This window comes from Oncorhynchus nerka, linkage group LG14, assembly GCF_034236695.1.
Source record: "Oncorhynchus nerka isolate Pitt River linkage group LG14, Oner_Uvic_2.0, whole genome shotgun sequence".
NCBI lineage: Eukaryota > Metazoa > Chordata > Actinopteri > Salmoniformes > Salmonidae > Oncorhynchus > Oncorhynchus nerka.
Genome location: NC_088409.1, coordinates 26,735,076 through 26,796,023, shown reverse-complemented (window position 1 = coordinate 26,796,023; position 60,948 = coordinate 26,735,076). Strand labels below are relative to the sequence as shown.

The following is a 60,948-nucleotide window of genomic DNA, read 5'->3' as shown; positions in this document are numbered from 1 at the left end:
CTCTAACCACTAGGCTACCCTGCTGTAATGAGAACATAACGTCCCTAAGCAACAGGTCGGTACAGAGCCAATAAAATCAGCAGAACTCAGCAGAAAAAGTCAAAACATTAAGCGGACACATTGTCCTCTCGATGCAGGGTAACAAACATTTTCTCAAATGTAAAAACAGTGCACACACAGCCGTCTACCCGCGTCACTATCAGTGCAGCAGAGGGTTTGGTATGAATTGATAGAGAGCAAGGGTGTCCTAGAGGTCATCTGGCAATGGAACACGTCACTGATAGCATAGTGGAGGACACGTCACATGGAGGAAGAGAAAGATACTGTATTTGATGTGAGAGAATGAGGACAATACTGAACAGTAACTTCCAGGAATAAAGACACTAAATTATTGCAAATGCCAAACAGGCACAATAAAACCACACAGCATTTAGGCAATTAGCAGTTTTATTTTGAGTACAGTAAAATTAAAGAAAAAGAATGTACTGGTAATTAATGTTGGCATGTTTGGAACCATAAACATACACACAAATATAAGAGGAATTTATCAAAACTATATGAAAAGAACAAGGCAATCATCATTAAATAAATGAGCAACGTGGTGTTTTTGAAGGCATCAACACACCAATGGTCTGACAGAAGACAAAGGCATGGTCACAAGGGTGGAATCATGTGTGCAAATAAAAAAACAAACAACTGAGAATACTAAAGATGATACCGACGACCCAGATAACATGCATATGGAGTCTGTTTGGCCATATGGTTTAGGATGTTAGTTTGGTCATTAGGGTTGTGTTGCTATGCCAGGCTGAGGATTGTAATAAGGATGGGTGTTCGGTGCCAAACCAGTCTGAACAGGAGAGATAGGAATACTAGGGTGGAAATGGCAACTCACAAAGTTTCACAGAAAAATCACTGAAAATAAGTACTTATCAATGAAATACAGTATGGTAAGATTACAAGCAGAGTAAATATAACTGATATCGAGACATAAAAGAACACTAAGCTGAATAATGGAAACAGTGGTAGTCATTGGAGTATTATGAGAAAGGAAGAGGAACAATATACTGTGTAAAGCACACAAAACATGATTAAAACTTTAAGTGAATTCCACAAAAACAAAGGCAGTGAATTTAAAGTGTGATGCGTTTGAGTGACGTGTTACCATCACCTTGAACTGTATTGGTTTGATCTACATGCTACTGCTACAGTCAATGACCTACTACACTCTACTGGAAAACAGACTGGCCATTTGATCTGTTGCATGTTTATAATACTTAAAACCCTGATTCAGAGCCAGTTCTATTATGTTATTCAGAGAGCTGCAAATGCCCAAAATACTAAGCATTTGTAAATGCAGGTGTATAGTGCAAAAATCCATGAGTTTACCTTTAGGTGAATTTAATTAATAAGAGGTAATATCTCTATGTTACTCATTAGATATCTTAACACGCCTGCACACTACATAAAAAGGCGTTCAAGAGCGCTTCACTGAGGATGATAGGATTATACTGTACTGTAGGTCCTGGAAGTTGCCCCTAACTACTGATGCAGGATCCGATGTTTCCCCTCCATCCCCTTTAAATTAAGATTAGGGATGAGGTAGGGTTATCTGATCCTAGCGGTTAAGAGCAACTTCTGCCTGTAGCGTAGGTTCTGTTCTAAGCCATGTGGTCCTCTTTAAACTACAGCACTCTATTTAACATGAGAAGATCATAGGAATGGAATCTGTGCTGGGCTAACTTTTGACCTTGGTTCTAGGTAGTGTCTCTAATCATGATCTTAAATCTTCTATTCTTTTGACAAAGAAATAAATGGTCATTTTGATCGTATTGTACCCTCAATCTGTGTTTGATAAAATGGTGAGAGTAACTGACAGTGATCTGTAGCTATGCATGCCTATAAAGCAACAAACGCACACAACAAAAACAAACAAGAGCGACATTCACATATTTTTGTTCGTTTTTTTGCACTGTTTTTAGCCCAAGAGGAACTACATTTCCCACAGCACACTGCTCTGCTACATCATGTCTGATGGGATATGTAGTTCTGTAGAAAGCACTCTCTAAAGGCAGTTAAGCAACTTGTATGTTTGCAGGCACTACAACTTCCAAAGTGCTTCCGGTGCCACCAGCCCACCAGAGCTCAGCCCTATGGGAGGTGCAGGGGAACATGAATTAGTCCACCTTAAACTTTTGTTCAACTCCTCGTGCACTGGGGGTTACACTAAACTACTGTTACTATGTCTCAAATACTCTGAAATACTTCCACTCTTTTCCTTCTGTACCACTGAAAAGTGAAAGACAAATCAAAGTTTTAAGGCTGAAACCTTCTCAACATGTTTTCCTATCAGTGGAGAGAGAAGAGGAGAGGAAGCCATCTTTGACTGTTGGGACACAGCCCATGACTAAGCTATACTTGTGCAAGACATGCTGGGAATTTTAGCGTAAACAAAAAATGGCCTTGATAAGACTGGCATTAACACAAAGGGAGAAGGCGGGGAGAGGAGGAGGAAGTCTATCTCAGTGCAGTACATTACCTCTGGACTGAGAGAGGGAATAAGCAGAAAGAGGAGAGAGACATAACGACAACTGCATGCAAACATACTCCCTTTCACTCATGAACTCTCTCACACACACACACACACACACACACACACACACACACACACACAGAGCGCACAAGTAAAGCCCTGTTGCAAAGACAGAACGGTGGAAGCCGAATGGATCCTGTGCCTCGGATTTGGTTCAAAGTTCGACTTGAATAACAGATGTGTCCTCCAATCACTGCATAGCCTTGGCCCGCTGGGTGTGGCACTTCATGCACAGGATCCTGCCGTCCAATGGGTAGCAGCCGTCTGCGTCCGCCTCTATGGAGAGGGGGCGGGAACAATCCTGCAACCAGGAAGAGAGACTTCAGGATGTGCAGAAGGTCACTGGAAAACATTTACATCCAAAACACTCGGGGGGGACACCATTCAAACTGTTTCGACATTTAACCAGCTCTTTATAATACATCTTCAGGAGTTTATCTTTACATCTGGCACAAGATGTAGCAGGTCTGTTGTCTTTACCTCCCAGCGGTAGTACTTTAGATGTAGCAGGTCTGATGTCCTTACCTCACAGCGGTAGTACTTTAGATGTAGCAGGTCTGATGTCCTTACCTCACAGCGGTACTACTTTAGATGTAGCAGGTCTGTTGTCCTTACCTCACAGCAGTACTACTTTAGATGTAGCAGGTCTGTTGTCCTTACCTCACAGCGGTAGCACTTTAGATGTAGCAGGTCTGTTGTCCTTACCTCACAGCGGTAGTACTTTAGATGTAGCAGGTCTGATGTCCTTACCTCACAGCGGTAGTACTTTAGATGTAGCAGGTCTGTTGTCCTTACCTCACAGCGGTAGTACTTTAGATGTAGCAGGTCTGTTGTCCTTACCTCACAGCGGTAGTACTTTAGATGTAGCAGGTCTGATGTCCTTACCTCACAGCGGTAGTACTTTAGATGTAGCAGGTCTGATGTCCTTACCTCACAGCAGTACTACTTTAGATGTAGCAGGTCTGTTGTCCTTACCTCACAGCGGTACTACTTTAGATGTAGCAGGTCTGTTGTCCTTACCTCACAGCGGTAGTACTTTAGATGTAGCAGGTCTGTTGTCCTTACCTCACAGCGGTACTACTTTAGATGTAGCAGGTCTGTTGTCCTTACCTCACAGCGGTAGCACTTTAGATGTAGCAGGTCTGTTGTCCTTACCTCACAGCGGTAGCACTTTAGATGTAGCAGGTCTGTTGTCCTTACCTCACAGCGGTAGCACTTTAGATGTAGCAGGTCTGTTGTCCTTACCTCACAGCGGTACTACTTTAGATGTAGCAGGTCTGTTGTCCTTACCTCACAGCGGTAGTACTTTAGATGTAGCAGGTCTGTTGTCCTTACCTCACAGCGGTACTACTTTAGATGTAGCAGGTCTGTTGTCCTTACCTCACAGCGGTAGCACTTTAGATGTAGCAGGTCTGTTGTCCTTACCTCACAGCGGTAGCACTTGAGGTGGAAGTTCTTGTCGAGGGCCACGACTCTGACGGTCTCTTGACTGCCGGCGTCAGGAACTATGGGCTCATTACAGCTCACACACAGGGGAGAGAAACGCCTACAAGCAGGGGGACAGAGAGGACATTAGACTGTACCACACACACACAGGGGAGAGAAACGCCTACAGGCAGGGGGACAGAGAGGACATTAGACTGTACCACACACACACAGGGGAGAGAAACGCCTACAGGCAGGGGGACAGAGAGGACATTAGACTGTACCACACACACACACAGGGGAGAGAAACACCTACAGGCAGGGGGACAGAGAGGACATTAGACTGTACCACACACACACAGGGGAGAGAAACGCCTACAGGCAGGGGGACAGAGAGGACATTAGACTGTACCACACACACACAGGGGAGAGAAACGCCTACAGGCAGGGGGACAGAGAGGACATTAGACTGTACCACAAACACAGAGGACAATACCTGAGAGAGAGAGAGAAAGACAAGGAGATGAGAGGCCGTACCTGTGGTAGTCTGGGACACAGTATGGGTTGTTGTTGTCGTCGGTGATGAAGGGCGCCCCCTCCAGGCTGCAGGCGCAGGTGCAGCAGCGGAAACAATGGGCATGGAAACACTGGCCCACCGCCTTCAACACACGGTCTGTAATACGCTCCCCACACCGAGAACACACCGCCAGAGAACTCTGTAGAGACACACATACAGGAGGGTGGGAGAGAGAGCAAACACGTTACATGTCTTTGTGTGTGAGAGAGTGAATGAATTACTGTAAGCTGTTTGTGCATGTAATTGCTGTGCGTGTGTGTGTACATGTGTGTACTCACAGTGTAGCAGTCATCACACTGTGGCGTCCCGTCCTTGTCGTAGAACTGCATGCCCTGCAGGGGGCGATGGCAGCTCATACAGCAGAAGCAGTCAGAGTGGAAGAGTTTGTTCATGGCTCTCACTGCAGGCTGGGAACGAGACAGAGCCTCACCACACTTACCACATACCTCTGAAAGAGAGAGATGAGGAGAGAGATGGGGAGAGAGAGGGAGAGAGCGATGGAGAGAGAGAGATGGGGAGAGAGAGAGAGAGATGGGGAGAGAGAGAGAGAGATGGGGAGAGAGAGAGAGCGATGGAGAGAGAGAGAGAGAGAGCGATGGAGAGAGAGAGAGAGAGAGAGCGATGGAGAGAGAGAGAGAGAGAGCGATGGAGAGAGAGAGAGAGAGAGAGCGATGGAGAGAGAGAGAGAGAGAGAGCGATGGAGAGAGAGAGAGCGATGGAGAGAGAGAGAGAGAGAGAGAGCGATGGAGAGAGAGAGAGCGAGCGCGATGGAGAGAGAGAGAGCGAGCGATGGAGAGAGAGAGAGAGCGAGCGATGGAGAGAGCGATGGAGAGAGAGAGCGAGAGAGAGAGAGAGCGAGAGAGAGCGAGAGAGCGATGGAGAGAGAGAGCGATGGAGAGAGAGAGCGATGGGGAGAGAGAGAGATGGGGAGAGAGAGAGATGGGGAGAGAGAGAGATGGGGAGAGAGAGAGATGGGGAGAGAGAGAGATGGGGAGAGAGAGCGATGGGGAGAGAGAGCGATGGGGAGAGAGAGCGATGGGGAGAGAGAGCGATGGGGAGAGAGAGCGATGGGGAGAGAGAGCGATGGGGAGAGAGAGCGATGGGGAGAGAGAGCGATGGGGAGAGAGAGCGATGGGGAGAGAGAGCGATGGGGAGAGAGAGCGATGGGGAGAGAGAGGCGAGAGAGAGCGATGGGGGAGAGAGAGCGATGGAGGAGAGAGAGCGATGGGGAGAGAGAGCGATGGGGGAGAGAGAGCGATGGAGAGAGAGAGAGCGATGGAGAGAGAGAGATGGAGAGAGAGAGAGAGCGATGGAGAGAGAGAGAGCGATGGAGAGAGAGAGAGCGATGGAGAGAGAGAGCGATGGAGAGAGAGAGAGCGATGGAGAGAGAGAGAGCGATGGAGAGAGAGAGAGCGATGGAGAGAGAGAGAGCGATGGAGAGAGAGAGAGAGCGATGGAGAGAGAGAGAGCGATGGAGAGAGAGAGAGCGATGGAGAGAGAGAGAGCGATGGAGAGAGAGAGCGATGGAGAGAGAGAGAGCGATGGAGAGAGAGAGAGAGAGCGATGGAGAGAGAGAGAGCGATGGAGAGAGAGAGAGCGATGGAGAGAGAGAGAGCGATGGAGAGAGAGAGAGCGCGATGGAGAGAGAGAGAGCGCGATGGAGAGAGAGAGAGCGCGATGGAGAGAGAGAGAGAGCGATGGAGAGAGAGAGAGCGATGGAGAGAGAGAGAGAGAGCGATGGAGAGAGAGAGAGAGCGATGGAGAGAGAGAGAGAGCGATGGAGAGAGAGAGAGAGGGATGGAGAGAGAGAGAGAGCGATGGAGAGAGAGAGAGAGCGCGATGGAGAGAGAGAGAGAGCGATGGAGAGAGAGAGAGAGAGCGATGGAGAGAGAGAGAGAGATGGAGAGAGAGAGAGAGAGAGCGATGGAGAGAGAGAGCGAGCGAGCGAGAGAGAGCGATGGAGAGAGAGAGAGGAGAGAGAGAGAGAGAGAGCGATGGAGAGAGAGAGCGAGGAGAGAGAGAGCGATGGAGAGAGAGAGCGATGGAGCGAGGAGAGAGAGGAGAGCGAGAGAGCGATGGAGAGCGAGAGAGCGATGGAGAGCGAGAGAGCGATGGAGAGCGAGAGAGCGATGGAGAGAGAGAGAGCGATGGAGAGAGAGAGAGCGATGGAGAGAGAGAGAGCGAGAGAGAGAGAGAGCGATGGAGAGAGAGAGAGCGAGGAGAGAGAGAGAGCGAGGAGAGAGAGAGCGATGGAGAGAGAGAGAGCGATGGAGAGAGAGCGATGGAGAGAGAGAGAGCGATGGAGAGAGAGAGAGATGGAGAGAGAGAGCGATGGAGAGAGAGAGAGCGATGGAGAGAGAGAGAGCGATGGAGAGAGAGAGAGAGCGATGGAGAGAGAGAGAGAGCGATGGAGAGAGAGAGAGAGCGATGGAGAGAGAGAGAGAGCGATGGAGAGAGAGAGAGCGATGGAGAGAGAGAGAGCGATGGAGAGAGAGAGAGAGCGATGGAGAGAGAGAGAGAGAGAGCGATGGAGAGAGAGAGAGAGAGAGCGATGGAGAGAGAGAGAGAGAGAGCGATGGAGAGAGAGAGAGAGAGAGCGATGGAGAGAGAGAGAGAGCGATGGAGAGAGAGAAGGGAGGTAGAAAGGGAGAGGACGAAGAGAGAGGGGATAAGAGTTGGTTGATGCTGACAGAGGCAGAGCCCAGCCAGTCCTATTCCACACAGTAATTAAGTCATTACCACAGACACACTGGTCTAGCACCAATGAGAGAGAGTAGGGAGGAGGCTCCTTACTACCTAATTACACTGATCAATCATTTTGATGAAAGGTCAATCAGCACCCCAGCCATAAGCCCCCCAGCCCATCAGCACCCCAGCCCAGCCCATAAGCACCCCAGCCCATCAGCACCCTAGCCCATCAGCACAGCAGCCCAGCCCATCAGCACAGCAGCCCAGCCCATCAGCACAGCACCCCAGCCCATCAGCACAGCACCCCAGCCCATCAGCACAGCACCCCAGCCCATCAGCACAGCAGCCCAGCCCATCAGCACAGCAGCCCAGCCCATCAGCACCCCAGCCCAGCCTATTAGAACTACAGCCCAGACCATCAGGGTGTGTGTGTACCTGTAGGTGCTGAACGGAGGGTGTGTGTGTGTGTACCTGTAGGTGCTGAGGTGATGAGCGGAGGGTGTGTGTGTACCTGTAGGTGCTGAACGGAGGGTGTGTGTGTACCTGTAGGTGCTGAGGTGATGAACGGAGGGTGTGTGTGTACCTGTAGGTGCTGAGGTGATGAACGGAGGGTGTGTGTGTACCTGTAGGTGCTGAGGTGATGAACGGAGGGTGTGTGTGTACCTGTAGGTGCTGAGGTGATGAACGGAGGGTGTGTGTGTGTACCTGTAGGTGCTGAGGTGATGAGCGGAGGGTGTGTGTGTACCTGTAGGTGCTGAACGGAGGGTGTGTGTGTACCTGTAGGTGCTGAGGTGATGAACGGAGGGTGTGTGTGTGTACCTGTAGGTGCTGAGGTGATGAGCGGAGGGTGTGTGTGTACCTGTAGGTGCTGAACGGAGGGTGTGTGTGTACCTGTAGGTGCTGAGGTGATGAACGGAGGGTGTGTGTGTACCTGTAGGTGCTGAGGTGATGAACGGAGGGTGTGTGTGTACCTGTAGGTGCTGAACGGAGGGTGTGTGTGTGTACCTGTAGGTGCTGAACGGAGGGTGTGTGTGTACCTGTAGGTGCTGAGGTGATGAACGGAGGGTGTGTGTGTGTACCTGTAGGTGCTGAGGTGATGAGCGGAGGGTGTGTGTGTGTGTACCTGTAGGTGCTGAGGTGCTCAACGGAGGGTGTGTGTGTGTACCTGTAGGTGCTGAGGTGCTGAACGGAGGGTGTGTGTGTGTACCTGTAGGTGCTGAGGTGATGAACGGAGGGTGTGTGTGTGTACCTGTAGGTGCTGAACGGAGGGTGTGTGTGTGTACCTGTAGGTGCTGAGGTGATGAACGGAGGGTGTGTGTGTGTACCTGTAGGTGCTGAGGTGATGAGCGGAGGGTGTGTGTGTACCTGTAGGTGCTGAGGTGATGAGCGGAGGGTGTGTGTGTACCTGTAGGTGCTGAACGGAGGGTGTGTGTGTGTACCTGTAGGTGCTGAACGGAGGGTGTGTGTGTACCTGTAGGTGCTGAACGGAGGGTGTGTGTGTACCTGTAGGTGCTGAACGGAGGGTGTGTGTGTACCTGTAGGTGCTGAGGTGATGAACGGAGGGTGTGTGTGTACCTGTAGGTGCTGAACGGAGGGTGTGTGTGTGTACCTGTAGGTGCTGAGGTGATGAACGGAGGGTGTGTGTGTACCTGTAGGTGCTGGGGTGATGAGCGGAGGGTGTGTGTGTACCTGTAGGTGATGAACAGAGGGTGTGTGTGTACCTGTAGGTGCTGAACGGAGGGTGTGTGTGTACCTGTAGGTGCTGAACGGAGGGTGTGTGTGTGTACCTGTAGGTGCTGAGGTGATGAGCGGAGGGTGTGTGTGTACCTGTAGGTGCTGAGGTGATGACGGGAGCGTGTGTGTCCATGTCTTTGATGAATGCATTGGTCATTCTCTCCAGCTCCTCCACCTCCCTCATGGAGAGAGGAACACCTCCACCTGGGACAGAGACAGGCCCAGGAGGCGAGGGCTGGGGGACAGAAAACACACATCTAACAGGGGGAGTACTAAACACACACACACACACTCACCCCAAAGGGTCTCCTAACATACCTTTGATGAAGGGGGAGATTTCATTGGCTGGCTGTAAGAAGAGGGTGGTGATGTCATCGCTTTGGGCTGAGGAGGGGGCACGGGGGCAGGAGGGAGCGGGCTCACAGTCATCTGAGAGTCAATGGAAGAGGGCTTTGAGTGATTGAAGGCTGGGGGAGCCACTTTGTTGGCTGGTGGGGGAGCCACTTTGTTAGCTGGTGGGGCGGGAGGAGCGGCAGGAGGAGCGGCAGGAGGAGGAGGGAAGGAGCTGGCTACAGGGGAAGGATTAGGAGCAACACCAAATGGAGCCGGGGCGTGGTTCTGGTTCTTCAGCCCCACAGGAGGCACGGACGTCCCCGTTTTCATGCCCCCAAAAGCCTTAGAAGCCCCGACTGGTGCCTTAGCAAATGGCTGTGGGGCAGGAGCTGGGGCAGATGTAGTGTTATTGGCTTGTCGGTGTGTCGTCCGGAGTTTGAGCTCCTCGGCCCAGGGAGCGGGAGGGGGCTTGTCTCCCATCTCTGGAGGGGGGAGGAAGGAGAGGTTGGGCTTGGGAGCAGTGGGGGGGGGACCTGCAGGCTTGGGGGCAGGAGGAGGAGGAGCTGAGTACTGACTGGGCAACTGGGGAGACAAGATCAGACAAGAAAACATTACAGGCTATATGTACTGAAGAGTTGAAGACAACTATGAGACAACACACAACAACAAGCTGTTGTATGGAACTCCAATCTACTTTTAGACTAAAAGCATTAGGAACTGAGTGCCCCTTCAGCTATTTTGGAAGTTTCCAGGTGAAAATACAATGTTCTATACAGTACTATTTGAAACATTCTAAACAATCCACCCTCCTTAACAAGCCGGCTGTGAAAACGGCTATTAGTATTATTCAAGTACAGAATTAAAAAACACAAAAAGTTTGCAGTTAGCGATTTTCAATCGTATCAAATGTTCAACTTCCACAAAGCACAGGCTCTGAGTCATACAGGGGAACTTGAGCTCATCAAGTGTCTCTGACATTTTTATCAAGAACTTGTGCCAACATTTCCCTGTTCTGATCCAGTTCCTCCCAGGAGGATAAAAACACTCTCCATTTATGGCTGTTTCCCCAGACCGCTGGCTTGGCCCCACACACACAGGCCTGATCACAATGGAGTATGCATTGTGTACCACTCTCCCTCTCTCTCTCTCGGTCTTGCTTGGTCCCTCTTTCTATTTGCATTTACATTTATTCCCTTCCCCACTCCTACATTTACTTCCCTCCCCACTCCTACATTTACTTCCCTCCCCACTCCTACATTTACTTCCCTCCCCACTCCTACATTTACTTCCCTCCCCACTCCTACATTTACTTCCCATCTTATCTTTATTTCCCTCCATCTTCTCAGTCCCAAGTATTTCCTACTCTCTCTGTGTAATGCTGTGTCTACTGCAGTCTTCTGTTACATTCCGTTTTCCCTGTTGGTTTACTGACGTTGTGTGCTTCTACGACGCTCTACAGTCTACGACGCTCTACAGTCTACGACGCTCTACAGTCTACGACGCTCTACAGTCTACGACGCTCTACAGTCTACGACGCTCTACAGTCTACGACGCTCTACAGTATACGACGCTCTACAGTCTACGACGCTCTACAGTATACGACGCTCTACAGTCTACGACGCTCTACAGTATACGACGCTCTACAGTATACTTGTCCCTCTCTGTACCTTGGGGTTGAAGGGTCCTCTGGTCTCCATCTCAGACAGCAGGTCAGTCAGAGAGCCCAGCTGTTTGTCAAAACTAGTCTGCTTTTCCAGACGCTGTGGGAGTGAGAAAGAAGGGGGGGAGGGAGAGAGGGGAGGGGAAATGGACAGACACACAGAGTGAGGGATTGTGAAAGAGTGAGAAATAATGGGAGAGAGAGAGAGAAGATGATTGTTTATCAACAGGCTGAATCTTGACTTGAAATATGTAGCAAACTCCAACTGCCACCTAAATCATACACTTGTGTCAATGGGGAATGTGCACAGAAGTGTACTGATAGAACAGAATGTAACTGATTTGCATGGATCAGAACTTAAGCACTCACATCACGTTAGGCAATAGACTTCCACATCTGTTTACTGGGGACATCCACCATGGTAGTAGATGTGTGGATGAGAGTTCTGGCTGTCATCCAACACAACTACACCAATACAATGACAAGTGCTTTGGGACTTTATAGAAAGTTCTATATTTAAGCAATAAGGCACGAGGGGGTGTGGTATATGGCCAATATACCACGGTCAAGGGATGTTCTTGGTCGCGACACAACGCGGAGTGCCCGGACACAGCCCTTAGTCGTGGTATATTGGCCATATATCACAAACCCCCGAGGTGCCTTATTGCTATTATAAACTGGTTACCAATGTAATTAGAGCAGTAAAAATAAATGTTCTGTCATACCCGTGGTATATGGTCTGATATAACACAGCTGTCAGACAATCAGCATTCAGGGCTCAAACCACCCAGTTTATAATACAAAATGTATTCCATTCTTATGATTAGTGACCCAGACTCACCTGAGAGTTCTCCCCAGCACTGGGGACACTGCTGGGACCAGAGACTGGGAGAGGGGAGGGGGTGGTGGAGGAGGGGGAGACGGGGAACGGGGAGACAGGCATTCTCCTCAGGCGGGGCGGGGGGAGGGGCAGGTCATCCACTGCGGGAGGGGGAGGGAAGGCAGGGGAGGGGCATCAGAGGCTGGAGGTGTGGTTGCACAATTGGGGGGAGGGGCTGGCAGCTCATCATCCATTGGAGGAGGAGGGGGCGGGAAGTCTAATAGAAATGGGGAGGGGTGATTGATTAAAACAAAGGTATGGCAATCAAATGGTTTCTAAACATTCTATAATTCATTCAAAACCTGTCATCTATTCACTGCACCCACCCAGACATTCATTCAAGGGAACTCCATGACAATACAGTTTCTACACACAGAGACAGTGAAATGTTACGGTCAAGAAAATAGGTGGTTAAGTAGAAAACAATGGCTTAATTGCCAGAATCTCGCAGTATCCCTTTAAATGCAGTGATTAGAGTTTGTGAGAAACAGGAAGGGTGAGTTTCATTGATGGGATAAGGGCCATGTTGCAGTCTACCAATCTGTTGGGTTGCCAACACCAGGCTCAAGCTCTGTTTCTGATAAAACAAGGATGTTGGATCCCAAAGATAAATACTTGTAACTAAATAATAACATGCTTAATAACATGCTTGATGCGTCTGTTGTGAGATAAGTCTGGTCCTAAAACAACCCCTAGTCACTTCCCCTAACCTCTAATACTATATTTTTCGTACACCTATCCAGTTACTTCACATCTGCACTGTGAAGGGAAAGAGTTCAAGTGAAGGAGTTAGGGGTCACATTGAACCAGACAATGCATGGGATAAATGTTTACAAAATGACAAACAAAAACTGCCAATCACCTTCGCATAGCGATGGTGGGGGTGGAGGCATCACTCCAACTCGACCAATGACAGCTGTGCCGACACCGCGTGTTGAGGAGACCAGACTGGGGGGAGGAGAGGGACCTGCGGGAGGAGTTGAGCCCGGGGGAGGCGACGGGTCGGACTGGCTTTTGGGGCGTGGCGGGTTGACCGAGGCAAACTTCTTTGGCTGGTTGTAGAAGGAGGGGGTGGTGACTTTGAGGTTGATGGAGGAAGTCACCATGAAGGGTTTACTGCCACTGGAGTCAGCCATGTTGTCTTCTTACTGTCTGAGGAGAGAAGAAGAGGACAAACACAATCCATCCAAATCAACACAAACTCAAATGAGCGGTAGGGAGGCTGCCAACTGTTAAAGAGATGGCTGTGTTACAGAGGAGGTCTAGCAAACCTGGAGGCCAGCTGTAGAAACGATAACAGAGAAGATAAAATAAACCTTTGATATAGAAATGAACCATAGAGCATTAGCTTATCTGAGGTGAACACACAGAGCTTTTGAAACAGTAGGGGAATATCTCTCTTTGGTGAATTAGTGGGGACACATCAACAAAGGATCTAACAACCCTGTAGCCTAACTACAGGAGAGAACCTCCAAAGCATGCATACACACACACACACACACACACACACACACACACACACACACGCACGCACCTCTGAAAGATCTTGACTGCTTTACACAGTACCTCACCCCAGATTGTAAATACACACTAGCCACTCCTTAGGCTCAGTAAGGAGAGGCATACCGTAACCATAGCAGCACTTACAGCTGCTTCAAGGTCCACTCTCAGTATGAAACCGTTCATTCTAATAAAACAGTTGAGAACTACAGCATGGTTTACTATAGGGCTGACCGGGTCGGACCCGAGACGGGTAAAACCACCATAACATGTTCATGTGAGCTACGTCAAGGAGAGGGTCATTCAACGTTAGCTCAAATATTTACCTCACGTGTTTGTGGTTAAAAATGTTGATGTTACCACAGCGGCTCTATCTCAGATTCCCCAAACGCCTGTGGCCCTGTAGGTGACCCCTGGTTAAAGAGACCAAAAGTGGCCCTCTCTCTCTCAGTACCTCTTGGTTTCTTTTTCTCTCTCAGTACCTCTTGGTTTCTTCCTCTTTCTCAGTACCTCTTGGTTTCTTCCTCTTTCTCAGTACCTGTCTAACTATCAGCTAGACGCTAGGCTGTTATATATATCTATAGTGCCCTACAGAGTATACAGTGCTTTAGGACTCATTCCCCTTTTACACATTTTGTTATGTTACAATACCCCATAATTACAAAGGAAAACAGTTTATTTTTTACATTTTTGCAAATGTTTAAAACAAACAAACAAAAACAAACATACCTTCTGTAAATAAGTATTCAGACCCTTTGCTATGAGACTCCAAATTGAGCTCAGGTGCATCCTGTTTCCATTGATCATCCTTAAGATGTTTCTACAACTTTACCGGCGTCCACCTGTGGTAAATTCAAATCGATTGGACATGATTTGGAAAGGTACACACCTGTCTATATAAGGTCCCACAGTTGTCCCACGTGCTTCTACACCTGCATTGCTTGCTGTTTGGGGTTTTAGGCTGGGTTTCTGTACAGCACTTTGAGATATCAGCTGATGTACGAAGGGCTATATAAATACATTTGATTTGATTTGACAGTGCATGTCAGAGCAAAAACCAAGCCATGAGGTCGAAGGAATTGTCCAAAGAGCTCCGAGACAGGATTGTGTCGAGGTACAGATCAGGGGAACAGTACCAAAACATTCCTGCAGCATTGAAGGTCTCCAAGAACACAGTGGCATCCATCATTCTTAAAATGGAAGAAGTTTGGAACAACCAAGACTCTTCCTAGAGCTGGCCGCCCGGCCAAACTGAGCAATCAGGGGAGAAGGGCCTTGGTCAGGGAGGTGACCAAGAACCCGATGGTCACTCTGACAGAGCTCCAGAGTTCCTCTGGGGAGACGGGAGAACCATCAGAAGGACAACTTTACGGTAGAGAGGCCAGACGGAAGCCACTCTTCAGTAAAAGGAACGTGACAGCCCGTTTGGAGTTTGCCAAAAAGCACCTAAAGGACTCTCAGACCATGAGAAACAAGATTCTCTCGTCTGATAAAACCAAGATTGAAATCTTTGGCATGAATGCCAAGTGTCACATCTGGAGGAAACCTGGCACCATCCCTTTGGTTAAGCATGGTGGTGGCAGCATCCTGCTGTGAAGATGTATTTCAGTGGCAGAGACTGGGAGACTAGTCAGGATTGAGGGAAAGATGAACGAAGTACTGAGAGATCCTTGATGAAAACCTGCTCAAGAGCGCTCAGGACCTCAGACTGGGGCGAAGGGTCAACTTCCAACAGGACAACGACCCTAAGCACCCAGCCAAGACACTTTTCTAAATGTCTTTGAGTGGCCCAGCCAGAGTCCGGACTTGAACCCAATCGAACAACTCTGGAGAGACCTTAAAATAGCTGTGCAGCAACGCTCCCCATCCAACCTGACAGAGCTTGAGAGGATCTGCAGAGAAGAATGGGGGAAACTCCCCAAATACAGGTGTGCCAAGCTTGTTGCATCACCCAAGAAGTTTCAAGGCTGTCATCGCTGCCAAAGGTGTTTCAACAAAGTGCTGAGTAAAGGGTCTGATTACTTATGTTTTTTATGATTTTTATTTTGAATAAATTAGCAAACATTTCTAAAAACCTCCTTTACCTTTGTCATTGTGGGTTATTGTGTGTAGATTGATGGGTAAAACATTATTTAATACATTTTAGAATAAGGCTGTAACATAACAAAATGTGGAAAAATCATGGTGTCTGAATACTTTCCGAATGCACTGTACTCGGGCTCGCGAGTGGCGCAGCGGTCTAAGGCACTGCATCTCAGTGCTAGATGCGTCACTACAGACACCCTGGTTCAAATCCAGGCTGATTGGGAGTCCCATAGGGCGGCACACAACTGGCCCAGCGTTGTCCAGGTTTGGCCTGTGTAGGCCGTCATGGTAAATAAGAATTTGTTCTTAAAAGACATGCCTAGTTAAATAAAAGGTTCAATAAAATAAAAATATAGAATGGCAATGATGGGTCGTAGTCAGTGCCTCACCGCTGGATCATAAATAAGGGGTTGTCTAGAAACATGCTTTTGTCCATAATGTGAAATGCTTTTAGACCACAGAGCAACAACATATTTAGGAACCATTACCATGGTGATAATACACATGGGTTTCTTCACACCTTGTTTGTTTTGGAAGGAAAAGCAATGCCCAAGAACTAGCCTAGTAAATGCGATGTGGGTTTGTGATGCGGGTGACTGATTTCTTTCCTCCATGATCAGAATCAGCCTTTAGACGGGGAATGATTTACCACCCAGGCTTGACTATAATGTTACGCCATGTCAGTTTCATGAGAAACTTAACGTAACTTCCTTCCCAGTGTTACCAGATTTCTACGAAATATTACCTATAATTAATTATAATATGAGTGAAATAGTTATTTCATTTGTATTAAGCAGGTTAAAAAGCAGCTTTTCTGTGTTGGAATGGTGTGGGTGTACCCCAACGACAGAATGGTGTGGGTGTACCCCAACCACAGAATGGTGTGGGTGTACCCCAACGACAGAATGGTGTGGGTGTACCCCAACCACAGAATGGTGTGGGTGTACCCCAACCACAGAATGGTGTGGGTGTACCCCAACCACAGAATGGTGTGGGTGTACCCCAACGACAGAATGGTGTGGGTGTACCCCAACCACAGAATGGTGTGGGTGTACCCCAACGACAGAATGGTGTGGGTGTACCCCAACCACAGAATGGTGTGGGTGTACCCCAACCACAGAATGGTGTGGGTGTACCCCAACCACAGAATGGTCGTTCAAAATATTAACGCAAGTAGACTGCCGACTCTCAAGCTCAGCCAATCAGCCAACATGACATCATGTTCTAGGAGTAAATAGCAGGCACCTTTTTAAAGGGTCTGTGAGATACATGTTGGATTTGGGATTTTGAAAGAGTTTTTTCTCCAATTTATGCTTTGGTCACAATTCCGAGTATAGGACGAGGTAACAGAATATAAACATTAAAAAGTGAGATTTTCACGGGACAGTTACAAATAGTTTTTCAGTTTGAAATTGAGGTTTCCACATTGCATGTAGCTGTGACTTGGGGGCCTGGACAAGTTCTGACAAGATAAAGACATCAACCGTGGGTGAAAGTGTTCCTGAAATGCTGACTCAGGCCTCAACACAGTATGAAGAAAAAAACAGCGTAAGTAAGCTAACTGTTTGTTAAGATCCTCTGGAAAACACCGCGTTTTCTACATTTCACTCATAACTTCTTACTTTAACAGTTAAAATACTGACAAGAATCCAAAGAGAGAAGTTTTTTTTGCACTCAAGCCCCTTCAAAGTGAGCAACGAAAAGCCACAAACTGCAAAATCTTCACTTTTCTATTTTCAAAATGGACTTACTGTTAAATAATGCAGAGAAGAGCAGGATGAAATATTAAAGTCAAATGACCAAAGGGGACATCAACCAATCTGGTTGCCCGCCCTAGCACAGCTAGGCTGGATAGCTGTCTTATTTAGAAAACACCAGTGGGACTAGAACAGATGGAAAGGGGGGGGGGGGAAACAGACACACAAAGTGGTCTTGGAAACTGTCTGTAAAAGTCCAACCTAGTAAGAGTCCAACGCTCCACTGACAAAGCGTTGGCTCCTCTCTGTGATGAAAGAGCCTGCATCAAGCAGAGCAGACCTCCCCTGTAATATCCTCAGTTAGACAGAAACCTGCTCTCCTTGGCTAATAGAACCCTGTTGAAACCTCTGCTAATGAGGGCCAGTGCATTGGATACCAGCAGACTGTTCAGTTGTGAGGGAAATATTACGAGTCTTTGATCTAAAGGCTTTTTATCTTTCTAGAGAGCCAGCGCTCTACACTAAGTGGAGGCAAAGAGCTAGGCTTATTGGTTCTAGTGCTCTCATTTAAAAGTGGTTCATTATATTAGCCTACTGTAGAAAAGCTCTGGGGATAATGCATGAGACGGTCACAGGACTGAGACATGCTAGGGGCAAACGTTCCTCATTGTGCCCCTGGAAATAGACCAACCTATTTGAGGAATTAAAAAACCAAATACCGCTATAAAACGTCATCCTTTATGATGTATTATTTAATTCACTACTCAACCAACTGGAAAGGCATTGACAAAAAACATTCCCCACAGATTCCATGTGGCTGTAGACCTGGCTAATGGTTTTATATGGTGAGGTCAGGTGCAGGCTCCTCCCAGACAGTCCCCTAAGCCTAACTAAAGTAAACCATTGTGAAATTGGATCCAGAGATGATGAGACCTATGGTGAGAACGTTTGGCACTTCAGTTGAATGACATCATCAACACCATGGTCTGCTTTTTCCTTTCCTTTCCCTTCGTCTCCAATCTGCCCCCTCCCCCCAAAAAGCTCCCTCCTCTCATTTCAGTTGGATGACATCACCACGGTCTGTATTTCATCATCTTAACTAGTTTTACAGCTTGGCTATGAGGCGACATCATGTGTGCAGAGAGCGCTAAACTCATACAAACCGTCTACTGTAAATAATAGCTCTTAGCTTATCGAGTACGTTATGATTTCCACATGGTCGGTTGGTCGTCGGTCTACAAAGGAGGATTAGAAGACAATTCATTTGGTAGAGGAGATGATATTTGAGATGGTATCAAGGCCTAGACATCGATCGAAGCATCGTTCTGTGTTGGATGGGACTATAACACACTGTTGTTTTACCACTGGCTGCTGGTCTGTAAGTGTTCACCTGAGAGAAACAACACCAACAATAGATACTGTGCCAGACCAATAAGAACACTAGTGACAAGCCAACACGCTGCTTGGGGGCGATCGCTTTGGAATCCAGATGAGGAGTAGAAAACAGGCAGAAGCACTTGATTCTGAAAGCCACTCTTGAACTAGGGTTGAGAATTGCCAGGGACCTCACGATATTATCACGATACTTAGGTGACGATACAATATGTTTTGCAATTCTCACGATTCTATATGCATCAGAGATGCGATACTGTGATTGTATTGTAATTCCATGTTCCAAACATACTGTATTGCTCACCATATGTCTGCTGCAGGAGGACAAGAGAGCCATGAGAAAACAAGTTTTGATCGATCATGGAAATAAATGTGCTGAAAACAAATTGTCTCCCTATTTTAAAAAAAGACTGAGAACAAGCTATGATGGAAAAATAATTATTTGATAATATTGCGATATTGTCAAAACGATACAATACATCGTCAAAAATAATATCCCGATATGTAACTGTATCAATCCCCCACACTATCTTGGACCCTAACATTACCATAACTAGCCCTAAATCAAAATCACAAAAAATCTAAAAAAAATAAATACTTCCTTACTTGCTCAACAGCTCTGACGCCAGTGTTGTCCTCTCTACCATGGCAATCTAGTGACTACCCTACAGTTGCTAAAGCTCCATCGTTGTCCCGGAGTTTCATGCACAGACACGCCCAGCTCTTGCTGGGAAGCTTGTCTGTCTGTGACTGTGTCTGGGGGAGTTACTCATGCACAGACACGCCCAGCTCTTGCTGGGAAGCCTGTCTGTCTGTGACTGTGTCTGGGGGAGTTACTCATGCACAGACACGCCCAGCTCTTGCTGGGAAGCTTGTCTGTCTGTGACTGTGTCTGGGGGAGTTACTCATGCACAGACACGCCCAGCTCTTGCTGGGAAGCCTGTCTGTCTGTGACTGTGTCTGGGGGAGTTACTCATGCACAGACACGCCCAGCTCTTGCTGGGAAGCTTGTCTGTCTGTGACTGTGTCTGGGGGAGTTACTCATGCACGGACACGCCCAGCTCTTGCTGGGAAGCCTGTCTGCCTGTGACTGTGTCTGGGGGAGTTACTCATGCACGGACACACCCAGCTCTTGCTGGGAAGCCTGTCTGCCTGTGACTGTGTCTGGGGGAGTTACTCATGCACTGACACGCCCAGCTCTTGCTGGGAAGCCTGTCTGCCTGTGACTGTGTCTGGGGGAGTTACTCATGCACGGACACGCCCAGCTCTTGCTGGGAAGCCTGTCTGCCTGTGACTGTGTCTGGGGGAGTTACTCATGCACGGACACGCCCAGCTCTTGCTGGGAAGCCTGTCTGCCTGTGACTGTGTCTGGGGGAGTTACTCATGCACAGACACGCCCAGCTCTTGCTGGGAAGCCTGTCTGTCTGTGACTGTGTCTGGGGGAGTTACTCATGCACAGACACGCCCAGCTCTTGCTGGGAAGCTTGTCTGTCTGTGACTGTGTCTGGGGGAGTTACTCATGCACAGACACGCCCAGCTCTTGCTGGGAAGCCTGTCTGCCTGTGACTGTGTCTGGGGGAGTTACTCATGCACAGACACGCCCAGCTCTTGCTGGGAAGCCTGTCTGTCTGTGACTGTGTCTGGGGGAGTTACTCATGCACGGACACGCCCAGCTCTTGCTGGGAAGCCTGTCTGCCTGTGACTGTGTCTGGGGGAGTTACTCATGCACTGACACGCCCAGCTCTTGCTGGGAAGCCTGTCTGCCTGTGACTGTGTCTGGGGGAGTTACTCATGCACGGACACGCCCAGCTCTTGCTGGGAAGCCTGTCTGCCTGTGACTGTGTCTGGGGGAGTTACTCATGCACGGACACGCCCAGCTCTTGCTGGGAAGCCTGTCTGCCTGTGACTGTGTCTGGGGGAGTTACTCATGCACAGACACGCCCAGCTCTTGCTGGGAAGCCTGTCTGTCTGTGACTGTGTCTGGGGGAGTTACTCATGCACTGACACGCCCAGCTCTTGCTGGGAAGCCTGTCTGTCTGTGACTGTGTCTGGGGGATTTACTCATGCACTGACACGCCCAGCTCTTGCTGGGAAGCCTGTCTGTCTGTGACTGTGTCTGGGGGAGTTACTCATGCACTGACACGCCCAGCTCTTGCTGGGAAGCCTGTCTGCTTGTGACTGTGTCTGGGGGAGTTACTCATGCACTGACAATGCTCCTAATTGAGTCTGATCTTACAGGTCACTAGCCTTTCAAAGGGGACTGGGATCTCCATCACAGCGTGGCAGTAGTACTAGGTTAGGCTATACTGACAGTGAATGGGTGACATATGACATTAATTGTATCACAGTGGAGGTCGACCGATTATGATTTTTCAACACCAATACCGATTATTGAAGGACCCAAAAAAAACAATACTGATTAATCGGACGATTTTTATTTATTTATTTGTAAAATAAATAATGAAACATGTTCAATTTGGTTTAAATAATGCAAAAACAAAGTGTTGGAGAAGAAAGTAAAAGTACAATATGTGCCACGTAAAAAAGCCAACATTTATGTTCCTTGCTCAGAACATGAGAACATATGAGAGCTGGTGGTTCCTTTTAACATGAGTCTTCAATATTCCAAGGTAAGAGGTTTTAGGTTGTAGTTAATATAGTATTTATAGGACTATTTCTCGCTATACCATTAGTATTTCATATACCTTTGACTATTGGATGTTCTTATAGGCACTATAGTATTGCCAGTGTAACAGTATAGCTTCTGTCCCGCTCCTCGCCCCTACCTGGGCTCGAACCAGGAACACATTGACAACAGCCACACTCGAAGCAGCGTTACCCATCGCTCCACAAAAGCCACGGCCCTTGCAGAGCAAGGGGAACAACTACTCCAAGTCTCAGAGCGAGTGACTTTGAAACGCTATTAGCGTGCACCCCGCTAACTAGCTAGCCATTTCACATCGGTTACACCAGCCATTAGGCTGATAGGCTTGAAGTCATAAACAGCGCTGCGCTTGTGAAGAGCTGCTGGCAAAACGCACGAAAGTTCTGTTTGAATGAATGCTTACGAGCCTGCTGCTGCCTACCATCGCTCAGTCAGACTGCTCTATCAAATCATAGACTTAGTTATAACACAGAAATACGAGCCTTTGGTCATTAATATGGTCTAATCCGGAAACTATCATTTCGAAAACAAAACATTTTTTATTTCAGTGAAATACGGAACCGTTCGGTATTTTATCTAAATATTCTTGTTACATTGCACAACCTTCAATTTTATGTCATAATTATGTAAAATTCTGGCAAATTAGTTTGCAATGAGCCAGGCTGCCCAAACTGTTGCATATACCCTGACTCTACGTGCAATGAACGCAAGAAAAGTGACACAATTTCACCTGGTTAATATTGCCTGTTAACCTGGATTTATTTTAGCTAAATATGCAGATTAAAAAATATATACTTCTGTGTTTTGATTTTAAGAAAGGCATTGGTGTTTATGGTTAGGTAGAGTCGTCTAATGATTGTGCTTTTTTCGCAAATGTGCTTTTGTTAAATCATCCCCCTGCGTTGCATCGATTATATGCAACACAGGACACGCTAGATAAACTAGTAATATCATCAACCATGTGTAGTTATAACTAGTGATTATGATTGATTGATTGATTTTTATAAGACAAGTTTAATGCTAGCTAGCAACTTACGGTTACTGCATTCGCGTAACAGGCAGTCTCCTCGTGGAGTGCAATGAGAGGCAGGTGGTTATAGCGTTGGACTAGTTAACTGTAAGGTTGCAAGGTATGATCCCCCGAGCTGACAAGGTGAAAATCTGTCGTTCTGCCCCTGAACAAAGCAGTTATCCCACTGTTTCTAGGCTGTCATTGAAAATAAGAATGTGTTCTTAACTGACTTGCCTAGTTAAAAAGGTATAAAAAATAAAAATAAATAAATAAAAACTGGTGCCCAAAAATACCAATTTGCGATTGTTATGAAAACTTGAAATCGGCCCTAATTAATCGGCCATTCCGATTAATCAGTCGACCTCTATATCACAGTGATCTTATAGAGGTCAAATGGCTGTGGCACCCTTGTGAATGGAATCCCCAGACTCCCACCCAAACAGTCACACACACAGACGTAGTACGACCTGCTTTACTCTGAACAAGCAAGTTTCATGACAAATTACAAGGGGGGAGAGATTTGGGGACATGCTATGCATTAAGTATTATGAGGATAGCCTGGGTACCAGTCGGTTTCTGCCATCATTCCACTCAGGGCTCTAAAGTGCGACTGATGAGGAGCTCTGTGTGACTGAGAAAAAAATCATTGGAAAGCCCAAAAAACTGTCGAAGACTCCAGCCTCCCAAGTCAGACTGTTCTCTCTACTACCACATGGCAAGCAGTACCGATGCACCAAATCTGCAACCAGCAGGACCCCGAACAGCTTCTACCCTCAAGCCAGAAGACTGTTAAATAGTTAACCAAATAGCTACCCGGACTATCTGCATTGACCCTTTCTTGACTCATCACATAGACTGCTGCTACTGTTTATTATCTATCCTGTTGCCTAGTCACATTATTCATAGTTATATGTACATATCTACGCCAATGACCTTGTACCCTGCACATGGACTCGGTACCCCTTTGTAAATAGCCAAGTTACCATTACTCATTGTGTATTATTACTTTTCTATATTTTCTCTGTATTGTTGGGAAGGGCCTGTAAACATTTCACTGGGGTGGGTATAATTTGTGGAACGTTCCAACAGGAATCTGTCCCAAAAACGTTGTAAAATAACAAGGTTGCCAACAAACAATGCATACAAAGTTGTATAGCGGCAGAATAAGATATCGGATAGGGAGTGAGCTATTTCATTACGTTTTCCACTCACCACATTTATTCCGAAAAATGTGTGTCCTCACTCTGGTAGCCTATGGAAAAACATTAAGAATAAGCTACGTGGTGAGCTGATGCCTATTCGGCAGCTAGTTAGTTTAGTGAATTGATCATGCTACTTTGTATGCATTCTTTGTTGGCAACCTTCTACTTTACGAAGTTTTTGAAACAGATTCCTGTTGGAACGTTCCACAATTTATACCCACCCCTTCTTGAAAGTCCAATATCTTGAAAACTTGACTGCTGACATGCAAAACATTTGGATTAATGACAGCAATACCAAAAGTTTGAGCTGATTTTCCCTTTAATTGCATTTGTGTCTATGGGACTGGAAAACTATCACAGCACTCAAAGTTTTAAATCTATATTCTCTCTTTACATTTTAGTCAGTGGGTTAGCGTGAGAACAACCATCTTGTGAAACAATGGAATCCCATTTTGGCTGAAACAACAGCTGGTAGGAACTTGATGGATAACCATGATCCACCGTGTTGCATTAGCGCCCCACCCTCCTTTTAACATGCCTCTGATTAGCTATGGTAGATAACTGTCTGCTAAGCCCAAGACAGCTAAGAACAACTGAACACACATAATATACTAAATATCCGACGTTCATCAATGAATCATCCATGTAGTCATAACTAGGTAAAGTCTGTCTAACCCTGATTCAAGAGAATTTCAGTGTGTGTCAATCCGTATTGATAGCCCTGGTCTAGCATTCACCTGCATACAACCCAGAGTTGAAATAACTTCAAAACCAAAACGGTAAATGTATAGAAAAGCGCAATCAATCTAGAAATACTGGCTAGTTAGTTTGTACACTCACCTATTTTTTTGCTGGCTAGCAGCTTCCCTACAGTTGGTAGCTAGCGAGAGGTTGTAGGGGGCTAACGTTACTTCCTCGCTTCTCTCTACGTCGATGACACGGTTTATCGTCCTCACCCGGCCCCTTCCTATTTATTATTTAACGGTAGGTCTATCTGTACCCTAAATGGATGTTGCCATCACCCTTTCCCTGTCTATTTTCCAAGGAATGTGAGATGTCTGTCTGGCTAACCAGCCAGCTAACTTTTCCTCCTAAACTGTACTTCCGGTTACAGCTTCCGCATTTTTCTTTGTTGTGAGCGAGCGCGTATCTATCAAAAGCTGTAAACTTGTAAATGCGTCCTTTGCACAAGGACTGCTCAGTGGCTAAAAAGCGGAACACCCGCCCCGGTAGATGAGTAATAATCGTATCAGGCACTTTGCTACTGTTCTTTCATACATGTTCTTAAATGTTGAAACTCTGCAATGCACCAAAACTATATATCACACAATCTGATTATTGCTTAGACCGATCATAGAGATAACTTGTCAGATGTCAAACAGTTGTGCTGCCACTATTAAATTGAAAAAACTGTAACTTGTTACCTATCAATAACTCATATAATCAGTATAAAATCTGTTCTTACCTATGTGTGCAGTTGGGAGAGCAAATTATTACCCTCCCCTACAGTATCTATCTCTTCCTTTTCCCTAGTTGTAGATCCAAACCGAGACAGAAAGTGTGCTTATTAACTTTCCTCTACCCCTCTCTCTCAGTTCCCCTACAGCTGATAGACCCCCCCCCCTCTCTCCTCCCCCCTCTCTCTCCTCCCCTCTCTCTCTCTCTCTCCTCCCCCTTTCCATGGAAAATAAATGACACCATCCTTCCTAACAAGTTCTTTCTCGTTGGACTTTCTCTCATGATGTGTATATTACTATGTCAACACCACATCTCTCTCTCTCTCTATCTCATCCTGTATGTTCATAAACTGCTGTGAGGCAGTAGCCCCTGTCTTTCCTCTCTGTTTCTCCCTGTCTCACTCTCTCTCTCTCTGGATTCTTGCAACATTCTTAATTCTATGACATCAACACTGCCTGCCTTTCCTTGTAAGGTCAGAGAGAGAGGGAATGAGAGAGAGGAGGGGAGAGATACTGGAGTTGGAGGCTTGATTAGGTACAGACACTCAAATGGTTGGGGGACACAAGGGAAAGAGAAAGGCCACATCACATCGTGCCATTGCACTCGCTGTAAGCCCTGTTTCTGTCCAGGTGTGAAAGGCATTTCCATGCATTTTGGTTCAGATATCATATACATGGATAACCATTAATTCCTTGGCACTGAACATACAGGAGTGTAATGAAATATAAAGTAATACATTGCTGTGGCTCTGTTACTCAGTTTGATTGAGTGAAAAAAAGGACATGGTACCTCATAGACCCTAACTGTTCCTACTGACATGAGGATGTGAGCCTAACCCACAGTAATATCACAACCACGGAGAATGACCCCTCCCATCCTGCACATCTGCTTCCTCTTACACAGCTTCCCTATCACACACACACACACGTTATGTTTTCTATCCCCGTGGGGACCTAAAATTAATTTGTATTCAAAATCCTATTTTCCCTAACCATAAACCTTAACCCATAACCCTAAACCTAACCTCTAACTCCTTACCCAAACCCTAAACTTAACATCTAACCCCTTACCCAAACCCTAAACCTAACCTCTAACCTCTTACCCAAACCCTAAACCTAACTCCTAAACTTAACCACCAACCCCTTACCCAAACCCTAAACCTAACTCCTAAACTTAACTACTAACCCCTTACCCAAACCCTAAACCTAACCTCTAACCTCTTACCCAAAGCCTAAACCTAACTCCTTAGCTTAAAATAGCCTTTGTCCTCATGGGGATTTGGGAAATGTCCCCATAAGGGAGACTTTTCCTTGTTTTACTCTCCAGCATGGCTAGATAGAGATATCCTGGTCTCATGTGTAGGGTGTTTCTTTCTTACCATGTGACCTGACCAGGAACAATTCCTATTGCCTATAACTAGGCCCCAGTTTCTCTAAGTCAGACATATCGCTGGGCTTACAAGGAGGTTGTAGTTGGAGTCAGGCAGTGGTAGGGCAGCTGTGGGGTCCTGCGGCCTGCATGGAGGTGAGGCTAAAACCACAGAAGAGTGTCAGAATCACAGCCAGACAGGCTGGAATGTCGCCAAACCCCGGAATGAACAGTCTGCCCTCTCCCCCTCCTTTTTCTCCCTCCTCTCTCTCCCCTCCTTCTTCTCCCTCCTCTCTCTCCCCCTCCTTCTTCTCCCTCCCCCTCCTTTTTCTCCCTCTCTCTCTCCCTCCTTTTTCTCCCTCTCTTTTTCTCCCTCCTCTCTCCCCCCTCCTTATTCTCTCTCCTCTCTCTCCCCCTCCTTATTCTCCCTCTCTTATTCTCCCTCCTCTCTCTCCCCTCCTTTTTCTCCCTCCTCTCTCTCCCTCTCTTATTCTCCCTCCTCTCTCTCCCTCTCTTATTCTCCCTCCTCTCTCTCCCCTCCATTTTCTCCCTCTCTTATTCTCCCTCCTCTCTCTCCCCCTCCTTTTTCTCCCTCTCTTATTCTCCCTCCTCTCTCTCCCCTTCTTTGTCTCACACTTGCTCTTTCTCTCCTTCTCCCTCCTTCTACTTCAATCACTCCTTCTCTCTTCCCCACCTTCTCCCACCCTCTACCTCTCTCTCTGCTCCTCACTCTGTTACAGTGAGTCATTACCTGTTTCCTTCTAGGTGCAGGGTTATTATCCTGATCCTGCTCTGCATCCAGGGCTGATTCATGAGGTGACGAAAGAGGCGCACACGCACGCACGCACGCACACACACACACACACACACACACACACACACACACACACACACACACACACACACACACACACACACACACACACAATGATCTGAGTGAGGGAGCCAACATTCTATATTACTAACACTGTATTTCTACCTCCCTGGCACCAACACAGACCATCTCAAATTCAGCATGTTTATAGAGCCATTTCTACACAATGTTCACTCTCACTCTCTGAACTCTCTGTGATTTAAAAACATCTGTAGTATGTACACTACCTTTCAAAAGTTTGGGGCCACTTAGAAATGTCCTTGTTTTTGAAAGGAAATTAAAGAAAATTGTCCATTAAAATAACATAAAATTGATCAGAAATACAGTGTAGACATGGTTAATGTTGTAAATGACTATTGCAGCTGGAAACGGCTGATTTTTAATGGAATATCTACATAGGCGTACAGAGGCCCATTATCAGCAACCATCACTCCTGTGTTCCAATGGCACGTTGTGTTAGCTAATAAGTTTATCATCTTAAAAGGCTAATGGATCATTAGAAAACCATTTTGCAATTATGTTAGCACAGCTGAAAACTGTTGTTCTGATTAAAGAAGCAATAAAACTGGCCTTCTTTTGACTAGTTGAGTCTCTGGAGAATCAGCATTTGTGGGTTCGATTACAGGCTCAAAATGGCCAGAAACAAATAACTTTCTTCTGAAACTCATCCGTCTATTCTTGTTCTGAGAAATTAAGGTTATTCCATGCGAGAAATTGTCAAGAAACTGAAGATCTCGTACAAGGCTGTGTACTACTTCCTTCACAGAACAGTGCAAACTGGCTCTAACCAGAATAGAAAGAGGAGTGAGAGGCCCTGGTGCACAACTGAGCAAGAGGACAAGTACATTAGAGTGTCTAGTTTGAGAAACAGACGCCTCACAAATCCTCAACTGGCAGCTTCATTAAATAGTACCTGCAAAACACCAGTCTCAACGTCAACAGTGAAGAGGCGACTCCGGGATGATTGCCTTCTAGGCAGAATTGCAAAGAAAAAGCCATATCTCAGACTGGCCAATAAAAAGAAAAGATTAAGATGGACAAAAGAACACAGACATTGGACAGAGGAACTCTGCCTAGAAGGCCAGCATCCCGGTGTCACCTCTTCACTGTTGACGTTGAGACTGGTGTTTTGTGGGTACTATTTAATGAAGCTGCCAGTTGAGGACTTTAATGAAGCTGCCAGTTCAGGTGTCTGTTTCTCAAACTAGACACTCTAATTTACTTGTCCTCTTGCTCAGTTGTGTACCGGGGCCTCCCACTCCTATGCTATTCTGGTTAGGGCCAGTTTGCTCTGTTCTGTGAAGGGAGTAGTACCAACTTGTCATTGGAACACAGGAGTGATGGTTACTGATAATGGGCCTCTGTACGCCTATGTAGATATTCCATTAAAAATCAGCCGTTTCCAGCTACAATAATAATTTACAATATTATCAATGTCTACACTGTATTTCTGATCAATTTCATGTTATTTTAATGTACAAACAATGTATTTTCTTTCAAAACAAGGACATTAATAAGTGACCCCAAACATATGAACAGTAGTGTATAATAGTTTCCCAGCACATTAGAGACAGGATAAACACCTGCACATTCTGACAATACACTTTCTCCCAGTCCCCACTGCTCAGAGGAAAAACCCTCCTATTGCCAACTGGCCCCCTGTCGACAGCACTGTCACTGATATGGCTAACTCAGACTAGTTCCCTCTTCTCCCAGCAGGTGTCACTGTGGCACACCTTCATCTGCACCAGACTCCCAGACAGACACACTTAGAGACTGACTGACAAGACAGACAGACACACAGACTGACTGACTGACAGACAGACAGACAGACAGAGCCCAGGGGAAGATGACACTACACTGACTGTCTGAGAGCTCACAGTTAGAGTGAAGGATGGAGAGAGGAGGACATGAAGAGAGGGATGTGTTTGGAGGTAAAGCCAGGTACTTATACCTGGCTTTAGATATGGACTGGACAGATGGAGAGGCTGAGGCGGAGGAGTGTAGACTAATACAGGGGAGGGCTGAAGATGAATGATAAACAGTGTGGTGGTCTAGATACCGAGGGGAGTAGAGAGAGAGAATGAAAGGTAAGAGTAGGTAGGGAGGGAGGGAGGGAGGGAGGGAATGTCAAGTAAGAGTAGAGAAGGAGGGAGAGAATGTAGGGTAAGAGTAGAGAGGGAGGGAGAGAGAGAGAATGAGTGTAAGAGTAGAGAGAGAGAATGAGAGTAGGAGTAGAGAGGGAGAGAGAGAATGAGGGGGAGAGAGGGAGAGAATAATACTGAATTATAGAAGAGAACTGGGATCTCCTAACACACACAGAGAGAGACCTTGAGATATGACTTATGTGTGCTCTCCACCCACTGCCATGTGTGCTGTCTATTAGAGCTGTCTGGTGTGGGCCAGCCTGTTTAATATATCTCCTCGAAGACCTTTACACACATCACACATACTGCATGCCCACATTGACATTTACATGAATCACACTCAAACATTGCACATTTACAAGGTGAAAACTAACCCCAAATATTACACATACCAGTACATGATATAAATTCTAGAAACATTACATAGATTACATTGCACCCAGACTCATACAATCATATTTTCATTAGCATGGCCAGGCAAAACAGAACATCTTATCAGACATAAATGGCCTCTTTCCCCAATAACACAACAACTTCCCCTCTTTCTCTCGCTGTCCTCCTTCCTCTCTCTCTCTCTCTCTCTCTCTCTCCCCTCTGACCCTACTACAAGTTCTTCTCTCTCTCTCTCTCCCCTCTGACCCTACTACAAGTTTCTCTCTCTCTCTCTCTCTCTCCCCTCTGACCCTACTACAAGTCTCTCTCTCTCTCTCTCTCTCCCCTCTGACCCTACTACAAGTTTCTCTCTCTCTCTCTCTCTCTCTCCCCTCTGACCCTACTACAAGTTTCTCTCTCTCTCTCTCTCTCCCCCTCTGACCCTACTACAAGTTTCTCTCTCTCTCTCTCTCCCCCTCTGACCCTACTACAAGTTTCTCTCTCTCTCTCTCTCCCCTCTGACCCTACTACAAGTTTCTCTCTCTCTCTCTCTCCCCTCTGACCCTACTACAAGTTTCTCTCTCTCTCTCCCCCCTCTGACCCTACTACAAGTCTCTCTCTCTCTCCCCCCTCTGACCCTACTACAAGTCTCTCTCTCTCTCTCTCTCTCTCTCTCCTCTGACCCTACTACAAGTTCTCCTTCCCCTCCCATCTTCCTCTCTCCCTCCCACGGGCTGTTTTCGTCCAAATGGTGGTGTGAGGTTAAATTCAGAGGAGGCTGATGGGAGGAGCTTTAGTGTGACGGGCTCCTTGTAATGGCTGTAATGGAATCGATGGAACGGTATCAAACACATCAAACATATGGAAACCACACGTTTGACTCGGTTCCATTTATTCATTTTCCAGCCATTATAACGAGCCCGTCCTCCTATAGTTCCTCCCACCAGCCTCTGGTTACATCAGAGCCTAACAACAAACCTCACTCCTCCCTATGGTAATAGAGAGAAGGAGAGAGAGTAATGGATGGTGGTAGAGAGGAGAAGAGAGAGTAATGGATGGTGATAGAGAGGAGAGAAAGTAAGGGATGGTGATAGAGAGGAGAGAAAGTAAGGGATGGTGATAGAGAGGAGAGAGAGTAAGGGATGGTGATAGAGAGGAGAGAAAGTAAGGGATGGTGATAGAGAGAAGGAGAGAGAGTAAGGGATGGTGATAGAGAGAAGGAGAGAGAGTAAGGGATGGTGATAGAGAGGAGAGAGAGTAAGGGATGGTGATAGAGAGGAGAGAGAGTAAGGGATGGTGATAGAGAGAAGGAGAGAGAGAGAGTGAGGGATGGTGATAGAGAGGAGAGAGAGTAAGGGATGGTGATAGAGAGAAGGAGAGAGAGAGAGTGAGGGATGGTGATATAGAGGAGAGAGAGAGTAAGGGATGGTGATAGAGAGGAGAGAGAGAGTAAGGGATGGTGATAGAGAGAAGGAGAGAGAGTAAGGGATGGTGATAGAGAGGAGAGAGAGTAAGGGATGGTGATAGAGAGGAGAGAGAGTAAGGGATGTGATAGAGAGGAGAGAGAGTAAGGGATGGTGATAGAGAGGAGAGAGAGTAAGGGATGGTGATAGAGAGGAGAGAGAGTAAGGGATGGTGATAGAGAGGAGAGAGAGTAAGGGATGGTGATAGAGAGAAGGAGAGAGAGTAATGGATGGTGATAGAGAGAGTAATGGATGGTGATAGAGAGAAGGAGAGAGAGTAAGGGATGGTGATAGAGAGAAGGAGAGAGAGTAAGGGATGGTGATAGAGAGAAGGAGATAGAGAGTGAGGGATGATGATAGAGAGAAGGAGAGAGAAAGTAAGGGATGGTGATAGAGAGGAGAGAGAGAGTAAGGGATGGTGATAGAGAGGAGAGAGAGTAAGGGATGGTGATAGAGAGAAGGAGAGAGAGTAAGGGATGGTGATAGAGAGAAGGAGAGAGAGTAAGGGATGGTGATAGAGAGAAGGAGAGAGAGTAAGGGATGGTGATAGAGAGAAGGAGAGAGAGTAAGGGATGGTGATAGAGAGGAGAGAGAGTAAGGGATGGTGATAGAGAGAAGGAGAGAGAGTAATGGATGGTGATAGAGAGAAAGTAAGGGATGGTGATAGAGAGAAGGAGAGAGAGAGTAAGGGATGGTGATAGAGAGGAGAGAGAGTAAGGGATGGTGATAGAGAGGAGAGAGAGTAAGGGATGGTGATAGAGAGAAGGAGAGAGAGTAAGGGATGGTGATAGAGAGGAGAGAGAGTAAGGGATGGTGATAGAGAGGAGAGAGAGTAAGGGATGGTGATAGAGAGAAGGAGAGAGAGTAAGGGATGGTGATAGAGAGAGAGGAGAGAGAGTAAGGGATGGTGATAGAGGGAGAGAGAGTAAGGGATGGTGATAGAGGAGAGAGAGTAAGGGATGGTGATAGAGAGAAGGAGAGAGAGTAAGGGATGGTGATAGAGAGGAGAGAGAGAGTAAGGGATAGAAAGAGAAGGAGAGGATGGTGGTAGAGAGAGAGAGAAGAGTAAGGGATGGTGATAGAGAGGAGAGAGAGTAAGGGATGGTGATAGAGAGAAGGAGAGAGAGTAAGGGATGGTGATAGAGAGAAGGAGAGAGAGTAAGGGATGGTGATAGAGAGGAGAGAGAGTAAGGGATGGTGATAGAGAGGAGAGAAAGTAAGGGATGGTGATGGAGAGAGAGAAAGTAAGGGATTGTGATAGAGAGAAGGAGAGAGAGTAAGGGATGGTGATAGAGAGAGGAGAGAGAGTAAGGGATGGGGATAGAGAGGAGAGAGAGTAAGGGATGGTGATAGAGAGGAGAGAAAGTAAGGGATGGTGATAGAGAGAGAGAGAGAAAGTAAGGGATGGTGATAGAGAGGAGAGAGAGTAAGGGATGGTGATAGAGAGAGAAGTAAGGGATGGTGATAGAGAGAAAGTAAGGGATGGTGATAGAGAGAAGGAGAGAGAAAGTAAGGGATGATGATAGAGAGAAGGAGAGAGAGTAAGGATGGTGATAGAGAGAAGGAGAGAGAGTAAGGGATGGTGATAGAGAGAAGGAGAGAGAAAGTAAGGGATGGTGATAGAGAGAAGGAGAGAGAAAGTAAGGAGATGGTGATAGAGAGAAGGAGAGAAAGTAAGGGATGGTGATAGAGAGAAGGAGAGAGAAAGTAAGGGATGGTGATAGAGAGAGAGGAGAGAAAGTAAGGGATGGTGATAGAGAGGAGAGAGAGTAATGGATGGTGATAGAGAGGAGAGAGAGTAATGGATGGTGATAGAGAGAAGGAGAGAGAGTAATGGATGGTGATAGAGAGAAGGAGAGAGAGTAAGGGATGGTGATAGAGAGGAGAGAAAGTAAGGGATGGTGATGGAGAGAGAGAAAGTAAGGGATGGTGATAGAGAGGAGAGAGAGTAAGGGATGGTGATAGAGAGGAGAGAGAGTAAGGGATGGTGATAGAGAGAAGGAGAGAGAGTAATGGATGGTGATAGAGAGAAGGAGAGAGAGTAATGGATGGTGATAGAGAGAAGGAGAGAGAGTAATGGATGGTGATAGAGAGGAGAGAAAGTAAGGGATGGTGATAGAGAGAAGGAGAGAGAGTAAGGGATGGTGATAGAGAGGAGAGAGAGTAAGGGATGGTGATAGAGAGAATGAGAGAGAGTAAGGGATGGTGATAGAGAGAAGGAGAGAGAGTAAGGGATGGTGATAGAGAGGGAGAGAGAGTAAGGGATGGTGATAGAGAGAAGGAGAGAGAGTAAGGGATGGTGATAGAGAGGAGAGAGAGTAAGGGATGGTGATAGAGGAGAGAGAGAGTAAGGGATGGTGATAGAGAGAGAGAGAGTAAGGGATGGTGATAGAGAGAAGGAGAGAGAGTAAAGGGATGGTGATAGAGAGGAGAGAAAGTAAGGGATGGTGATAGAGAGGAGAGAAAGTAAGGGATGGTGATAGAGAGGAGAGAGAGTAAGGGATGGTGATAGAGAGGAGAGAAAGTAAGGGATGGTGATAGAGAGGAGAGAAAGTAAGGGATGGTGATAGAGAGGAGAGAGTAAGGGATGGTGATAGAGAGAAGGAGAGAGAGTAAGGGATGGTGATAGAGAGAAGGAGAGAGAGTAAGGGATGGTGATATAGAGGAGAGAAAGTAAGGGATGGTGATAGAGAGGAGAGAAAGTAAGGGATGGTGATAGAGAGGAGAGAGAGTAAGGGATGGTGATAGAGAGAAGGAGAGAGAGTAAGGGATGGTGATAGAGAGAAGGAGAGAGAGTAAGGGATGGTGATAGAGAGGAGAGAGAGTAAGGGATGGTGATAGAGAGGAGAGAGAGTAAGGGATGGTGATAGAGAGAAGGAGAGAGAGTAAGGGATGGTGATAGAGAGGAGAGAGAGTAAGGGATGGTGATAGAGAGAAGGAGAGAGAGTAATGGATGGTGATAGAGAGAAAGTAAGGGATGGTGATAAAGAGAAGGAGAGAGAGAGTAAGGGATGGTGATAGAGAGAGAGAGAGAGTAAGGATGGTGATAGAGAGAAGAGAGAGAGTAAGGGATGGTGATAGAGAGGAGAGAGAGTAAGGGATGGTGATAGAAAGGAGAGAGAGTAAGGATGGTGATAGAGAGAAGGAGAGAGAGTAAGGGATGGTGATAGAGAGGAGAGAACGTAAGGGATGGTGATAGAGAGGAGAGAGAGAGTAAGGGGTGGTGATAGAGAGAAGGAGAGAGAGTAAGGGATGGAGATAGAGAGGAGAGAGAGTAAGGGATAGTGATAGAGAGAAGGAGAGAGAGTAATGGATGGTGATAGAGAGGAGAGAGAGTAATGGATGGTGATAGAGAGAGGAGAGAAGTAAGGGATGGTGATAGAGAGTAAGGGATGGTAATAGAGAGGAGAGAGAGTAAGGGATGGTGATAGAGAGGAGAGAGAGTAAGGGATGGTGATAGAGAGAATAGAGAAGAGAGTAAGGGATGGTGATAGAGAGAAGAGAAAGTAAGGGATGGTGATAGAGAGAAGGAGAGAGAGTAAGGGATGGTGATAGAGAGAAGGAGAGAGAGTAAGGGATGTGATAGAGAGGAGAGAGAGAGTAAGGGATGGTGATAGAGAGGAGAGAGAGTAAGGGATGGTGATAGAGAGGAGAGAGAGTAAGGGATGGTGATAGAGAGGAGAGAGAGTAAGGGATGGTGATAGAGAGGAGAGAGAGTGAGGGATGGTGATAGAGAGGAGAGAGAGTAAGGGATGGTGATAGAGAGGAGAGAGAGTAAGGGATGGTGATAGAGAGGAGAGAGAGTAAGGGATGGTGATAGAGAGGAGAGAAAGTAAGGGATGGTGATAGAGAGAGGGAGAGAGAAAGTAAGGGATGGTGATAGAGAGAAGGAGAGAGAAAATAAGGATGGTGATAGAGAGAAGGAGAGAGAGTAAGGGATGGTGATGATAGAGAGAAGGAGAGAGAGAAAGGAGAGAAATGGTGATAGAGGAGAAAGTAAGGGATGGTGATAGAGCGAAGGAGAGAGAGAAGTAAGGGATGGTGATAGAGAGAAGGAGAGAGTAAGTGATGGTGATAGAGAGAAGGAGAGAGAAAGTAAGGGATGGTGATAGAGAGAAGGAGAGAGAGTAAGTGATGGTGATAGAGAGAAGGAGAGAGAGTAAGGGATGGTGATAGAGAGAAGGAGAGAGAAAGTAAGGGATGGTGATAGAGAGAAGGAGAGAGAGTAAGGGATGGTGATATAGAGGAGAGAAAGTAAGGGATGGTGATAGAGAGGAGAGAAAGTAAGGGATGGTGATAGAGAGGAGAGAGAGTAAGGGATGGTGATAGAGAGAAGGAGAGAGAGTAAGGGATGGTGATAGAGAGAAGGAGAGAGAGTAAGGGATGGTGATAGAGAGGAGAGAGAGTAAGGGATGGTGATAGAGAGGAGAGAGAGTAAGGGATGGTGATAGAGAGAAGGAGAGAGAGTAAGGGATGGTGATAGAGAGGAGAGAGAGTAAGGGATGGTGATAGAGAGAAGGAGAGAGAGTAATGGATGGTGATAGAGAGAAAGTAAGGGATGGTGATAAAGAGAAGGAGAGAGAGAGTAAGGGATGGTGATAGAGAGGAGAGAGAGTAAGGGATGGTGATAGAGAGGAGAGAGAGTAAGGGATGGTGATAGAGAGGAGAGAGAGTAAGGGATGGTGATAGAAAGGAGAGAGAGTAAGGGATGGTGATAGAGAGAAGGAGAGAGAGTAAGGGATGGTGATAGAGAGGAGAGAACGTAAGGGATGGTGATAGAGAGGAGAGAGAGAGTAAGGGGTGGTGATAGAGAGAAGGAGAGAGAGTAAGGGATGGAGATAGAGAGGAGAGAGAGTAAGGGATAGTGATAGAGAGAAGGAGAGAGAGTGTAAGGGATGGTGATAGAGAGGAGAGAGAGTAAGGGATGGTGATAGAGAGGAGAGAAAGTAAGGGATGGTGATAGAGAGGAGAGAGAGTAAGGGATGGTAATAGAGAGGAGAGAGAGTAAGGGATGGTGATAGAGAGGAGAGAGAGTAAGGGATGGTGATAGAGAGAAGAGAAAGTAAGGGATGGTGATAGAGAGAAGAGAAAGTAAGGGATGGTGATAGAGAGAAGGAGAGAGAGTAAGGGATGGTGATAGAGAGAAGGAGAGAGAGTAAGGGATGTGATAGAGAGGAGAGAGAGAGTAAGGGATGGTGATAGAGAGGAGAGAGAGTAAGGGATGGTGATAGAGAGGAGAGAGAGTAAGGGATGGTGATAGAGAGGAGAGAGAGTAAGGGATGGTGATAGAGAGAGAGAGAGAGAAGGATGGTGATAGAGAGGAGAGAGAGTAAGGGATGGTGATAGAGAGGAGAGAGAGTAAGGGATGGTGATAGAGAGGAGAGAGAGTAAGGGATGGTGATAGAGAGGAGAGAAAGTAAGGGATGGTGATAGAGAGAGGGAGAGAGAAAGTAAGGGATGGTGTTAGAGAGAAGGAGAGAGAAAATAAGTGATGGTGATAGAGAGAAGGAGAGAGAGTAAGGGATGGTGATAGAGAGAAGGAGAGAGAAAGTAAGGGATGGTGATAGAGAGAAATTAAGGGATGGTGATAGAGCGAAGGAGAGAGAAAGTAAGGGATGGTGATAGAGAGAAGGAGAGAGAGTAAGTGATGGTGATAGAGAGAAGGAGAGAGAAAGTAAGGGATGGTGATAGAGAGAAGGAGAGAGAGTAAGTGATGGTGATAGAGAGAAGGAGAGAGAGTAAGGGATGGTGATAGAGAGAAGGAGAGAGAAAGTAAGGGATGGTGATAGAGAGAAGGAGAGAGAGTAAGTGATGGTGATAGAGAGGAGAGAAAGTAAGGGATGGTGATAGAGAGGAGAGAGAAAGTAAGGGATGGTGATAGAGGAGAGAAAGTAAGGGATGGTGATAGAGAGGAGAGAGAGTAATGGATGGTGATAGAGAGGAGAGAGAGTAATGGATGGTGATAGAGAGAAGGAGAGAGAGTAATGGATGGTGATAGAGAGAAGGAGAGAGAGTAAGGGATGGTGATAGAGAGGAGAGAAAGTAAGGGATGGTGATAGAGAGGAGAGAGAAAGTAAGGGATGGTGATAGAGAGGAGAGAAAGTAAGGGATGGTGATAGAGAGGAGAGAGAGTAAGGGATGGTGATAGAGAGAAGGAGAGAGAGTAAGGGATGGTGATAGAGAGAAGGAGAGAGAGTAAGGGATGGTGATAGAGAGAAGGAGAGAGAGTAAGGGATGTGATAGAGAGGAGAGAGAGAGTAAGGGATGGTGATAGAGAGGAGAGAGAGTAAGGGATGGTGATAGAGAGGAGAGAGAGTAAGGGATGGTGATAGAGAGGAGAGAGAGTAAGGGATGGTGATAGAGAGGAGAGAGAGTGAGGGATGGTGATAGAGAGGAGAGAGAGTAAGGGATGGTGATAGAGAGGAGAGAGAGTAAGGGATGGTGATAGAGAGGAGAGAAAGTAAGGGATGGTGATAGAGAGAGGGAGAGAGAAAGTAAGGGATGGTGATAGAGAGAAGGAGAGAGAAAGTAAGTGATGGTGATAGAGAGAAGGAGAGAGAGTAAGGGATGGTGATAGAGAGAAGGAGAGAGAAAGTAAGGGATGGTGATAGAGAGAAAGTAAGGGATGGTGATAGAGCGAAGGAGAGAGAAAGTAAGGGATGGTGATAGAGAGAAGGAGAGAGAGTAAGTGATGGTGATAGAGAGAAGGAGAGAGAGTAAGGGATGGTGATAGAGAGAAGGAGAGAGAAAGTAAGGGATGGTGATAGAGAGAAGGAGAGAGAGTAAGTGATGGTGATAGAGAGGAGAGAAAGTAAGGGATGGTGATAGAGAGGAGAGAGAAAGTAAGGGATGGTGATAGAGAGGAGAGAAAGTAAGGGATGGTGATAGAGAGGAGAGAGAGTAATGGATGGTGATAGAGAGGAGAGAGAGTAAGGGATGGTGATAGAGAGGAGAGAGAGTAAGGGATGGTGATAGAGAGGAGAGAGAGTGAGGGATGGTGATAGAGAGGAGAGAGAGTAAGGGATGGTGATAGAGAGGAGAGAGAGTAAGGGATGGTGATAGAGAGGAGAGAAAGTAAGGGATGGTGATAGAGAGAGGGAGAGAGAAAGTAAGGGATGGTGATAGAGAGAAGGAGAGAGAAAGTAAGTGATGGTGATAGAGAGAAGGAGAGAGAGTAAGGGATGGTGATAGAGAGAAGGAGAGAGAAAGTAAGGGATGGTGATAGAGAGAAAGTAAGGGATGGTGATAGAGCGAAGGATCGAGAAAGTAAGGGATGGTGATAGAGAGAAGGAGAGAGAGTAAGTGATGGTGATAGAGAGAAAGTAAGGGATGGTGATAGAGAGAAAGTAAGGGATGGTGATAGAGCGAAGGAGAGAGAAAGTAAGGGATGGTGATAGAGAGAAGGAGAGAGAGTAAGTGATGGTGATAGAGAGAAGGAGAGAGAGTAAGGGATGGTGATAGAGAGAAGGAGAGAGAAAGTAAGGGATGGTGATAGAGAGAAGGAGAGAGAGTAAGTGATGGTGATAGAGAGGAGAGAAAGTAAGGGATGGTGATAGAGAGGAGAGAGAAAGTAAGGGATGGTGATAGAGAGGAGAGAAAGTAAGGGATGGTGATAGAGAGGAGAGAGAGTAATGGATGGTGATAGAGAGGAGAGAGAGTAATGGATGGTGATAGAGAGAAGGAGAGAGAGTAATGGATGGTGATAGAGAGAAGGAGAGAGAGTAAGGGATGGTGATAGAGAGGAGAGAAAGTAAGGGATGGTGATAGAGAGGAGAGAGAAAGTAAGGGATGGTGATAGAGAGGAGAGAAAGTAAGGGATGGTGATAGAGAGAGGGAGAGAGAAAGTAAGGGATGGTGATAGAGAGAAGGAGAGAGAAAGTAAGTGATGGTGATAGAGAGAAGGAGAGAGAGTAAGGGATGGTGATAGAGAGAAGGAGAGAGAAAGTAAGGGATGGTGATAGAGAGAAAGTAAGGGATGGTGATAGAGCGAAGGAGAGAGAAAGTAAGGGATGGTGATAGAGAGAAGGAGAGAGAGTAAGTGATGGTGATAGAGAAGGAGAGAGAGTAAGGGATGGTGATAGAGAGAAGGAGAGAGAAAGTAAGGGATGGTGATAGAGAGAAGGAGAGAGAGTAAGTGATGGTGATAGAGAGGAGAGAAAGTAAGGGATGGTGATAGAGAGAGAGAAAGTAGAGGGATGGTGATAGAGAGAGAGAAAGTAAGGGATGGTGATAGAGAGGAGAGAGAGTAATGGATGGTGATAGAGGTGATAGAGAGAGAGAGAGTAATGGATGGTGATAGAGAGAAGTAAGAGGATGGTAATGGATGGTGATAGAGAGAAGGAGAGAAAGTAAGGGATGGTGATAGAGAGAGAGAAAGTAAGGGATGGTGATAGAGAGGAGAGAGAAAGTAAGGGATGGTGATAGAGAGGAGAGAAAGTAAGGGATGGTGATAGAGAAGGAGAGAGAGTAAGGGATGGTGATAGAGAGAAGGAGAGAGAGTAAGGGATGGTGATAGAGAGAAAGGAGAGAGAGTAATGGATGGTGATAGAGAGAAGAGAAAGTAAGGGATGGTGATAGAGAGAAGGAGAGAGAGTAAGGGATGGTGATAGAGAGGAGAGAGAGTAAGGGATGGTGATAGAGAGAAGGAGAGAGAGTAAGGGATGGTGATAGAGAGGAGAGAGAGTAAGGGATGGTGATAGAGAGGAGAGAGAGTAAGGATGGTGATAGAGAGAAGGAGAGAGAGTAAGGGATGGTGATAGAGAGAAGGAGAGAGAGTAAGGGATGGTGATAGAGAGGAGAGAGAGTAAGAGGATGGTGATAGAGAGGAGAGAGAGTAAGGGATGGTGATAGAGAGGAGAGAGAAAGTAAGGGATGGTGATAGAGAGGAGAGAAAGTAAGGGATGGTGATAGAGAGAGGGAGAGAGAAAGTAAGGGATGGTGATAGAGAGAAGGAGAGAGAAAGTATGGTGATGGAGATAGAGAGAATGGAGAGAGAGTAAGGGATGGTGATAGAGAGAAGGAGAGAGAAAGTAAGGGATGGTGATAGAGAGAAAGTAAGGGATGGTGATAGAGAGAAGGAGAGAGAAAGTAAGGGATGGTGATAGAGAGAAGGAGAGAGAGTAAGTGATGGTGATAGAGAGAAGGAGAGAGAGTAAGGGATGGTGATAGAGAGAAGGAGAGAAAGTAAGGGATGGTGATAGAGAGAAGGAGAGAGAGTAAGGATGGTGATAGAGAGGAGAGAAAGTAAGGGATGGTGATAGAGAGGAGAGAGAAAGTAAGGGATGGTGATAGAGAGGAGAGAAAGTAAGGGATGGTGATAGAGAGGAGAGAGAGTAATGGATGGTGATAGAGAGGAGAGAGAGTAATGGATGGTGATAGAGAGAAGGAGAGAGAGTAATGGATGGTGATAGAGAGAAGGAGAGAGAGTAAGGGATGGTGATAGAGAGGAGAGAAAGTAAGGGATGGTGATAGAGAGGAGAGAGAAAGTAAGGGATGGTGATAGAGAGGAGAGAAAGTAAGGGATGGTGATAGAGAGGAGAGAGAGTAAGGGATGGTGATAGAGAGAAGGAGAGAGAGTAAGGGATGGTGATAGAGAGAAAGAGAGAGAGTAATGGATGGTGATAGAGAGGAGAGAAAGTAAGGGATGGTGATAGAGAGAAGGAGAGAGAGTAAGGGATGGTGATAGAGAGGAGAGAGAGTAAGGGATGGTGATAGAGAGAAGGAGAGAGAGTAAGGGATGGTGATAGAGAGGAGAGAGAGTAAGGGATGGTGATAGAGAGGAGAGAGAGTAAGGGATGGTGATAGAGAGAAGGAGAGAGAGTAAGGGATGGTGATAGAGAGGAGAGAGAGTAAGGGATGGTGATAGAGGAGAGAGAGTAAGGGATGGTGATAGAGGAGAGAGAGTAAGGGATGGTGATAGAGAGAAGGAGAGAGAGTAAGGGATGGTGATAGAGAGGAGAGAAAGTAAGGGATGGTGGTAGAGAGGAGAGAAAGTAAGGGATGGTGATAGAGAGGAGAGAGAGTAAGGGATGGTGATAGAGAGAAGGAGAGAGAGTAAGGGATGGTGATAGAGAGAAGGAGAGAGAGTAAGGGATGGTGATAGAGAGGAGAGAGAGTAAGGATGGTGATAGAGAGGAGAGAAAGTAAGGGATGGTGATGGAGAGAGAGTAAGGATTGTGATAGAGAGAAGGAGAGAGAGTATGATGGTGATAGAGAGGAGAGAGAGTAAGGGATGGTGATAGAGAGGAGAGAGAGAGTAAGGGATGGTGATAGAGAGGAGAGAAAGTAAGGGATGGTGATAGAGAGAGGAGAGAGAAAGTAAGGGATGGTGATAGAGAGAAGGAGAGAGAAAGTAAGTGATGGTGATAGAGAGAAGGAGAGAGAGTAAGGGATGGTGATAGAGAGAAGGAGAGAGAAAGTAAGGGATGGTGATAGAGAGAAGGAGAGAGAGTAAGTGATGGTGATAGAGAGAAGGAGAGAGAGTAAGTGATGGTGATAGAGAGAAGGAGAGAGAGTAAGGGATGGTGATAGAGAGAAGGAGAGAGAAAGTAAGGGATGGTGATAGAGAGAAGGAGAGAGAGTAAGTGATGGTGATAGAGAGGAGAGAGAAAGTAAGGGATGGTGATAGAGAGAAGGAGAGAGAAAGTAAGGGATGGTGATAGAGAGGAGAGAAAGTAAGGGATGGTGATAGAGAGGAGAGAGAGTAATGGATGGTGATAGAGAGAAGGAGAGAGAGTAATGGATGGTGATAGAGAGAAGGAGAGAGAGTAATGGATGGTGATAGAGAGAAGGAGAGAGAGTAAGGGATGGTGATAGAGAGGAGAGAAAGTAAGGGATGGTGATAGAGAGAAGGAGAGAGAGTAAGGGATGGTGATAGAGAGGAGAGAGAGTAAGGGATGGTGATAGAGAGAAGGAGAGAGAGTAATGGATGGTGATAGAGAGAAGGAGAGAGAGTAATGGATGGTGATAGAGAGGAGAGAAAGTAAGGGATGGTGATAGAGAGAAGGAGAGAGAGTAAGGGATGGTGATAGAGAGGAGAGAAAGTAAGGGATGGTGATGGAGAGAGAGTAAGGGATTGTGATAGAGAGAAGGAGAGAGAGTAAGGGATGGTGATAGAGAGGAGAGAGAGTAAGGGATGGTGATAGAGAGGAGAGAGAGTAAGGGATGGTGATAGAGAGGAGAGAAAGTAAGGGATGGTGATAGAGAGAAGGAGAGAGAGTAAGGGATGTTGATAGAGAGGAGAGAGAGTAAGGGATGTTGATAGAGAGGAGAGAGAGTAAGGGATGGTGATAGAGAGGAGAGAGAGAGTAAGGGATGGTTATAGAGAGGAGAGAGAGTAAGGGATGGTGATAGAGAGGAGAGAGAGAGTAAGGGATGGTGATAGAGAGGAGAGAGAGTGAGGGATGGTGATAGAGAGGAGAGAAAGTAAGGGATGGTGATAGAGAGAAGGAGAGAAAGTAAGGGATGGTGATAGAGAGGAGAGAGAGTAAGGGATGGTGATAGAGAGGAGAGAGTAAGGGATGGTGATAGAGAGAAGGAGAGAGAGTAAGGGATGGTGATAGAGAGAAGGAGAGAGAGTAAGGATGGTGATAGAGAGGAGAGAGAGTAAGGGATGGTAGATAGAGAGAAGGATGGTGATGGAGAGAGTAAGGGATGGTGATAGAGAGGAGAGAGAGTAAGGGATGGTGATAGAGAGGAGAGAGAGTAAGGGATGGTGATAGAGAGGAGAGAGAGTAAGGGATGGTGATAGAGAGGAGAGAGAGTAAGGGATGGTGATAGAGAGAAGGAGAGAGAGTAAGGGATGGTGATAGAGAGGAGAGAGAGTAAGGGATGGTGATAGAGAGGAGAGAGAGTAAGGGATGGTTATAGAGAGGAGAGAGAGTAAGGGATGGTGATAGAGAGGAGAGAGAGAGTAAGGGATGGTGATAGAGAGGAGAGAGAGTGAGGGATGGTGATAGAGAGAGGAGAGAGAGTAAGGGATGGTGATAGAGAGAGAGAGAGTAAGGGATGGTGATAGAGAGGAGAGAGAGTAAGGGATGGTGATAGAGAGGAGAGAAAGTAAGGGATGGTGATAGAGAGAGGGAGAGAGAAAGTAAGGGATGGTGATAGAGAGAGGAGAGAGAGTAAGTGATGGTGATAGAGAGAAGGAGAGAGAAAGTAAGTGATGGTGATAGAGAGAAGGAGAGAGAGTAAGGGATGGTGATAGAGAGAAGGAGAGAGAAAGTAAGGGATGGTGATAGAGAGAAAGTAAGGATGGTGATAGAGAGAAGGAGAGAGAAAGTAAGGGATGGTGATAGAGAGAAGGAGAGAGAGTAAGGATGGTGATAGAGAGGAGAGAGAAAGTAAGGGATGGTGATAGAGAGAAGGAGAGAGAAAGTAAGGGATGGTGATAGAGAGGAGAGAAAGTAAGGGATGGTGATAGAGAGGAGAGAGAGTAATGGATGGTGATAGAGAGAAGGAGAGAGAGTAAGGGATGGTGATAGAGAGGAGAGAAAGTAAGGGATGGTGATAGAGAGAAGGAGAGAGAGTAAGGGATGGTGATAGAGAGGAGAGAGAGTAAGGGATGGTGATAGAGAGAAGGAGAGAGAGTAAGGGATGGTGATAGAGAGAAGGAGAGAGAGTAATGGATGGTGATAGAGAGGAGAGAAAGTAAGGGATGGTGATAGAGAGAAGGAGAGAGAGTAAGGGATGGTGATAGAGAGGAGAGAGAGTAAGGTATGGTGATAGAGAGGAGAGAGAGTAAGGGATGGTGATAGAGAGGAGAGAGAGTAAGGGATGGTGATAGAGAGGAGAGAGAGTAAGGGATGGTGATAGAGGAGAGAGAGTAAGGGATGGTGATAGAGAGAAGGAGAGAGAGTAAGGGATGGTGATAGAGAGGAGAGAAAGTAAGGGATGGTGATAGAGAGGAGAGAGAGTAAGGGATGGTGATAGAGAGAAGGAGAGAGAGTAAGGGATGGTGATAGAGAGGAGAGAGAGTAATGGATGGTGATAGAGAGAAGGAGAGAGAGTAAGGGATGGTGATAGAGAGAAGGAGAGAGAGTAATGGATGGTGATAGAGAGGAGAGAGAGTAAGGGATGGTGATAGAGAGAAGGAGAGAGAGTAAGGGATGGTGATAGAGAAGGAGAGAGAGTAAGGGATGGTGATAGAGAGGAGAGAGAGTAAGGGATGGTGATAGAGAGAAGGAGAGAGAGTAATGGATGGTGATAGAGAGGAGAGAGAGTAAGGGATGGTGATAGAGAGGAGAGAGAGTAATGGATGGTGATAGAGAGAAGGAGAGAGAGTAAGGGATGGTGATAGAGAGAAGGAGAGAGAGTAAGGGATGGTGATAGAGAGGAGAGAGAGTAAGGGATGGTGATAGAGAGAAGGAGAGAGAGTAAGGGATGGTGATAGAGAGAAGGAGAGAGAGTAAGGGATGGTGATAGAGAGGAGAGAGAGTAAGGGATGGTGATAGAGAGGAGAGAAAGTAAGGGATGGTGATGGAGAGAGAGTAAGGGATTGTGATAGAGAGAAGGAGAGAGAGTAAGGGATGGTGATAGAGAGAAGGAGAGAGAAAGTAAGGGTTGGTGATAGAGAGAAAGTAAGGGATGGTGATAGAGAGAAGGAGAGAGAAAGTAAGGGATGGTGATAGAGAGAAGGAGAGAGAGTAAGTGATGGTGATAGAGAGAAGGACAGAGAGTAAGGGATGGTGATAGAGAGAAGGAGAGAGAAAGTAAGGGATGGTGATAGAGAGAGTAAGTGATGGTGATAGAGAGGAGAGAGAAAGTAAGGGATGGTGATAGAGAGAAGGAGAGAGAAAGTAAGGGATGGTGATAGAGAGGAGAGAAAGTAAGGGATGGTGATAGAGAGGAGAGAGAGTAATGGATGGTGATAGAGAGAAGGAGAGAGAGTAAGGGATGGTGATAGAGAGAAGGAGAGAGAGTAAGGGATGGTGATAGAGAGGAGAGAGAGTAAGGGATGGTGATAGAGAGAAGGAGAGAGAGTAAGGGATGGTGATAGAGAGAAGGAGAGAGAGTAATGGATGGTGATAGAGAGAGAGAAAGTAAGGGATGGTGATAGAGAGAAGGAGAGAGAGTAAGGGATGGTGATAGAGAGAGGAGAGAGAGTAAGGGATGGTGATAGAGAGAAGGAGAGAGAGTAAGGGATGGTGATAGAGAGGAGAGAGAGTAAGGGATGGTGATAGAGAGGAGAGAGAGTAAGGGATGGTGATAGAGAGGAGAGAGTAAGGGATGGATAGAGAGAAGGAGAGAGAGTAAGGGATGGTGATAGAGAGGAGAGAGAGTAAGGGATGGTGATAGAGGAGAGAGAGTAAGGGATGGTGATAGAGAGGAGAGAAAGTAAGGGATGGTGATAGAGAGGAGAGAAAGTAAGGGATGGTGATAGAGAGGAGAGAGAGTAAGGGATGGTGATAGAGAGAAGGAGAGAGAGTAAGGGATGGTGATAGAGAGAAGGAGAGAGAGTAAGGGATGGTGATAGAGAGGAGAGAGAGTAAGGGATGGTGATAGAGAGGAGAGAAAGTAAGGGATGGTGATAGAGAGAGAGAGAAGTAAGGGATTGTGATAGAGAGAAGGAGAGAGAGTAAGGGATGGTGATAGAGAGAAGGAGAGAGAGTAAGGGATGGTGATAGAGAGAAGGAGAGAGAGTAAGGGATGGTGATAGAGAGAAGGAGAGAGAGTAAGGGATGGTGATAGAGAGGAGAGAGAGTAATGGATGGTGAGAGAGAGAGTAAGGGATGGTGATAGAGAGGAGAGAAAGTAAGGGATGGTGATAGAGAGGAGAGAGAGTAAGGGATGGTGATAGAGAGAGAGAAAGTAAGGGATGGTGATAGAGAGGAGAGAGAGAGAGTAAGGGATGGTGATAGAGAGAGGGAGAGAGAGTAAGGGATGGTGATAGAGAGGAGAGAGAGTAAGGGATGGTGATAGAGAGAGGGAGAGAGAGTAAGGGATGGTGATAGAGAGAGGGAGAGAGAGTAAGGGATGGTGATAGAGAGAAGGAGAGAGAGTAAGGGATGGTGATAGAGAGAAGGAGAGAGAGTAAGGGATGGTGATAGAGAGAGGGAGAGAGAGTAAGGGATGGTGATAGAGAGAGGGAGAGAGAGTAAGGGATGGTGATAGAGAGAGGGAGAGAGAGTAAGGGATGGTGATAGAGAGAGAGAGAGAGTAAGGGATGGTGATAGAGAGGAGAGAGAGTAAGGGATGGTGATAGAGAGGAGAGAGAGTAAGGGATGGTGATAGAGAGAGGGAGAGAGAGTAAGGGATGGTGATAGAGAGAAGGAGAGAGAGTAAGGGATGGTGATAGAGAGGAGAGAGAGTAAGGGATGGTGATAGAGAGGAGAGAGAGTAAGGGATGGTGATAGAGAGAAGGAGAGAGAGTAAGGGATGGTGATAGAGAGGAGAGAAAGTAAGGGATGGTGATAGAGAGGAGAGAGAGTAAGGGATGGTGATAGAGAGAAGGAGAGAGAGTAAGGGATGGTGATAGAGAGAAGGAGAGAGAGTAAGGGATGGTGATAGAGAGAGGAGAGAGAGTAAGGGATGGTGATAGAGAGGAGAGAGAGTAAGGGATGGTGATGGAGAGAGAGAAAGGATTGTGATAGAGAGAAGGAGAGAGAGTAAGGGATGGTGATAGAGAGAAGGAGAGAGAGTAAGGGATGGTGATAGAGAGAAGGAGAGAGAGTAAGGGATGGTGATAGAGAGGAGAGAGAGTAAATGGAGAGAGAGAGAGTAGGGATGGTGATAGAGAGGAGAGAAAGTAAGGATGGTGATAGAGAGAGAGAGAGTAAGGGATGGTGATAGAGAGGAGAGAAAGTAAGGGATGGTGATAGAGAGGAGAGAGAGTAAGGGATGGTGATAGAGAGAGGGAGAGAGAGTAAGGGATGGTGATAGAGAGAGGGAGAGAGAGTAAGGGATGGTGATAGAGAGAGGGAGAGAGAGTAAGGGATGGTGATAGAGAGAGGAGAGAGAGTAAGGGATGGTGATAGAGAGAAGGAGAGAGAGTAAGGGATGGTGATAGAGAGAAGGAGAGAAGTAAGGGATGGTGATAGAGAGAGGAGAGAGAGTAAGGGATGGTGATAGAGAGAGGAGAGAGAGTAAGGGATGGTGATAGAGAGAGGAGGAGAGAGAGTAAGGGATGGTGATAGAGAGAGGGAGAGAGAGTAAGGGATGGTGATAGAGAGGAGAGAGAGTAAGGGATGGTGATAGAGAGGAGAGAGAGTAAGGGATGGTGATAGAGAGAAAGAGGGAGAGAGAGAGGGATGGTGATAGAGAGAGGAGAGAGAGTAAGGGATGGTGATAGAGAGAAGGAGAGAGAGTAAGGGATGGTGATAGAGAGGAGAGAGAGTAAGGGATGGTGATAGAGAGGAGAGAAAGTAAGGGATGGTGATGGAGAGAGAGTAAGGGATTGTGATAGAGAGAAGGAGAGAGAGTAAGGGATGGTGATAGAGAGGAGAGAGAGTAAGGGATGGTGATAGAGAGAGAGAGAGTAAGGGATGGTGATAGAGAGAGAGAGAGAGTAAGGGATGGTGATAGAGAGAAGGAGAGAGAGAAAGGATGGTGATAGAGAGAAGGAGAAGAGTAAGGGATGGTGATAGAGAGGAGAGAGAGTAAGGGATGGTGATAGAGAGGAGAGAGAGAGTAAGGGATGGTGATAGAGAGGAGGAGAGAGAGTAAGGGATGGTTATAGAGAGGAGAGAGAGTAAGGATGGTGATAGAGAGAGGAGAGAGAGTAAGGGATGGTGATAGAGAGGGAGAAAGTAAGGGATGGTGATAGAGAGGAGAGAGAGTAAGGGATGGTGATAGAGAGAGGAGAGAAAGTAAAGGATGGTGATGGAGAGAGAGTAAGGGATTGTGATAGAGAGAAGGAGAGAGAGTAAGGGATGGTGATAGAGAGAAGGAGAGAGAGTAAGGGATGGTGATAGAGAGGAGAGAGAGTAAGGGATGGTGATAGAGAGAAGGAGAGAGAGTAATGGATGGTGATAGAGAGGAGAGAAAGTAAGGGATGGTGATAGAGAGAAGGAGAGAGAGTAAGGGATGGTGATAGAGAGGAGAGAGAGTAAGGGATGGTGATAGAGAGAAGGAGAGAGAGTAAGGGATGGTGATAGAGAGGAGAGAGAGTAAGGGATGGTGATAGAGAGGAGAGAGAGTAAGGGATGGTGATAGAGAGGAGAGAGAGTAAGGGATGGTGATAGAGAGAGTAAGGGATGGTGATAGAGAGGAGAGAGAGTAAGGGATGGTGATAGAGGAGAGAGAGTAAGGGATGGTGATAGAGGAGAGAGAGTAAGGGATGGTGATAGAGGAGAGAGAGTAAGGGATGGTGATAGAGAGAAGGAGAGAGAGTAAGGGATGGTGATAGAGAGGAGAGAAAGTAAGGGATGGTGATAGAGAGGAGAGAAAGTAAGGGATGGTGATAGAGAGAAGGAGAGAGAGTAAGGGATGGTGATAGAGAGAAGGAGAGAGAGTAAGGGATGGTGATAGAGAGAAGGAGAGAGAGTAAGGGATGGTGATAGAGAGGAGAGAGAGTAAGGGATGGTGATAGAGAGGAGAGAAAGTAAGGGATGGTGATGGAGAGAGAGTAAGGGATTGTGATAGAGAGAAGGAGAGAGAGTAAGGGATGGTGATAGAGAGAAGGAGAGAGAGTAAGGGATGGTGATAGAGAGAAGGAGAGAGAGTAAGGGATGGTGATAGAGAGAAGGAGAGAGAGTAAGGGATGGTGATAGAGAGGAGAGAGAGTAATGGATGGTGAGAGAGAGAGTAAGGGATGGTGATAGAGAGGAGAGAAAGTAAGGGATGGTGATAGAGAGGAGAGAGAGTAAGGGATGGTGATAGAGAGGAGAGAAAGTAAGGGATGGTGATAGAGAGGAGAGAGAGTAAGGGATGGTGATAGAGAGAGGGAGAGAGAGTAAGGGATGGTGATAGAGAGAGAGAGAGAGAGTAAGGGATGGTGATAGAGAGGAGAGAGAGTAAGGGATGGTGATAGAGAGGAGAGAGAGAGTAAGGGATGGTGATAGAGAGAAGGAGAGAGAGTAAGGGATGGTGATAGAGAGAAGGAGAGAGAGTAAGGGATGGTGATAGAGAGGAGAGAAGAGTAAGGGATGGTGATAGAGAGGAGAGAGAGTAAGGGATGGTGATAGAGAGGAGAGAAAGTAAGGGATGGTGATAGAGAGGAGAGAGAGAGTAAGGGATGGTGATAGAGAGGAGAGAGAGTAAGGGATGGTGATAGAGAGGAGAGAGAGTAAGGGATGGTGATAGAGAGAAGGAGAGAGAGTAAGGGATGGTGATAGAGAGAAGGAGAGAGAGTAAGGGATGGTGATAGAGAGGAGAGAGAGTAAGGGATGGTGATATAGAGGAGAGAGAGTAAGGGATGGTGATAGAGAGAGAGAGTAAGGGATGGTGATAGGAGGAGAGAGAGTAAGGATGGTGATAGAGAGAAGGAGAGAGTAAGGGATGGTGATAGAGAGAAGGAGAGAGAGTAAGGATGGTGATAGAGAGAGGAGAGAGAGTAAGGGATGGTGATAGAGAGGAGAGAGAGTAAGGGATGGTGATAGAGAGGAGAGAAAGTAAGGGATGGTGATAGAGAGAAGGAGAGAGAGTAAGGGATGGTGATAGAGAGAAGGAGAGAGAGTAAGGGATGGTGATAGAGAGGAGAGAGAGTAAGGGATGTTGATAGAGAGGAGAGAGAGTAAGGGATGGTGATAGAGAGGAGAGAGAGAGTAAGGGATGGTTATAGAGAGGAGAGAGAGTAAGGGATGGTGATAGAGAGAAGGAGAGAGAGTAAGGGATGGTGATAGAGAGGAGAGAAAGTAAGGGATGGTGATAGAGAGGAGAGAGAGTAAGGGATGGTGATAGAGAGGAGAGAAAGTAAGGGATGGTGATAGAGAGGGGAGAGAGTAAGGGATGGTGATAGAGAGGAGAGAGAGTAAGGGATGGTGATAGAGAGGAGAGAAAGTAAAGGATGGTGATGGAGAGAGAGTAAGGGATGGTGATAGAGAGGAGAGAGAGTAAGGGATGGTGATAGAGAGGAGAGAGAGAGTAAGGGATGGTTATAGAGAGGAGAGAGAGTAAGGGATGGTGATAGAGAGGAGAGAGAGAGTAAGGGATGGTTATAGAGAGGAGAGAGAGTAAGGGATGGTGATAGAGAGAAGGAGAGAGAGTAAGGGATGGTGATAGAGAGAAGGAGAGAGAGTAAGGGATGGTGATAGAGAGAAGGAGAGAGAGTAAGGGATGGTGATAGAGAGGAGAGAGAGTAAGGGATGTTGATAGAGAGGAGAGAGAGTAAGGGATAGTGATAGAGAGGAGAGAGAGAGTAAGGGATGGTTATAGAGAGGAGAGAGAGTAAGGGATGGTGATAGAGAGAAGGAGAGAGAGTAAGGGATGGTGATAGAGAGGAGAGAAAGTAAGGGATGGTGATAGAGAGGAGAGAGAGTAAGGGATGGTGATAGAGAGGAGAGAAAGTAAGGGATGGTGATAGAGAGGAGAGAGAGTAAGGGATGGTGATAGAGAGGAGAGAGAGTAAGGGATGGTGATAGAGAGGAGAGAAAGTAAAGGATGGTGATGGAGAGAGAGTAAGGGATTGTGATAGAGAGAAGGAGAGAGAGTAAGGGATGGTGATAGAGAGGAGAGAGAGTAAGGGATGGTGATAGAGAGGAGAGAGAGTAAGGGATGGTTATAGAGAGGAGAGAGAGTAAGGGATGGTGATAGAGAGGAGAGAGAGAGTAAGGGATGGTTATAGAGAGGAGAGAGAGTAAGGGATGGTGATAGAGAGAAGGAGAGAGAGTAAGGGATGGTGATAGAGAGAAGGAGAGAGAAAGTAAGGGATGGTGATAGAGAGAAGGAGAGAGAGTAAGGGATGGTGATAGAGAGGAGAGAAAGTAAGGGATGGTGATAGAGAGAAGGAGAGAGAAAGTAAGGGATGGTGATAGAGAGAAGGAGAGAGAAAGTAAGGGATGGTGATAGAGAGAAGGAGAGAGAGTAAGTGATGGTGATAGAGAGAAGGAGAGAGAGTAAGGGATGGTGATAGAGAGAAGGAGAGAGAGTAAGGGATGGTGATAGAGAGAAGGAGAGAGAAAGTAAGGGATGGTGATAGAGAGAAAGTAAGGGATGGTGATAGAGAGAAGGAGAGAGAAAGTAAGGGATGGTGATAGAGACGAGAGAAAGTAAGGGATGGTGATAGAGAGGAGAGAGAGTAAGCGATGGTGATAGAGAGGAGAGAGAGTAAGGGATGGTGATAGAGAGTAGGAGAGAGAGTAAGGGATGGTGATAGAGAGAAGGAGAGAGAGTAAGGGATGGTGATAGAGAGAAGGAGAGAGAGTAATGGATGGTGATAGAGAGAAGGAAAGAGAGTAAGGGATGGTGATAGAGAGAAGGAGAGAGAGTAAGGGATGGTGATAGAGAGAAGGAGAGAGAGTAATGGATGGTGATAGAGAGAAGGATAGAGAGTAAGGGATGGTGATAGAGAGAAGGAGAGAGAGTAAGGGATGGTGATAGAGAGAAGGAGAGAGAGTAATGGATGGTGATAGAGAGAAGGAGAGAGAAAGTAAGGGATGTTGATAGAGAGAAGCAGAGAAAGTGAATTTAGAGTCAAGCTAATTTACTATGCAGTCAGAAGACAAGACAGATTTTCTGGTTGTCAAGTCATTTTGAAGCCTTGTATTCCCATTGTACTGTTCATCTTTGATTTCAACAAGTCATATCTAAATTGAATGAACACATTGTCTTTAAACATGAAAGCAGTCAAGGACATCCACTTCCGTCAGTTGATGGAGAGAGACAGCGAGATACGTGAATGATTCGGTTTGGATGAAGCAAATACCCTTGCTGTGTTAACCATGCAGGTGGAATATCTTGTCTGTGTGTGTGTGTGTGTGTGTGTGTGTGTGTGTGTGTGTGTGTGTGTGTGTGTGTGTGTGTGTGTGTGTGTGTGTGTGTGTGTGTGTGTGATGGCCATTTTTGCATGGGCACAGGCATCACAGGTGAGATTATTGTCAAGTCTTTGTTCCCTCTGTGGCTGACCTTGTCTCACAGTGACAGCAGCCATGTCGTACTGTAGATCACAGCACTGTCACAGCAATGTTTGGGTGCATGTTCCGCCACCTGCAGGGTTAAACACATGATATATACTACATTCAGAGAGAACAAGATGGAGGGATAAAGGAGGAGGAAAGATGATCTGGTGCTTCTGTCCCCAACCAGGGAGGGCCGACAGCAGCACTTAGATCTTCTGCACAGATTCTGTCAGACTTGGGCCCTGAAAGTGAATCTCAGTAAGACTAAAATAATGGTGTTTCAAAAAAGGTCCAGTAGCCATGACAACAAATGCAAATTCTGTCAAGACACCTAGAGCACACAAATAATTACACCTACCTCGACCTAAACATTAACACCACAGGTAACTTCCACAAGGCTGTGAACGATCGAAGACACAGGCAAGAAGGCCTTTTATGCCATGAAAAGGAACATAAAGCATCCCAATACTTCAATCAGTTATCGAACCCATTGCCCTCTATGGTTGTATATTCTGGGGTCCTCACCAACCAATAATTCACTAATTGGGACAAACCCAATTGAGTTTTTGCATGCAGAATTCAGAAAAAATATACTGTGTGTACAACTTAAAACCCAAAATAATGCATGCAGAGCAGAATTAGGACTACACCCACTTGTTATCAAAGTGCAGAAAAGAGCTGTTAAATTCTACAAACACCTAAAAGGAAGCGATGCCCACACATTCCACCACAAAGCCCTCACCTACAGAGAGATGAATCTAGAGAAGGGGCCCCTCAGCCAGAACAGAGTCTCTGTTCACAAACACAAACTGACCTCACAGAGCCCGAGGACAGAAACGTATTTAGACCAAAACAAATGATGAAAAAGCAAAAAGAATGTACCAAAAAACAGAGAAAATCTGGCTCTAAACAGAGAGAATTGGAATGGTATCTGGCCCTAAACAGAGAGAAGAGAGAGAGTACACAGTGGTAGAATACCTGGCCACGGTGACTGACCCCAAATTAAGAACATATTTGACTATGTACAGACTCAGTGAGCATAGCCTTGTTGTTGAGAGAGGCCTCCATAGGCAGACATGGCTCTCAAGAGAAGACAGGCTATGTGCCCAGGGCCCACCAAATGAAGTGGAAACTGAGCTACACTTCATAACCTCCTGCCAAATGTATGACTACATTAGAGACACATTTTTCCCACAGATCACACAGACCCGCAAAGAATTAGAAAACAAATCAAATATGAATAAACTCCCATATCTGTTAGGCGAAATACCACAGTGTGTATTCACAGCAGGAAGACTTCTGGCCCGTTGCCTTGAGAAAACAATAACAAGAGGAGCACAAACAACATTGTAAATACAACCTATATTTATCTGTTTATTTATTTTCCCTTTCATACTTCAACTACTTGCACATTGTTACAACACTGTACTTAGCCAATAATATAACATTTGAAATGTCTATATTATTTAAAAACTTTACATTTGTAATGTCTTCATCCTTTCTTTTGGAACTTCTGTGAGTGTAATGTTTGCTGTAAATTTTTGTTTTGTTTATTTCACTTTTGTTTATTATCCATTTAACTTGCTTTGGCAATGTAAACATATGTGTCCCATGCTAATAAAGCCCCTTGATTTGAAGTGAATTGAGAGCGAGAGACGTCACATCTAACCCCTACCTTATTCACCCCCTAGTGGTCACCTTGTGACATCACATCTAACCCCTACCTTATTCACCCCCTAGTGGTCACCTTGTGACATCACATCTAACCCCTACCTTATTCACCCCCTAGTGGTCACCTTGTGACATCACATCTAACCCCTACCTTTATTCACCCCCTAGTGGTCACCTTGTGACATCACATCTAACTCCTACCTTATTCACCCTCTAGTGGTCACCTTGTGACATCACATCTAACTCCTACCTTATTCACCCTCTAGTGGTCCCCTTGTGATATCACATCTAACTCCTACCTTATTCACCACCTAGTGGTCACCTTGTGACATCACATCTAACCCCTACCTTATTCACCCCCTAGTGGTCACCTTGTGACATCACATCTAACCCCAAACCTTCCTCCATCTAGCAGCTCACATTACTCTCTACTGTAAATTGTTTTTGTCTTCACTGTACACAAACACACACACTTAACCACACAATTAACTGCACAAAATAAATGTCCCCTTTCATGATTCACTGAGTGTACAAAACATTAGACAATGTCTTTCCATGACATGAACTGACCAGGTGAATCTTCCATATTTAACTATGATCCCTTATTGATGTCACCTGTTAAATCCACTTCAGTCAGTGTAGATGAAGGGAAGAAGACAGGATAAAGAAGAGTTTTTAAGACTTGAAACAATTAAGACATGGACTGTGTAGTGTGCAAGACAAAATATTTAAGTACCTTTCAATGGGTATGGTAGTAGATGCCAGGCGCACCAGTTTGAATGTGTCAAGAACTGCAACACTAGTGGGTTTATCACACTCAACAGTTTCCCATGTGTATCAAGAATGGTCCATCACCCAAAGGACATCAAGCCAACTTGACACAACTGTGGAAAACATTGGAGTCAACATGGGCCAGCATTCCTGTCGAATGCTTTCAACACCTTGTATAGTCCATGCCTCAACGAATTGAGGCTGTTCTGAGGGCAAAAGGGGGTGCAACTCAATATTAGGAAGGTGTTCCTAATGTTGTGTATACTCAGTGTATATGCACACTCACATATATATATATATATATATATATATATATATATATATATATATATATATACACACACACACACACACACACACACACACACACACACACACACACACACACACACACACACACACACACACACACACAAGGAGCTGAGAGGGGAGCCAATGGTCTATATATAGCAACAATACCAGGATTGGACAGATTATAACAATATAACTGAACTGAAATGTTTGGCCAGTTATTGCATACAAATGTAACTATCCTTCCCCAACTCCTCCATCTCTCTCCACTCCTCTAAAACCTTCCCCCTTCCAATTCCCCATCCTCTCTTCCTCCATCTCTCTTTCTCTCTCCTTCCCTCCCTCTTTCCTTCCCTCTCTCCTTCCCTCCCTCTTTCTTTCCCTCTCTCCTTCCCTCCCTCTTTCCTTCCCTCTCTCCCTCCCTCCCTCTTTCCTTCCCTCTCTCCCTCTTTCCTTCCCTCTCTCCTTCCCTCCCTCTTTCCTTCCCTCTCTCCTCCCTCCCTCTTTCCTTCCCTCTCTCCCTCCCTCCCTCTTTCCTTCCCTCCTTCCCTCTTTCCTTCCCTCCCTCTTTCCTTCCCTCCTTCCCTCTTTCCTTCCCTCCCTCTTTCCTTCCCTCTCTCCTTCCCTCCCTCCCTCTTTCCTTCCCTCTCTCCTCCCTCCCTCTTTCCTTCCCTCTCTCCTTCCCTCCCTCTTTCCTTCCCTCTCTCCTCCCTCCCTCTTTCCTTCCCTCTCTCCTCCCTCCCTCTCTCCTTCCCTCTCTCCCTCCCTCCCTCTTTCCTTCCCTCCCTCCCTCTTTCCTTCCCTCTCTCTTTCCTTCCCTCTCTCCTTCCCTCTCTCCTCCTTCCTTCCTTCCCTCCCTCCCTCCCTCCCTCCCTCCCTCCCTCCCTCCCCCTCCCTCCCTCCCTCCCTCCTCCTCCATCCCTCTTTCCTTCTCTCTCTCCTCCCTCTCTCCTCCCTCTCTCCTCCCTCTCTCCCTCCATCCCTCTCTCCATCCCTCCTGGAATACTAATTTGAGTGTCTCGTCTTCACCTCTGCTCAGCCTTCCATGACTCAAAGCATCCCCCGCTCTTTTTCACTACCTCCCCCCATCTGCCTCCCTCATGCTCTCTGTCTCCATCTGTCCCTCCCCCTCTCTCTCCTCCCTCTGTCTGCCTTCCTCAGTGTGTGTGAACTCAAGGAAACATGATTGACCATGCCTGCTGCTTGTGCCAGCCCTGCGTCATTTGGCAGACAAACACTTATAGAAACAGAAACAGCCCATCATAAATATGTAGTCCCTCTAGAGAGGGACAGGAGGTTAGCCTGGGTAGATAGAAATAAAGAGAGAGAGAAATACATGAAGAGAGGGAGAGAGTAGGTACACCTATAGCTCATCTCTTTTCAGTGGTACTGTAGACTACTTTATTACTGACCTCAACCCAGAGTCTCTCAGAGCGTTCACAGTTAGCCCACTGACACCCCTATCAGATCACAGCAAAATCACAGTCTACTTGAACAGAGCAATACTCAAGGCATCAAAGCCAAAGGAACTGAATAACATTAAGAAATGTTATAGACGGAAGGAATGTAGTGTGGAAACCAAAAAACAATTATGAAACAACAAATTAAATTCATTTTTAGACAAATGTTCCACTGTAATAGTGAAGGTATAAACTTGTCAGTAGGAAACCTATACAGTATATATGACCTCTCAGCTTCCCTATCAAATCTAAAAATGTCAAACATAAAACCCAAGAAAATTAACAATGACAAATGGTTTGATGAAGAATGCAAAAACCTAAGAAAGAAATTGAGAAACCTGTCCAACCAAAAACACAGAGATCCAGAAAACCTGAGTCTACGCCTTCACTATGGTGAATCACTAAAACAATACAGAAATACACTACGGAAAAAGAAGGAACAGCATGTCAGAAATCAGCTCAATGTAATTGAAGAATCAATAGACATTAACCGCTTCTGGGATAATTGGAGCACACTAAACAAACAACAACACACAGAGTTATCTATCCATAATGGAGATGTATGGGGTAAACCACTTCTCCAATCTGTTTGGATGTATAACAAACAACAACACACAGAGTTATCTATCCATAATGGAGATGTATGGATGAACCACTTCTCCAATCTGTTTGGATGTATAACAAACAACAACACACAGAGTTATCTATCCATAATGGAGATGTATGGATGAACCACTTCTCCAATCTGTTTGGATGTATAACAAACAACAACACAAAGAGTTATCTATCCATAATGGAGATGTATGGGGTAAACCACTTCTCCAATCTGTTTGGATGTATAACAAACAACAACACACAGAGTTATCTATCCATAATGGAGATGTATGGGGTAAACCACTTCTCCAATCTGTTTGGATGTATAACAAACAACAACACACAGAGTTATCTATCCATAATGGAGATGTATGGATGAACCACTTCTCCAATCTGTTTGGATGTATAACAAACAACAACACAAAGAGTTATCTATCCATAATGGAGATGTATGGATGAACCACTTCTCCAATCTGTTTGGATGTATAACAAACAACAACACACAGAGTTATCTATCCATAATGGAGATGTATGGATAAACCACTTCTCCAATCTGTTTGGATGTATAACAAACAACAACACACAGAGTTATCTATCCATAATGGAGATGTATGGGGTAAACCACTTCTCCAATCTGTTTGGATGTATAACAAACAACAACACACAGAGTTATCTATCCATAATGGAGATGTATGGATGAACCACTTCTCCAATCTGTTTGGATGTATAACAAACAACAACACAAAGAGTTATCTATCCATAATGGAGATGTATGGATGAACCACTTCTCCAATCTGTTTGGATGTATAACACACAACAACACACAGAGTTATCTATCCATAATGGAGATGTATGGATGAACCACTTCTCCAATCTGTTTGGATGTATAACAAACAACAACACACAGAGTTATCTATCCATAATGGAGATGTATGGGGTAAACCACTTCTCCAATCTGTTTGGATGTATAACAAACAACAACACACAGAGTTATCTATCCATAATGGAGATGTATGGATGAACCACTTCTCCAATCTGTTTGGATGTATAACAAACAACAACACAAAGAGTTATCTATCCATAATGGAGATGTATGGATGAACCACTTCTCCAATCTGTTTGGATGTATAACAAACAACAACACACAGAGTTATCTATCCATAATGGAGATGTATGGATAAACCACTTCTCCAATCTGTTTGGATGTATAACAAACAACAACACACAGAGTTATCTATCCATAATGGAGATGTATGGGGTAAACCACTTCTCCAATCTGTTTGGATGTATAACAAACAACAACACACAGAGTTATCTATCCATAATGGAGATGTATGGATGAACCACTTCTCCAATCTGTTTGGATGTATAACAAACAACAACACAAAGAGTTATCTATCCATAATGGAGATGTATGGATGAACCACTTCTCCAATCTGTTTGGACGTATAACAAAGAACAAACAGCAAAAACATATACATGATCAAATACAAATCTTAGAATCAACTATTAAAGTCTACCGGAACACACTGGATTCTCCAATAACATTGAATGAACTACAGCACCAAATACAAACCCTCCAACCCAAAAAGGACTGTGGTGTTGATGGTATCCTCAATGAAATGATCAAATATACAGACAACAAAAGATAATTGGCAATACTCAAACTCTTTAACATCATCCTTAGCTCTGGCATCTTCCCCAATATTTGGAACCAAGGCCTGATCGCCTCAATCCACAAAAGTGAAGACAAATTTGACCCCAATAACTACCATGGGATATGCGTCAACAGAAACCTTGGGAAAATCCTCTGCATTATCATTAACAGCAGACTCATACAATTCCTCAGTGAAAACAATGTTTAACAAGTCAGCTAAGAACACATGTTTATTTACAATGATGGCCCTAAACAGAGAGTACACAGTGGTAGAATACCTGACCACTGTGACTGACCCAAACTTAAGGAAAGCTTTGACTATGTACAGACTCAGTGAGCATAGACTTGCTATTGAGAAAGGCTGCCATTGGCAGACCTGGCTCTCAAGAGAAGACAGGCTATGTGCACACTGCTCATAAAATGAGGTGGAAACTGAGCTGCACTTCCTAACCTCCTGTCAAATGTATGACAATATTAGAGACACATATTACTCTCTGATTACACAGATCCAAAAATAATTTCAAAATTTGATTTTGATAAACTTCCATATCTACTGGGTGGAATTCCAGTGTGCCATCACAGCAGCAATATTTGTGACCTGTTGCCACAAGAAAAGGGAAACCAGTGAAGAACAAACACCATTGTAAATACAACCCATATTTATGAGGGGAGGGGAAGAGTGAGAGAGAGAGGGATGGTAAGAGGAGGAGAGGGAGGGAAAAACAGAGAGGGGGAGGGAGAGAGAATAAATGGAGAGAATACAGAGAGAGCTAAATCAAGAGAGAGAAGGAGGGAGATGAGAGAGAGAGATGACAGAGAATAGGATCGATGGAGAGAGGGATGACACAGAGCAAAGGCTTTGGAGAGCTTTGATGCTGAAGGAATACCCTCCTGTGTTTTGTCATGATTCTGTGTGTGGTGTGTGTGTGTGTGTGCATGTGTATGTGTGTGTGTGTGTGGTGTGTGTGTGTGTGTGCGTGTGTATGTGTGTGTGTGTGCGTGTGTGTGGTGTGTGTGTGTGTGCGTGTGTGTGTGTGTGGTGTGTGTGTGTGTGTGTGTGTGTGTGTGTGTGTGTGTGTGTGTGCGTGTGTATGTGTGGTGTGGTGTGTGTGTGTGTGTGTGTGTGTGTGTGTGTGTGTGTGTGCGTGTGTGTGTGCCCGTGTATGTGTGTGGTGTGTTGGTGTGTGTGTGTGTGTGTGTGTGTGTGTGTGTGTGTGTGTGTGTGTGTGTGTGTGTGTGTGCGTGTGTATGTGTGGTGTGTGTGTGTGTGGTGTGTGTGTGTGTGTGTGTGCTTGTGTATGTGTGTGGTGTGTTGGTGTGTGTGTGTGTGTGTGTGCGTGCGTGCGTGTGTGTGTGTGTGTGGTGTGTGTGTGTGGTGTGTGTGTGTGTGTGTTATTTGAGAGTGTGAGTGTGTGTGTGTGTATGTGTGTGGTGTGTGGTGTGTGTGTGGTGTGTGTGTGTGTGGTGTGTGTGTGTGTGGTGTGTTGGTGTGTGTGTGTGTGTGTGTGTGTGGTGTGTGTGTTATTTGAGAGTGTGAGTGTGACAGAGAGAGGGGGAGAGAAGGATGGGTAGAGGGGCTGGGAAACCTCTGCAGTGCGTTGTTAGGCAGCTCGTGCACAGGAGAGGGAGACAGAGAGAGAACCCCGTTTTACAGCTCCAATATTACAGCAGTGCAGTTATATCCACAACAATGACAAAGCCCACCACTCAGTCCCCTGCTATTGAACCTCTAATGGTATGGCTACAAGCCACAGCATTCAACACACTGCCCTTCACAGGCTAATGGACAAGAGTACTGCCTGTCAATAATATGATGCTTCCCTTTCCTATTAGCCTGATTTCCCAATTACCATATCTCTAGGATTTCACTACAGATATAACACAGATATAATACGATTATGGTAATAATAATGTTCACAATGTCAACACATGTTGATGATAATAATAGTAATAATACAAGTTATAGTTATAGCAATAATAATAATAATATCTCTCTTCCATATTTAACTAAAAGCTGTCTCTCTGTCATACTAACTTACTAACGGGATCGTATAAGACCCTCACTGCACTGGTAAAGAGAGAGGGAGAGAGACTGAGCGAGCAAGCGCAGAAGAGAGAGAGAGCCAGAGAGGGAGGGAGAGACAGTGTGCAGGACAGCGAGTGAGAGTGAAGCGAGCGAGCAAGAGAGAGAAGCGCGAGAGAGAGAATGCATGGTGTCAGGGTAACGCTTCCTTGCTTGTATCCAGGGCCTTTGTGAATACACCATGGGATGCATCGGCTCACGGAGACTCAGTAAGACCTGCTATTCTTCTCTTATGGCTGGGGGCTGTGGTTGGGGCTGGGGGCTGGGTGAGGGGACAGGGGTCCTGCTTGCTGCTGTTACGTA

The 60,948-nt window shown here is 46.0% G+C and overlaps 1 protein-coding gene and 1 pseudogene across 1 annotated transcript in view; one reads left to right on the top strand and one right to left on the bottom strand.

Moving 5' to 3' along the window:
• Positions 1–429: 429 nt before the first annotated feature.
• Positions 430–25,042, bottom strand: LOC115125262 (zyxin-like; annotated as a pseudogene).
• Positions 25,043–60,760: 35,718 nt separating this feature from the next.
• The window catches only part of LOC115124358 (uncharacterized), a 72,812-nt gene continuing 72,624 nt past the window's right edge, over positions 60,761–60,948 (top strand). The window contains exon 1 of the mRNA XM_065027112.1: positions 60,761–60,854. Coding sequence (XP_064883184.1) covers positions 60,827–60,854 — 28 coding nt within the window. The 5' untranslated portion in view covers positions 60,761–60,826. The remainder of the gene's footprint in view (positions 60,855–60,948) is intronic.